Source organism: Topomyia yanbarensis, chromosome 1 (assembly GCF_030247195.1).
Source record: "Topomyia yanbarensis strain Yona2022 chromosome 1, ASM3024719v1, whole genome shotgun sequence".
Taxonomy (NCBI): Eukaryota; Metazoa; Arthropoda; class Insecta; order Diptera; family Culicidae; genus Topomyia; species Topomyia yanbarensis.
The window spans coordinates 163,901,010-163,972,741 of NC_080670.1; the positions used below are offsets into that span (position 1 = coordinate 163,901,010).

At 40.7% G+C, this 71,732-nt stretch overlaps 6 protein-coding genes across 7 annotated transcripts; 3 read left to right on the top strand and 3 right to left on the bottom strand.

Moving 5' to 3' along the window:
- Positions 1-8,760: 8,760 nt before the first annotated feature.
- Positions 8,761-9,725, bottom strand: LOC131676397 (uncharacterized). 2 transcript variants are annotated; one of them, XM_058955466.1, is made up of 4 exons: positions 9,504-9,725; positions 9,277-9,444; positions 9,114-9,220; positions 8,761-9,053 (listed from the first exon to the last, which is right to left on the bottom strand). In XM_058955466.1, exons 2-4 carry the CDS (start codon positions 9,304-9,306, stop codon positions 8,825-8,827), a joined length of 366 nt encoding a protein of 121 aa, XP_058811449.1. In that variant the 5' UTR covers positions 9,307-9,444; positions 9,504-9,725; the 3' UTR covers positions 8,761-8,824. The 2 variants fall into 2 exon arrangements, with proteins under 2 accessions (XP_058811449.1, XP_058811448.1); XM_058955465.1 differs by having other exon boundaries at positions 9,277-9,450.
- Positions 9,726-10,842: 1,117 nt separating this feature from the next.
- On the top strand, positions 10,843-11,576 carry LOC131679718 (UPF0184 protein AAEL002161). Its single transcript, XM_058960461.1, has 2 exons — positions 10,843-11,076; positions 11,141-11,576. The coding sequence occupies exons 1-2, from the start codon at positions 10,947-10,949 to the stop codon at positions 11,350-11,352; spliced, it is 342 nt and encodes a 113-aa protein (XP_058816444.1). The 5' UTR covers positions 10,843-10,946; the 3' UTR covers positions 11,353-11,576.
- Positions 11,577-12,683, bottom strand: LOC131679710 (nucleoside hydrolase-like). Its single transcript, XM_058960448.1, has one exon. It carries the CDS (start codon positions 12,577-12,579, stop codon positions 11,614-11,616), a length of 966 nt encoding a protein of 321 aa, XP_058816431.1. The 5' UTR covers positions 12,580-12,683; the 3' UTR covers positions 11,577-11,613.
- A 128-nt stretch (positions 12,684-12,811) lies between these two features.
- On the bottom strand, positions 12,812-14,157 carry LOC131679699 (nucleoside hydrolase-like). Its single transcript, XM_058960438.1, has one exon. It carries the CDS (start codon positions 13,896-13,898, stop codon positions 12,930-12,932), a length of 969 nt encoding a protein of 322 aa, XP_058816421.1. The 5' UTR covers positions 13,899-14,157; the 3' UTR covers positions 12,812-12,929.
- A 716-nt stretch (positions 14,158-14,873) lies between these two features.
- On the top strand, positions 14,874-16,146 carry LOC131679727 (soma ferritin-like). The gene is made up of 3 exons (XM_058960474.1): positions 14,874-15,043; positions 15,108-15,210; positions 15,400-16,146. Exons 2-3 carry the CDS (start codon positions 15,120-15,122, stop codon positions 15,966-15,968), a joined length of 660 nt encoding a protein of 219 aa, XP_058816457.1. The 5' UTR covers positions 14,874-15,043; positions 15,108-15,119; the 3' UTR covers positions 15,969-16,146.
- A 13,785-nt stretch (positions 16,147-29,931) lies between these two features.
- LOC131679737 (kinesin-associated protein 3) lies at positions 29,932-46,339 on the top strand. The gene is made up of 9 exons (XM_058960484.1): positions 29,932-30,124; positions 30,260-30,377; positions 30,585-30,978; positions 31,906-32,042; positions 32,111-33,232; positions 33,299-33,464; positions 44,412-44,755; positions 44,817-45,055; positions 45,177-46,339. The coding sequence occupies exons 1-9, from the start codon at positions 29,973-29,975 to the stop codon at positions 45,214-45,216; spliced, it is 2,712 nt and encodes a 903-aa protein (XP_058816467.1). The 5' UTR covers positions 29,932-29,972; the 3' UTR covers positions 45,217-46,339.
- Positions 46,340-71,732: the final 25,393 nt, after the last annotated feature.

Consider the following 71,732-nt stretch of genomic DNA (forward strand, 5'->3'; position numbering starts at 1 on the left):
TAAATCAAAGTCACTTTGCTGAGCTAGCAGTTGAAACATTTTACTTACTGTTCTGCAGAAATTACTGAACACAAAATTTGGGCAAACAGAGCGGCGTTTCTTTTGTTTCACCCGTGTACACGGTTTTTCACTGGATTCTGGAATGGTGGAACAATTGAGGTCCTAGAACAACTGTGTAAATTTTCAGCGCAATCAGTGAAACTTTCATCAATTAGTTTTTGCTTAAAAACTTTTTCACTATTTTTGTTTCCTTGATAAAATTCCTATAAAAATCACATCGATTTATTTTTAGGAGGCAATGAACGACTCTGGAAATATTTCTTTTTTGTAAAAATGGATGTCTCCATACAAAATTTCGTAAACTTTAGACCGTGGGCTCAAAAATTTCACCGATCAAGCCGAGGATCAAGCTTAGAATTTGCATAGCTGTTCTAGATTTCATCCAGAAAGTTGCTCAGAGCGAAATTGTATTTTTGCATATAATCGTGTCCCACTCTATTGGATACACGCCATAACGATTTGGACGACAACGCATGATACACGAATGCGTCACCGACGACATCGGGAAGGATTTCGATATAAATTATTGGCAATTATTTTGAACTAAAATATGTTTATGTTCGAACAGTTGCTCCATCTGTATAATTAGAATTTAAAAGCGACTCAAATTCAATTTCTCGTACTGTGGTGGAATCACAAACTCTCTGAACTGTCAAAACATTAAAATTAATAGTTTCATGTAAACACTATGTTTTAGAAGAATGATAAATTACACTTAAAAAAATGTAAACGTTATGCCTATTGATTTTACACATAGATTTTTGCAATTAGCGGAGGTAGATAGACACTATTTGCTGGCACATACACCTAATGTGTTTATTTACAAGACATAATAGTCTTACATTCACATTTCATAACTATAAGGCACATAAAACCCGATTCTATAACAATACGCACATATAACTTATGTGTGCACATACATTGTTCATACAGTTGACACATAGAAGGTATGTGTGCGCGTGATAGCATTAGCATTTCTTCTTCATATGGATTTTAAGTGGTTTGAAGCAAATAGAGTTAACGTTTGGATTTTTTTCAGTGTATGTATACGATTGCTCTTCAATTTTAAACAGATTTGTTAAGCGGCCCTTACACGTTCAATATTTTTGTCAATACCAGTATTGACGATATTGTTACAATATTTCAGTCCCGTTTGAAATCCACATCGTCAATAATTTTTTTTCCTTTACACGTACAATACTTTTGTCAATACTCTCTAGTATTGACAAAAATATTGAACGTGTAAGGTCCGCTTTAGTCGCGTTTCGAAACAGCATTGTGCAAACAGCCTTACGATATTTATGGGGTTTTCGATTGATTGACACCGGTGTAGTGGAGTGCACTGAAACTGCACCGTTTTTGCACTTTCTAGCAGAAGTGCAGAAAACTGGGTATGTTCCATTGACACTTCTGCTAGAAAGTGCAAAACCAGTGCAATCCACTACACCGGTGTCAATTAGGGTTTTCGATTGATGGCACTGGCACCGCGCCAGTGTTTTGCACTGGCACGGTGCCAATGGAACACTCCAATGCAAATCGAGTGCACTCTTGAATGTGTGCGTGTAGATGGCCGAGCTGTCATTTAACAGCTGATGTTTGTTTATTTTTTGGGATTTTCGATTGATTGACACCGGTGTAGTGGATTGCACTGGTTTTGCACTTTCTAGCAGAAGTGTCAATGGAACATACCCAGTTTTCTGCACTTCTGCTAGAAAGTGCAAAAACAGTGCAGTTTCAGTGCACTCCACTAAACCGGTGTCAATCAATCGAAAACCCCAAAAATAAAGCACTTAAATAAGAAATAAGTTTTGCTCTAAGCAGATTAATCATTAGGTACAATCATAAAATATATCAAAATGTGTAGATATTGTTATACGGCGCAGTCAAACCGCGGACAACCGGAGTGCAGACCTTAATATGTTGATCAAAACTGTTTTGAACAATTTGATTCATTGTGGTACACACTTATACGGGAAAATAAACAAATTCCACACCGAACAACACGTAGAGTTGTGTCTCATAATGCACGGTTAATTGGGCCGCTTGAAAGGAATCCGACAAAAAGGATTTCCGTAGATCATGTAATTATCGCAACGTTGCGATGGTGACCGATTAGTTTGGAATTCTCTATGCGGCACTAGTGAGCACACACAGCACATAATATAATGGTATATGTCAATATTATGTTAATTGAAAGATATCTCGAGTACTTTTTCAAATGGACGTAAGTAACGATGAGAGATTCTCTTTGAGGTCTTTCTCTTCTGTTCATTACTCGGCCATTTCAACATTTACTACTCTACTCTTTGCATAATATTGTAGTAAAAACCGTCGGCTTTCGATATGTAATTAGCACAAAGTGTTGTAATGACGTCGTAATAAACGAAAGAGAAAGTAAACAATGTTACTTACGTCCATTTGAAAAAGTACTCGAGATATCATCTTTTCTGAAAAGTTTTTCAGTAGGCCAAGATCAACCCGTATACCTATGGATTATTTTTGGAATTAACTTGCCAGGCAGCGCTAGTGACTCGATTTGACAATACAACATCAGTAGATCAAATGCTGCACGTAAATGAATAATTCATTTTTAGATTCGTCCACTAGGCTGCGCTAAAGTACATAATAGCTTAGCGTAGTATTTGGAAAATTATGTTCTATCTCAAAGGTTTTATGGTTTAGGTCGATGTTGTTCTCGATAAAGTTGGGGATGGAAGAAGATTCATTCGGATTTCATCCGCTGGGCTGCGCTAGTGAACATGCCATTTCATTTATTTTTTGCATTTCAATATCATGATAATTAAGAATGGTCTTCAGCATAGTTCTTTTGGAGGCTAAGGATTGCCCGAAGGTTAGTCTAGTTTAGAAGATTAGGAAACTACTACTATGCGGCGCTAGTGAAGGCTTCTCTTAATCGATTTTCCGACTCCGCACTCATATTTGCTTTAGGTAGTTTTTCTTTTACTAGATTGTGTATGGACATTCCCAAGCAAATCAAACAAAAGTCCGAAATACCCAACCAAGGAATATTGTATACACTCCTTGAGGTTTAGGGAATTCAATATTGAATTGATTGCAACGATTGTTATAAGTAATCCATGAACGTTTTTGAACATAAGTCTTCAGTTTTATAATCGTAAACAGTAAGCTCTTAGTCGTTATACACTCATGGATGCCCAGTTGAAAGAGATTTTTTTTTCAAGTCATTCAAAAACTATGGAGGTAAAGACTTATGGTCTATAAGTCTATAATACACAATATAAGAGTAAGAAACATTCGTAACCGAGTGTTCCTTCGTTGCACACGCGCGTTGTTTGTTGTAACATTACCTTGAGTTAGGCGATATCGGTGAAGGTGTTTATCACAGCAAGGGCTGTAGTACAAATATTATAAACGTTAAATTGTGTCAGGCAGTGCAGTGTAGTGCGGTGCTAAACAGTTTTCTTACCTGAAAGATAAGTTTGTTTATGTGGTTTTTGTTTGAGGCGAAACTGAGTCAGATCCTAACCCCAACTGCTGTCAAAATGTATGAACTGACAGCGGTTGGGGTTAGAACCTGACTCAGTTTCAGGTTCAAGCAAAATCGCCATTAGACGAGCTATACACCAGGTGAACGTCACGCGGGTGACGGATAAATCAAACGAAGGATCAATTCACCTACCAGCTCATCAGGAGCCAACTGGTGAAGTGTTTCGTTTTTTACTTTTCTTATCGATTGTTTTTATTATTGTATTTGATTCTTCTTATTTTTTTATTTTGATTTAAGTTAAATAGTGCGGTCGAGCGTGTTACTCCCGCAACAACATGGAACAAACAGAAGGATCACCCTCCGAAGACGAATCTTATGGGTAAGAGGAACGTGTATCTGATTAGGAGACAGATGATGTTATGGACGATCCACTTTCCCCCAATGTCTCACAGCCCCCCCCCCCCCCCTCGAGTCAAAGTTTACCTGGATGGATCCACTGGTCCTTGGGTGGTATACTTTCGGCCCAAAAATAAACCGTTAAACAGCATAACCACAGACAAACAGACGTAACTCGGGATGAATTTTCATCGCCCACAGAAAAAACGGTTGATTTAAATTATAAAAAATGCGCCATCTCACCGAGCGTGGCGCTTGTGAAACGATTTTGACACATAGCCATAATGCATCACTTCGTTGCCGCAAACACCCGAAAATCAAGATGAAGGGAAAGAAGGTGGGGACATTTGTCACTTTTGAGTGTATTAGTTTTATACATGTCAATTTGAACATGGCGTCCGCGACCCATAAAATATGTAAACATAAAGATCCGAACGAGCATCCTGATTCTTTGGTGCACGATAAAAGGAAAGAAAAGGCCGTAGACAGTACTTATACTTAGAACGATGTGGCCTGTACCGTCCTGCTCGAAAACATTATCGCCATTTTCATTTTATGCAAACCAAAATAAACAAAAATGTCAAATGTATTCCTGCCGAAGTGCCCAAAGTAAGAATTGTTCAAACTCATTTCGTAGTTTCCTGCACGATGCCGATCGGTGAGCAGATACATTTTAGGATCTTGTCAATTTAACTGGTTGGGTGTAACGAATCTAACCGGATGTAGTCAATAGATTCGAATTAGTCGGTCCCCGAAACAGACGGAGAAAAAAGTGCCGTGTACTCGTATGCAGAATCATCGTGGCGAACCATCAGTTAAGAAATTAATAAAATATAAATTCTCGCATAGCCTACATGATCAATTTCTACGAGGAAATTTTAGGGGTTGTGTTTCCGCGATCTGGATCCAATGATGACCTCGATAGCAAAGCCGACTCTTTAACAATAGGCTACATGCATACAGCTTTGTTCTTAAAGTTAACAGTAAACGCCAGCCTGGAAAATAAAAAAGAGAGTCGTCGGGGTTCCAAAAGAGCGACGGCAAAGAAGAGTAAATAAAGACAAAAATCAATCATACGACCAATTAACGACAAGAATTGATTTCTTCACACGAAAAGAAAAACAATTTTGGCGTTGCTTAATTTCCCGTAACAATAAAGGGTTGTGTTGGGTTTTAAAAATATCGTAGCTCTGCATTCTATAAATTTGTCAATCGCAATCATTATGCCATGGAAAATTGAAGTACATGAAGTGACATAGGCGATTTTTCTATTTCGCCCTTCAAATTTAACAACAACAACAATGTCCCTACCTTTCATCTACTATCTTGCAGTTGAGAAGCGGCATGGGCATTGTTGCAGGACTTCGGTTAAAAAAAATATTTCCCATGGTTGCCAGAATCACATTTTGTGCAATGTGTTCAACAGATGTCGCTAGTATACCGTGGGCGATGAATTTTTAAGAATTTTCTTCGAGCTGTTACGTCTGTTTGTCTGTGGCATAACTATTGCACGGGAGCTGACAAAACGTTACTCGGCCGTAACCGAAATTAAAAGGGTACAGTTAGATAAACTGCGCTTATTCGTTACTGACTTGAAACAGGCCAATCATATCCTTAGTAATAGCCTCTTTACGATGGAGTATCGCGCCTACATTCCTTCTCGTGATGTGGAGATCGACGGTGTGGTAAGTGATGCGGGTCTAACTGTCGATGAGCTAATGAATGATGTGGTTGGCCGCTTTAATGACCCTAACCTTCAATCAGTTAAGATTTTGGAGTGCAAGCAAATGCACTAAAAGTCCATCGAAGATGGGAATTACTATCCATCACACTCGTTTCGCGTAACCTTCGCTGGATCTGCACTTCCGAGCTACGTTGAAGTGGGAGGAGCTCGTCTATCTGTGCATCTGTTTGTACCGCGGGTCATGAATTGCAAGCACACAAGTAGGTCACACGGCCACCTACTGTAGCAACAAGCAACGGTGCGGTAAATGTGGAAAAGGCCATGCGGATGATACTTGCAGTAGGCCCGCTGAGAAGTGTGTAATGTTACCTTTGTTATTGAGAGTTAGATGTACGCCAGAAAATAAGCAATCAAATGAAAATTCAATTTCTTCAGATTTCCTAATGGAAAGCGCTGAATATCTAATCTATAAAACTGTATGTTACCCGACATTAGCCATTTCATTTCAATCTCAATACCCCGGTATTTTGACTCCGACATGTACTGCCGCTAGAAGCATAATTGTCCCATGTTTATAGGGATTCCCATAGCACATGTGACAGTTATGCTTCTAGCGGCAGTGTACTGCATATTCAAAAGCTAATTTTCAAAATCTTTCAGACGAAAGGCCAAAGTAAATATCACCTGTATTGACGAAATACATAAGAAATAAATTATCTTCGTTTGGAGTGAATCTCAAAAATATTTGATTGGTATTTTTGCACTGTTAATATTCATGCCAACTGGACACGCGTGCGTCACCGAGAACTTATCCAAAGCGCATATTTTATAAAAAAAATTATTTAAAAACAGTTTTTGTTTCGAAAATGGTAAGTGAAGCTAAGCAATCATGTGAAAAATAATCCCCCAGATGCGAGACTCGAAAACAAATACGGTTGTCCACGTTTCTTCCTTATTCAAGGTTCAAAATAATCCGTTGATTAAATTATTCATGGAATGAATAATTTGATTGCCGTATAATTTTGAATCATCCTTATTTTGTACGTTGCACAGTTGGCCTGGCCGCTTTAATGCTTGTGTCATATTCAATATGTGCCACAAACAATAATAATGACAAGGAAAATTGTGGACGTTCGTCCCTACGTGTATTGGCTGTGTATGTGTAGACTAGACTAGATTATTTTGCTTTATTTTTTAATATTTGGATGCATTTGTATTGGTAATACATCTAATAGGCTTGATATGTGCTTGAACCAAAACTGTTAACTTAAATGAAGAAAGCATCCAGCTCATCCACAGAAAAAAGCAGAAAAAAAATATTTTTATTCTATCTTATTATATATATATATATATATATATATATATATATATATATATATATATATATATATATATATATATATATATATATATATATATATATATATATATATATATATATATATATATATATATATATATATATATATATATATATATATATATATATATATATATATATATATATATATATTATATATATATATATATATATATATATATATATATATATATATATATATATATATATATATATTATATATATATATATATATATATATATATATATATATATATATATATATATATATATATATATATATATATATATATATATATATATATATATATATATATATATATATATATATATATATATATATATATAATATATATATATATATATATATATATATATATATATATATATATAATATATATATATATATATATATATATATATATATATATATATATATATATATATATATATATATATATATATATATATATATATATATATATATATATATATATATATATATATATATATATATATATATATATATATATATATATATATATATATATATATATATATATATATATATATATATATATATATATATATATATATATATATATATATATATATATATATATATATATATATATATATATATATATATATATATATATATATATATATATATATATATATATATATATATATATATATATATAGCTCTACAAACCATATGCCAAATATGAGCTTTTTCCAATAACTCTAGCTCCCACACAAGAATTTCTATGGTGAAATATATGAAAAATCGAAAATAAAAAAAAATATAATTCAGTTAGGGGCCATGCACTAATTACATAAGGCTTTTTTAGAACTTTTCAACCTCCCCCTCCCCCTCTGATAAGAATTCGTAAGGTTTTTGTGAACTCCCCCTCCCCCTACGTAAGATCTTACCAAATACAAATATGTTAATACGGCATGCTCTTCCTAACTTGTTAGACATATTGTGACTCTAGTTCCTGAACAGAACAATGTACCATCAAGAGTCAAGAAATTTTTGTAACTGCTCCAACATCATCGACAATTAAGTCGCTCCTCACGCTGCCAACAATCAACAAAATTCCATAACTAATTTAGGTATCATATCCTGCCGGAAAATACTTTAATTCGAGGTCCGCCCTTCCTTGACCATGATGTACAACATATGCTCGTTTAATGTAATATACATGTTCAAAGCAGAAATAGTACCCTTTTCTTACGAAAATAATATTTTTCTTATTGATTTCATTTTTCATACTTGTTTTATGATACTACGTAAGAAAAGACAAACCCTTCCTCCCTTTTAGATAAGAATTCGTAAGATATTTTGAAACTCCCCCTCCCCTATTCCCTTACGTAATTAGTGTATGGCCCCTTAAAACTCCCACATCTACTCTCCATACCTCAAAGCTTCATGTTGTGTAGCTTTTTTTATAAGGAACAACTTAGTTGAAAATTGCATAATTATCGGAGGATTTCCAGTATTGTTATCATACTGCATATATTATTAAAACGACAATTATTGAGGTACCCCGACGATAAGCTTTACGATAACTATTACTTGAATGGTTAGTGTATAATGCTGAGAGCAAAAAATGTTTTTTATGCGAGCATTTACTTTATTGGGGCTGAGCTCGGTTGTGAAGAATCAGAATCGAATTTTGTCGAAAGAAGGTAGAAAGCAAAATTTCAATAGGGAAGACAACGGCCAGATGATATACAGGGCACGTTGGGCTTTCGAAGGAATTTCTGCTTAAATGACAAAACTGATTCTGACTCGGGTGGATGGATTGTTCTACAACATAATTTTGTACAGTTTCATTTGTATAAATAGTTACTTAACAATCAACTTCACGCGACCTTTTACCAAGTTAGCCGGTTTGAGATCCAGATAGATGACACCGTGCTTGTGAATGTAGTGCACACACTGTACCATCTGGTACCAAATTTGCATGAGCGTGTACAGCGGGATATCCTTGCGGTAGCTTTGCACGATTTTGTGCAGATCACTATTACCCTTTTCCATAACCAGGTAAAGTTGGTTAGACTCCGGAACATGACAACTAAAAGTTTATCGCTTCGATTAGATTACACGGAACTGATTTTCTTCTATAAATACTCACTAGTCATACAGCGCTACAACATTTTCATCCCCTTGCAATTTCGCCAACAGTTTCGTTTCATTTAAGTAGCCTTCCACTATGCTGGAATCACCTTCGAGATTCATCAACTGAAAACAATGGGTTTGAGGTATTTTTTTGAAATTATTCCTTCCCGAACACCTACCTTCAATGCACATTCAACGCCCGTCCCCATTTGTTTGGCCGAAAACACTGAACTGGAGCCAACGGAACCGAACTTTTTCAGAACCTGGTATTGGTAATCCTTCCCGTTGAGTGATAACGGGCAACGGTTTCGTCTGTTGTTCGTCGGTTTCCTTTTTAGGTTCGTTTTCTGTAACTATAACAAATAACAGTATTTCAGATGAAATAAATAAAGATATATTCGTTTACCTGCGATGACCGGTTTGTTTACTCATCCATTTTGATCGTGGTTTTGACGTTTCCGTTATTGGTGTTAGTGCGTGCACTGGCTCGCACCGACAAAATTTTCGGTGCCAAATCTCTGCCCCGAAATTGCACTTGGGGTTTTCGATTGATTGACACCGGTTTAGTGGAGTGCACTGAAACTGCACTGTTTTTGCACTTTCTAGCAGAAGTGCAGAAAACTGGGTATGTTCCATTGACACTTCTGCTAGAAAGTGCAAAACCAGTGCAATCCACTACACCGGTGTCAATCAATCGAAAATCCCAACTGGAATTGCACTTTTTTATTGCAGTTCCTATCAATGGAACATGGTGTCGGTGTTTTGACAACACTTCTGCAAGAAAAGTGCAATTCGACACAGATCTTTCATTAGGGCCTAAGTCGCAATGTACTCAAATGGAGAAAAATCAGTTTCAATATTCGGCGAAGGTTTTCTAAATGTAGTTTTTATTGTAGGTATAAATTACTTTATGACCGTGTTTTTCCGGAAGCATTTTTCGTTAAACCTTCTGACAATATAACAAAGAATTTAATTCCTATGTGCTTTTAGTGGGTAGAAACTAAAAAAATGCTTACGCCCAATTTGCATCCCAGTCGTGATTTCGCCCTTCAGCAACCACCATTTGCGGAAGGGCTAAACCGTGTACATAATTTTCAGAAGGGCGCGGTAAATGGGCTAAACTGACTATGTCTTGCTGGGTAGGGCTGGGTAAATGGGCGAGCTTGACAGTATACTTTTTAATAGGGCTCAGCAAATGGGCGCATAGAAACCCAATGTAAAAGAAAGGGCGTGTGAATCTTTTCTTCAAATTTCATGAAAATATCGAAATATTCGAATGTTTATGTGCAACAACTATCGAGTAGACATGATCATAGTAGATATTGCTTATCATTTATATAACAGAATCGCCGTTTATTCTTTTATTTGTGAATAATAACCGTACGCCCGCTTCTGTCTAAAAATGTAAGTTTGGCCTTTATATTCCATATGAGAAGAAGGGCCTAAGTCGAAATCTCGATGAAAATGCATGTTTCGCCGTTTTGTTTTCTTTAATTATACATCGAACTAAAAACCATTTTAACTAATTTTCACCTCAATCTTGTAGTATTTTTGTTGCATAATGTCGTAATAGCGAAAACGCAGTTTGTTTACATTTGCTATTTAAGCCCTAATGAAAAATCTTTGTCGAATTTCAGTGCAGAAAACTACACCAGTTCCTTCAATCGAAAACTCTAAATCAATCGAAAACCCCATTAAAAAACATCTGGTCACTCTGTCAGCTGTCACCTTGATGTCAATCGTTTAAATTCAATGATCGAGCCCAAAAGCATATAAACAAAAGTTTCCAGTACGGTCAGGTGACTGTTGACGAATCGAGTAATTTTCTGGTAAATTCAGTAAAGTTAAAATGACACCCGATCCGAAAGAGAACAAATCGCAGTCTGGTCCCCCGGCAGAACACTCCCCATCCAACAACGCCCAGGATGAACAGACTTCCGGCGAGGAGAATGAGGATGATGTTGAGGTTTCGCTCGATGGTATTACTTTTTCACTGTGATTGATAGTGATGTTTAGCCGTATAAAAACTACCATTCGTTTTAGAATTTGAGTCTGTCAATAACTATCTTGATTCTCTCAACTCCGCTCTGGATGCAATCGAACAACGGAATGACGATCTAAAAGCCCAGTTGCTTAATTTGCTGCAATCGAATCGGGAAATTCGACAATCGATGCAGGAAGAGAATGCCAAAAGTTCGGGATCGGATAATGGACCAGATCCGGAGGCAGCTCCCGAAAATGCGATGGAGCATTGAGAGAATCGCTGAGGATCGTTTAATTTATGCTTTGTTAATATAGTATTCCCTTGTTTCTCGTTGAAAAAGTATATGTAAATAACCGCATATGTATAAACATAACATATAATATATAGGAACAGATTTTCTCGTTATTGGTGAGATGTTGGAAAAATAGCGAACAAAGTGACATTCAGGACGGGATGTAATAATTGAAATAAAAAGAAACAATTCTATTTCAAAAACATTCTCTTTTTCTGTAGATGTACGTGCATTTATTTATTAGATTAAATCTTCAACGTTATGATCGGCAGCATACAACATCAATAGCTTGAATTGATCGGTGTTAATTTTATCAACAAGTCGAACATTATCACGCATACACTTCAAATGATCTAAAACCATCTGGCCCCTTGTTAACCTACCACTTAGTTCAACATCGACGTGGAAGTTTTCAGTGTGAATAACGATTTCAGGTTTAACAAAAACTGCCGCCAGAAACGCATCACATGGCCTCCAAAATGGACGATCGGCGAAAATTTCCGCTTCCGCCAGGTTCAACATTTGTACTGCTTTGTTGGTCGATTTACCCACGACAGTCATCCGCCAATCCATTGGTATGGTTCGTTGTTCCGACAGGCACGTTTCCCACGGAAGCAGTGTGATTGGACAGCGAATGTTGTTGAACACTACGCTCGCAGCCTCTGGATCCGCCCAAAAGTTGAATTCAGCTGATTTAGTAACGTTACCCATCCCGTACCGGTTTCCGCCCATGATGTAAAGATCCTTAATCTGATCCCGTACCTCTGGATACATTTTCAAACAGAGGGCCAAATTTGTAAGAGGTCCGATAAATATTAGCGACAAAGTACCCGATTCTGCGAGAATTCTTCGGGCGAGTTCATTGACAGCGTGTTCCGGTCGAATTATGCTTTCGTCAGGAATCTCCAAGTTTAGATCTCCAAACCCGTCGACTCCGTGGAAAGGTTTCTCTCTCGCTGGTGTCGGAATAACAAGCGCTTCGGTTGCCCCCTTGTATACTGGAACGTCAGTTCTGTCGATTGCGGCCAGAACTCGCACAACGTTTCGGGCGCCATTATCAACATCCGTGTTACCGTGGGTACAGGTGATGGCTTCGACCTTGAAATTGAATTTCTTCTCGCACTTCAGCAGTAGCAGTAATGCCCAGGCGTCGTCCGTGCCAACGTCGACGTCCACAATCACCTTCCGGAATTGGTTGGAAGTCATAGTTAAAACTGAAGATGTAGTAACAGCTTTATTTTTCAGTTGTTGACTGCTTAAAGTCTGTTCATAAACTAGAGTTACTAGGTATATACTATAAAGCGCAAAGTGGCTAGATTAGTCTCTTTAGTAAAATATCTCCGAGAGGTTTGACAATATGCGTGCAATACTCTAACGGGTAAGCTTATCAGATTTGTTGAAGACAAACAACGACGAATGGCTTGATACAAGTGGACTATCAAACGACGACACCAATACTAAATCTGAAATATTTATTAGATAGATTAAACTGAGAATCATTGCTTTCTTTCTATTCCAGTGAAGTGATGATGGTGATTTCGAAATTTGTCTTTATTCTACAACTGCTGCTCGACATCATGATCAGCCGCATACAGCATCAACAGTTTGAACTGCTCACCATCCAATTTATCGACGATGCGAGTATTGTCCTTGCTGGACTTGAGATGATCTGGTACCACTTGACCTCTGGTCAACCGCCCAGAAAGTTCAATGTCAACATGAAAGTTCTCCGCATGTGTAACTATGCTTGGCTTAACAAACACAGCAGCTAGAAATGCATCACAAGGCATCCACATCATCCACTTCTTGTAGCACTTTGCCTCTACTTGGTTCAACATTTGTACAGCCTTATTGGCGCTACTGCCCACGACATTCATTCTCCATTCCATCGACAGATCTTTGTGCTCCGATACGCACGTCTCCCAGGGAAGCAGCGTAATTGGACACTGCACATTATTGAACACGATATGCGCTGCTTCAGGATCGGCCCAAAAATTAAACTCTGCCGCTCTGGTAACATTTCCGACCCCGTGCCGATTACCGCCCATAATGAAGAGATCTCGAATTTTGTTCCGAATTTCTGGGTACATTTTTAAACATAGGGCCATATTCGTAAGAGGTCCAACAAAAATCAAGGAAATATTTCCAGGATCTGCTGATACCCTACGAAAGAGCTCGCTCACGGCATGCTCCGGTTTGATCAAACTTTCATCTGGCAGCTCAAAGTCGAGATCTCCGAAACCATCGAGCCCATGGAAGTGTTGCTCGTGCACCGCAGCCGGCGTAATCAGTGGCTCGCTAGCTCCTTTGTATACCGGTACATCCGTTCTGCCGATGGCTGCCAGAATTCGTAGCACATTTCGCGCAGCATTATTTACGTCTGTGTTTCCGTGGGTACAGCTGATGGCTTCGACCTTGAAGTTGAACTTTTTTTCGCACTTTAACAGCAACAGCAAAGCCCAGGCGTCGTCCGTACCGACGTCGACGTCCACGATCACTCTGCGCTGTGGGCTGTTCGCTGTCATAATGGTACTGTATGGTTTGAATTCATGAAAATGACTGCCAGACTAGAACGATAGGACGCTATAGCGGCTTTGCTGCGTGAAAAGGAATTCGCACAACTACACATACAGCAGCACAGCTGATTTACTTTGAGTTAAGTTATTTATGTTAAATTTTAGTACAATGACAAAAGTCTACAATTTGCGGGTGGATGAACCATTGAACTCGTGATCGTGCTTTTTGTTGTCACTTGTTCATACATACATATGTTGCCATACACGTTCAATATTTTGTCAATACGAGTATTGACGATATTGCTTCAATACGTCAATCCCATTTGAAATGTACGTCGTCAATACAACTTTTTTCCATTACACGTACAATACTTTAGCCAATACTGTTTAGTATTGTCAATAATATTGAACGTGTAAGGCTCGCTTAAAGTGGACCCTACACGAGCAGAAATATTGACAATTCACCAATTATTGATCAAAATATTGATCGGGTAAGGACTTTGAAAATATTGATTGTATAGAATTAAAATGGGATTGACGTATTGAAGCAGTTTTGTCAGTATTTTTATTGATAATGTTCTTGTCTCGTGTAGGGTCCGCTTAATTGCGATACATCTAAGGCACAAAACGGAGAAGACACAAACCGGAAAAACCATTAGGGGTCCTTACACGCGCAATAAAAGTGTCATTACTAAGTAGTGTCATTACTGGAATTGTATAGCACACCTTACACACGCAATAAAGGTGTCATTACTGAAATTGCATGATGATTCCATCATTACTCGATTTACACGATCATTAAAAGTGACATTACTGCTCAGTAATGACATTACTAGCGCCTCGTGTAAGGGGCCCTATTAAAGTCTCGATTGAAGCAGAGCAGGAGTATGATTTCACTTTAAATTAAGGCATCGCGGTTTAACGTGTGAAAAGTGTAACTCATTTTTCACTCACTCTCGCGCAATGCGCATTCGTGAGTTCATTTATTTCGTAAGGGTTTCAAGTCGCAGATTGGAGTCAGATTTTCCTACAGAATATTATTCTTTGTGGTGTTGTGTATAGTGCGCCTGCATAATATCGATTGATTAGCGAACATCTCGTTCGTAGTCATAGAAAATTTGAAACGAGTTTGACGAAGACTAGCAGAATCGAAGGTAAGGATGGACTAGCAACACATCTTGCCAAAATGCTATTATTAAATTTTTCCTACCGAAACAGGTGCCAATCAACATGAAATTCTATTTACTAATATTCGGAATAATCGCGGGTGTTGCCCTCGTCAGCGGGGCCGCTAGCAACGTAGGATGTTCCACATCAAAAGGTAAGAGTCAAATTATTCCTATTAAAGGTAAGAGTCAAATTATTCCTTAGTGATCCTTCTATAAAAACGATAACGATCTGACAAAGAAAGACAAAGAATGATTCATACATTCGCATGTATTCGACAAGCGTTCGGCAGAACTTGTTTTCAACTGTGCTGATTTTAATCATCTACCTTTCCACTCTACAGACAGCTGTACGGCTTACTTCTCCGGATTTCCGCACGTTCAAAGCGATCTGAACAAGTACACCAAACAAATGCTGGACAAGTCGTTCGATTTTCTGATACTTTCGTCGGTGTTCGATGTGTACAGTATGAACCGACCCGGATTCCAGAAACTGTACCGCCATACTTCCGATAAAGCCTGGCAGGACACAATCGACCTGATCAAATATCAAAGCAAGCGAGGAGCCAGCGTAACACTGGTCAAGGGAATCGAGGATCCGACCAACGTACGCAACATCACCGGTCTGCTGCAGAGTAGTGAAAGCTCGTCACTTCAGCTGGCGCTGGACTACGAGAAGACAATGGCCACCGAAGCACATCACATCCACAAGAAGATTTCCCATGCCGATATCAACAAACACTACGACCCGGACGTAGCTCACTATCTGGACGAGAAGCTGATCGAGTATCAGAGTGGAGAGATTCGGAAGTTGTCCGGATATATTGCTAATCTGAATGACATTTTGAATGAAGCTAACACCAAAGATTTGGGCATTCAGATGTTTGACGAATATTTGGATAAGGTGGAGTAAATAGTGGGGTATTAGAGGGCCTCTATTGATGTTTAGTAGAATTTTATCGGATTCGCGTGATCGCTCAGTACTACTATTACCACTACTATAATGCTACAGAATGATCAGTAGCTTAGGGTTGTATCAATTGTTTATTAGCTTAATTAAATGATGTGAACAAATTGTGTTCTGAAATAAATTTGTCTGCTGGTTTTGACAATAAATTATTTGAATTTCAAAGTAGACAGATTTGACATTGTTCAACTGACGGCTGTATGCAAAAATTGATTTATTCGTTCTGCACTTATTGCGTTTCTACTTTTTGTAGTAACAATGACATACGGAATTGCACTAGTAAAGGGTGAATGAGAATTAAAAATAAAAAATGTGCGCAGGAATAATATTAAATTTTATATAATTAGTATTCATGGACTAAACGGCTCTCACGATTCCTTCTCTGAGCGATGTCAAAGTTTAGTTTTATTTTCTAAAGTAACTCACCGCACATAATTGCACATAATTGTTTATTTTTGCACGCGCGTAACCTTGCGATGCCGCCCACCACCCTCTAGTGTACCAACGTTTGTTGATTTACTATGTACTTTATTGGGACTGGGAGAACCATTATATCGATCATGAATCGACCAAAGGGCCGAAGTCGCAATGATATCGAATCGAGAAAAATAGCTTTGAAAATTCGGTTCAGAAAATTAAATCGTATTTTAACAGTGTTTGCATACTGCGCCTTCAAATGTATTGAAACACTTTGAAACAATACTAGTTTTCGGAAGCATAACTAAAATGTTTTATATAATAACGTTTTCGTTGATAAAATTGAAAACAGATTATTTCGCCGAGTGTTGTTATGAAATGTTGATTAGGCCATTTTTGAGTCGCCCTCTTGTTTTGACGACTCTCAATTTCGCCCTGCAGTGTCGCCAAAAAACAAAAATCAAATGTGGCTTTCGCCGTGCTCGCTGGAGGGGAAAATTTGTTATTCTTCCTGGGCGTAACAAGCACTTGGTTTTTGTTTAGGGCGATTCTGTTTACGGACCTTGTAAACAATGATGCTGTCAATTTCGCCTGTATACACTACCTTAGAAATGCAGAGGCGTAACCCGCCTGGCTTTTTGTTTACAGTCGAAAGTCGGATCCGCCGTTTTGTTTTTTATTGATTTTCATGAAGTGTGAAATATTTATAAATGAGTTTTTATATTTTTTATAAAGTATTTTTACTCCTCTTTCAGATATTAATCAAATCTCTGTTTGTGTACATTTGTTAGTTTCGCCCATTTGTCGGTTCACGATCGATATGCTAACACCTGACATTACGAAGCAGAGAGAGCACAGCATAAAATCAAAAAGATGGGTTATTAAAAGCTTTCACCATTAGTACCAACACATGTATATGTGAACATTTTTGCACATAAAAATGCAATGGGCATGTGTTTTACATTTGTTAACAATAATGTTCGGCAAACTTGACCAGACCGAGCGTTAAAACCTACACTGAGAAACAAAAATATGCATAGTTAGCATACTTTCTATTCCTGTCTCTTTTCATCTACTATGATTTTTATGCATTTTCATGCATATACTTCTAGTAAGCATTCAATGAGTGGATAGACCGAATATGTCCAATGCATAAAATTTACAGCAGAAGAAACGAGAGGCAGATAGAAAAGTATGCTATCGATGCATAAATAAAATTCTGCGTGTAGGACAGAACCCATCAGCCTCGTCCCTGCTGTTGAACCACGACACGAGAGTTTCATGTCACTCTCGTGTCGTGGTTCAACATTCTATCGTAGCTAATATCAATATTGTATATCTAAACTAATTGAAAGGCAGACGTTTTTGGAGAGGAGCAGTGTAGGAAGCACCGGTGTGCGGTCGTGTTTTTTGAAGTGCGCGTTTTTTGTTTAAATCCTAGTGAACATTCTAAATGATTATACTTAGCGAACCTAAAATATTAGTGTATACTGCAAGCGTCGGGAGCAGAAATTGTGCAGTGAATCGGTTAATTAGTTAAAAAATCTATTAAAGCGTTCGTGTGAAAGTGAGCTGTGGTTGGCTCGAAGGGCGGCCATCTTCGATAGACACGTGCGGTCGAAAAAATCTTAAATTACCCAAATGAATACGAGAAGTCAAGGGAAGGGCGTTAAAAACCTGGCGGAACAGCTACTGGGCTGAAGCCACCCGCCATGAATGGAAATAAAACCAATGTAGAAACAACCCTGACCGAATTTGCATTTATAGAACCAATCAACTATGAGGGAGAAATTTTAAACCATCCGATAATTGTAGGAAAAATATTATCACAGGCAAACTTCACTCGCTGCAAGGAAATAACAAAACTCGGAAGGTTTAGATATAAACTGGAACTAAAAAAAGAGGATATCATCGAGCTGAAGAAAATTGATTTTGCCAAACATAACCTAAAACTATTTTTTCCGATGTCACTCAAAGAAACAATATGTTTCGTGAGAGGAGTTCCCTTAGATTACACGGACCAGGAGGTGAAGGACAACATAACAGCAGAATTTCCAGTCAGAAAGGTGGAGCGCATAAAAAGGAAAAAAGACGACCAGCTAATTCCAACGAACAACATGAAAGTTGTTGTCGAAGGCAAGGAAGTGCCCAAGTTCCTCAAAATCTATGGCTGTTCCTTCAGGGCGGAAATATACGTATTCCCAGTCAAGCAGTGCGATCACTGTTGGAGGTTCGGACACATCAGCAAATTTTGCAGAGCCAAGGCTCGATGTAGCAAATGTGCAGGAACACACGAAGGAGCCTGCAAAAGCACCACCAAATGCGCTAACTGCAAGAAGAATCACCAATCAAACGATCGTGACTGTCCGGAAAGGAAAAGAAGAGAGAACATCCTGCTAACTATGAGGAGCAGAGGAAAAACGTATACAGAAGCTGAAGCGCTATACCCAAAACTAAATAACCGGTTCCAACTGTTGGAAACGGAAGAGGACTTCCCAGAGCTCCAACCGGTGGAGGAGCCGGAACACTTGTAGCGAAATAAGTGGCCCAAGATCAAGAGGTTGGAGACGCTCCAACAGCATTAATAGAACCAGGGCAACAAGTGTAGAGTGCGATAATGATGAGATAACCGGATTAACGTACAATGCAATGGTAATAGAGTCAGTTCTGTCATAAATCAGACAGGAACTCATTAGACAACTTAGAATAAAGATCTGGATGAAACCGATTATCGAGCTTAGAGATGAGATTGCCGCTCGCTTAAACGATACTAGGATATCGACACGGACCAGTTACTACTTAATACATTCGGAAGGATTAACGATATAATAAATGCAGAGGATAAAACGAACCAAACAGAGAATTTAAGAATAGATTCAACAAACAGAAATGGCTTATAAAGCGCTAAAGATAATACAACACACTATCCAAAGCATCCGTCCGAGTGAAACGAGAGAAGAAAATATACACGTACATGACATCCAATAATATAGGAATAGCATTACTGCAGGAAATTTGGCTGAAGGATGGAGAAAAATTCAATCTGATTTCCAAGAGGAGAAGTGTTACGGTGGGATCGGAATCCTAATACGTGCGAATATAGATTTCAAACAAATTGACATCCCTGCTTTCGGAACACTAGAGGTCGTTGGAATACAATTTTCAGGTCCATTAGGTACGATCAGCCTTTACTCGATGTACCTTCCCCCTAATAACAGCTAGGAAGCTTTAGAAAACCTCAAAGAAGCCTTTCTTTGGTTAGAAAAGGAGCAAGGTGAAGTTATTGTAGCGGGCGATCTCAATGCACATCATTCTAGCTGGAACGCAACAAGTCCAAAATGCAGAAGAGGAAAAATATTAAATGAGTTAATCGAAGGGTCACCCTTCATCCTGCTAAACGATGGCAGTGCGACAATAACGCCAGCCCCAAATAATAGACCAACAGCTGTGGATATTACCCTATCGTTGGTTTCACCCATTATTTTTCGCAGAACTGTTACAACAAAATGCGTAAAAAATACCCATTCATGAAATTCGCGCCAGAATGAAAAATACTGTCCATAGAATTATTTCTGAATTAAACAAAAAACATAAAATAACATTCATTTCACATTATTGTTTACTTATAAAAGTATAGGAATCTAGATAGAAATCCTATTCTAAAACTAATTAACAAAATAAAACCGCCACCTGGATATATTTTTGATGGCTGGATCTTTTGGCTGCTCTAAAAATACCGAACTGGCGCAAATTTTCAACATCCTCAGTAGTCTAAACAGACGTTGTTTTCGAAGCATTGCCGAAATGTTCCGTTTCCGCCACGGACTCCGATGCAGGGCGATAATTTGCAGGTTCCACTACGATCATTCGTTTGCAGGTTAACTCGCTTGAAATAATGCTTAAGGATTTTTCACCCATTATCAAGATCAATATACCCATTGACATTACCTCATCGAGCAGTTGTGAAATGGATAAAAAATACTCATTGATAGAAACAAAAAAATACCCATTTTTTTGACAGCTCGAATAACTTCCGAAAATGGGCAATTTGAATACATAAAATGGGTAAAGTTTTTTTACCGTGTATGCAGATTTTGACGTACATTCTGTTTACACAAAAGAGACTAAAAACAATATCCATATCAACTTTTGAATAGGGCTAATAAGATTTGTAAACAAACTTTTGTTTTGCTGATTTCTCTTATTTTGTTATAATTTCAACACAGAAAACATTTGAAATTGATTCTACCAAGGGTAAATATGTTGATTCAAGTGTATTTTTCATGAAATTCAACTCGGCAGCGGAGTAATGAGCGAAAGAAGTTTGTTTACAAAAATCTCATTAGCCCTTTTGAAGAATTAATATTGATATATTCATTTTATGGGCAGCAATGCCAGATTTACAGACATGTCTGTATTTTACAGACTTTTGATGTCTCCTACAGACGTAGCCAGAGATCTACAGACTTTTTAAAGGGTAATAGTGTTTAGTAAAATTGCACTAGAATAACTGTTTTCGAATACGAGTGATTCCTTCACAATAGAATTCTACTTTCAATCTATTTTTTAAGTAAAATTTTAGTGTAACTAGGATTTTTCACAACCATCTACAGACTTTTACAGACATTTTAGTTACTCATCTACAGATATTTCAAAAAAACATGTGGCATCGCTGTTTATGGGTAGTCCCACTTTCCCTCCAAAATGCGTACTTCATAGTTATAATAAAGTTTGTTGTGATTACCGTGTGGGTAGTATCGCCCTTTTCAAGAAAAAGCGTTGAAGTGAAATATGCTGTCAATGCAAACATATTTAATCGTGGAATATTTAAAATGATCGGAGAATATTAATATTATTGCATTGATTCAACTATAACGAATAATTGTGCATGGATTCGCTAAGTATATTAATACACTATCGTTTAGTTGAATTTTCATCAATTTCCATGCACTAATGAAAAAAGCATTCGGCGCGTTCGCGTTCAATTTCTCCGAGGGTGTAAATAGGTCTTCAGTTCCAAAATTCCATTCTCACTTCTTGTTGGAAATAGAAATCTATTCCAAACTACTCCAATGCCAACCTCAACAAGTCCAATAATTTCATCTCAAAATCATGGTATGTCGTTCCTCGTTTATTCCGTTTATTTTCACAAGGTATCCCGGATAGAATTTTACAATAGCATTTACCCTACAAACAATCATAAAACAATCATAACTCTCCGAGCTCTCGATCGAAGTGGTTCGTTTTCTGGTGCTGTGCATAAAGTGAACAAGAATATATATTGACAGTGAAGGTCAACTATTGTTTGAGGCAGTCTTTGTTCGCCGGTGCCTAGGCTGGTGAAGTGAATACCAGAATTGCCGGACACGCCGCTATATAAGCTAAGTATTATTTTTCTTTCTTTCGTTTCCCTTTCCCCGATCGGTCTACTTTTCCCTTTCCCCTGAATACAAGTTTCATCTCTCGTTTACACCACGTGCTATCCTCGTGCCTAAATGGCCGAGGGCGAAGGAACATTGGATGGGAATGATATTCCCATGGATTTACCGGATAAACCCGATATTTCTCCCTCCCCTGATTCCCCCAGTCCTCCCCGTATTAAAACATACCCAGCCAGTTCAAATGGACCCTGGGTGGTGTATTTCCGGCCCAACACGAAATCGCCCAATATTCTAGAAATATCACGGGAGCTGACTGCTAACTACCCGGCCGTAGCTCAGATAACACGTGTTCGAGCTAATAAGATACGCGTTATAGTAAATGACCTCGATCAGGCAAACCAGATTGCTCGCAGCGAGCGTTTTACGAAACATTTCAGAGTGTATGTGCCTTGTAGGGCAGTGGAGATCGATGGAATAGTCGCCGAACCGGGTCTAAAGTGCGAAGACCTGTTGAAGTACGGGGTTGGCTGCTTTAAGGACCCTTCACTTCAAAAGGTGAAGATTCTGGAATGCAAGCAATTGTATTCCGCAAAAACAGAAAATGATAAGACGACTTATTCTCCGTCAGACTCGATTCGGGTGACTTTCTCCGGGTCTGCTCTTCCCAACTATGTCCTCCTGGATAGGGTTCGCTTACCCGTTCGCCTGTTTGTACCGCGGGTAATGAACTGCAGCAATTGCAAGCAACTGGGCCACACAGCCACTTATTGTGGCAATAAAAAACGGTGCGGCAAATGCGAGGGAGAGCATGAGGATGACGCTTGCGGTGGAGAAACTGAGAAGTGTATTTACTGCGGGGGCCCTCCGCATGCTCTTAAGTCATGCCCGGCGTACAAGCAGCGCGGGGATAAAATTAAGCGCTCCCTTAAGGATCGCTCGAGGCACTCTTATGCAGAAATGCTAAAGAATGCTTCGCCATCTGTCCCTTCCGAAAATTCCTTTGCTCTTTTGGCTGGCGTTGAGCAAGAATCTGACGATCCACAAGAGGGAACATCATTGGTGAACCCAGGGGAATCCAGGAAGAGGAGAAATCTAGCCTCCCCTAAATTGCCTCGTAAGGGTGCCAAGGTGTCGTCCCCTCAGAGTGCGCCAACTACAATCAATAAATCCAACGGAAGTGATGCACAAAAGCCGAAGCAATTTGCTCCAGGACTTGGAAATCTTAATTCTAACAAGGAGTACCCACCACTTCCAGGGACACCAAAAACCCCAAGTGTCCCCTTTTTTCAAACAGATACTCAGTCCAGTAGCGGACTAATGAAATTTTCTGACATAGTGGACTTAATTTTCACAGCTTTCAATGTTACTGATCCTCTTAAAAGCCTTCTGATACGTTTTCTCCCTACAGTGCAAACATTTTTGAAGCAGTTGACTACTAAATGGCCCCTCCTTGCAGCGATCGTATCCTTCGATGGCTAAGTCATCGAACGAGGTCACCGATTCGATCACTGTTCTACAGTGGAACAGCAGAAGTATCCTCCCGAAAATCGATTCCTTTAAATTTTTACTAAATAGTTTAAAATGTGATGCTTTCGCATTATGTGAAACTTGGTTAACTTCCGATATAAATCTCAACTTCCACGACTTTAATATAATTCGTCTGGATCGAGAAAACCCCTATGGAGGAGTACTTTTGGGGATCAAAAAGTGCTATTCTTTCAACCGAATTAACCTCCCTTCGACACCAGGCATTGAAATTGTCGCTTGTCAAGTTTTAATCAAAGGTAAAGACCTTTGCATTGCTTCCATCTACATTCCTCCTAGAGCCTCGGTAGGGCACCGAACGCTTTGTAATATCACGGAATCCTTACCGGCACCGCGGCTAGTTCTGGGAGACTTTAACTCGCACGGTACGGTATGGGGCTGTCTTCATGATGATAATAGATCAACATTAATCCAAGATCTTTGCGATAATTTCAACATGACCATCTTAAACACGGGAGAAATGACGCGGATTCCTACACCACCAGCACGCGCAAGCGCGTTGGATTTATCGCTTTGCTCGACATCGCTACAGTTAGATTGCATGTGGAAGGTGATCCCTGATCCCCACGGTAGCGATCATTTGCCTATCGTGATTTCAATTGCTAACGGTTCAAGACCATCGGAAACAATCAATGTCTCGTATGACCTCACACGGAACATTGATTGGAAGAGTTACGCGACCGCGATATCCGTTAAAATCGAATCCACTCAAGAACTTCCTCCGGAGGAAGAGTACAGGTTTTTGGCTGGCTTGATTCTCGACAGTGCGAATCAAGCTCAGACTAAACCAGTACCCAGCGCGAATACCCATGGACGGTCTCCCACCCCGTGGTGGGATAAAGAGTGCTCAGAGCTGTACGCGGAAAAGTCCACTGCATATAAGGCCTTCCGGGAAGACGGGTTACCCGCTAGCTATCTACAGTACGCGTCGTTAGAAAGGCGAATGAAGAGTCTAATGAAAGCCAAAAAACGTAGTTATTGGCGCCGGTTCGTCGACGGGTTAACGAGAGAAACAGCGATGAGCACTCTTTGGGGTACGGCTCGACGTATGCGTAACCGTAATAGTACCAACGAGAACGTGGAATATTCAAACCGTTGGATATTTGCTTTCGCCAAGAAGATCTGTCCGGACTCTGTCCCGGTACAGAAAACGTACCGCGCCGCGTCTCCTCACGATACCGCGAACGAAACACCGTTTTCGATGGTGGAGTTCTCACTTGCTCTCTTATCATGCAACAATAACGCCCCAGGGTTAGACAGAATCAAATTCAACTTGCTGAAGAATCTACCTGACACTGCAAAAAGGCGCTTGTTGAATTTATTTAACAAGTTTCTTGGGGGTAACATTGTCCCTCATGACTGGAGGCAAGTGAAGGTCATCGCCATCCAAAAACCAGGAAAACCAGCCTCCGACCACAACTCATATCGGCCGATTGCAATGCTGTCCTGTATTCGGAAGTTGTTCGAGAAAATGATCTTGTTTCGCCTCGACAATTGGGTTGAAGCAAATGGCTTACTGTCAGATACACAATTTGGCTTCCGCAAAGGCAAAGGGACGAACGATTGCCTTGCGTTGCTTTCTACAGAAATCCAAATGGCCTATGCTAACAAAGAGCAGATGGCATCAGTCTTCTTGGATATTAAGGGGGCTTTTGACTCAGTTTCTATCAACATTCTGTCAGAGAAGCTGCACCAGCATGGTCTTTCGCCAATTTTAAATAACTTTTTGCTAAACCTGTTGTCTGAAAAGCACATGCACTTTTCGCATGGCGATTTAACAACATCGCGATTTAGCTACATGGGTCTTCCCCAGGGCTCATGTCTAAGTCCCCTGCTCTACAATTTCTACGTGAATGACATTGACGATTGTCTTGCCAATTCATGCACGCTAAGGCAACTTGCAGACGACGGCGTGGTCTCTGTTACAGGGCCCAAAGCTGCCGATTTGCAAGGACCATTACAAAATACCTTGGACAATTTGTCTGCTTGGGCTCTTCAGCTGGGTATTGAGTTCTCCACGGAGAAAACTGAGTTGGTTGTTTTTTCTAGGAAGCATGAGCCGGCGCAACTCCAGCTTCTATTAATGGGTGCAACGATCAACCAGGTTTTCACATTTAAATATCTCGGGGTCTGGTTCGACTCTAAAGGTACCTGGGGATGTCACATTAGGTATCTGAAACACAAATGCCAACAAAGGATCAATTTTCTCCGAACAATAACTGGAACATGGTGGGGTGCTCACCCAGGAGACCTGATCAGGTTGTACCAAACAACGATATTGTCGGTGATGGAGTACGGGTGTTTCTGTTTCCGCTCCGCTGCGAACATACACTTCATCAAACTGGAGAGAATCCAGTATCGTTGCTTGCGCATTGCCTTGGGTTGCATGCACTCGACCCATACGATGAGTCTCGAAGTGCTGGCGGGCGTTCTTCCGCTAAAAAATCGATTTTGGGAACTCTCATATCGATTGCTCATCCGATGCGACATTCTGAACCCGTTGGTGATTGAAAACTTCGAGAGGCTCGTCGAGCTTAATTCTCAAACCCGATTTATGGCCTTGTACTTCGACTACATGGCACAGAGCATTAATCCTTCTTCATATACTCCCAGCCGTGTTCGTTTCCTAGATACTTCTGATTCTACTGTATTCTTCGACACATCCATGAAGGAAGAGATTCGTGGAATCCCGGACCATATACGCCCGCAAGTGATCCCCAATATATTTTATAATAAATTCCGAGAAGTCGACTGTGACAAAATGTTCTACACTGACGGATCAAATCTCGATGGGTCCACTGGCTTCGGTATCTTCAACAATACTATCACCGCTTCATTCAAGCTCAATGATCCCGCTTCAGTTTACGTCGCAGAGTTAGCTGCAATTCAGTACACCCTTGGGATCATCGACACTCTGCCCACAGATCACTACTTCATCGTTTCGGACAGCCTCAGCTCTATCGAGGCTCTTCGTGCGGTGAAGCCTAAAAAGCAATTCCCGTATTTTCTGGGGAAGATACAGGAGTCCTTGTGTACGTTATCTGAAAAATCTTATCAGATTACCTTTGTTTGGGTCCCCTCTCATTGTTCTATCCCGGGCAATGAAAAGGCCGACTCATTAGCAAAGGCGGGCGCATTAAATGGTGACATATACGAAAGACCAATCTGCTTCAAAGAATTTTTTAGTATTTGTCGTCAGAGGACACTCAACAGTTGGCAAACCTCCTGGAGCAATGGTGAACTTGGACGATGGCTACATTCGATTATCCCAAAGGTATCAACGAAACCTTGGTTCAGGGGGATGGATGTGGGTCGGGATTTTATTCGTGTAATGTCCCGACTTATGTCCAACCACTACACCTTAGATGCACATTTGCGGCGTATTGGGCTTGCGGAGAGTAGTCTGTGCGCTTGTGACGAGGGCTATCATGACATCGAGCACGTTGTCTGGGTATGCGCCGGGTATTTGGACGCCAGGTCTCAGTTAAAGGATTCCCTTCGGGCCCGAGGTAGACCACCCAATGTCTCAGTCTGAGATATGCTGGCAAATCGTGATTTCCCCTATATGTCCCTTATTTATACTTTCATAAAAACGATAAATATCCCAATTTAGCCCCCTACTTTTTATTTCTCGTTTTTAGAAGTTTCCTCTTGCCGTGTGGAACCGATATGCTTCAGACTGCCACTATGTAACCGCCGTCGCCCTTATCACTACGGAATCTGAAGCGAGAGCGACTCGAGGTCCGAAGGATTCCCTTTGAAAGATTCCCCGCGGGTCCGAAGAATACCATCCGTCAATCCGACCTACTAGACTGAGGCGCAAATTTGTTTCGCTGATCTCCCGTTTGCCCGAAAGCTGCTCTTCTCTACCGGTCACCATCTACGCCTTCTCTCCCCTGTCCTTGATAAAACTACTTCTACACCGATTTTGGAAATGACCAAGCATAAGTATCCGATAAAAAATCAAATTTGTATTCCGTATTCCTAGTTTTAAGATAGTTGTAATTTCTACTCTTTGTTAAAACTATTGTCCCCCATCTTGTAAATAGAATTGTATCTCTAGTTTTAAAACATCTGTAAAATTTTTCATAAATATTTGTTCCCCCTTTTGTGAACCAAACTATATTGTTAGTTTTAAGATAACTGTAAATATTTCCTAGAAAACTATTACTATTGAATTCCTTGTTTTAAAATTTTTCATAAAAAAAAAATCTTTTGCCCCCTCTCTTATATATAAATTTTTTTTTTTCTAGTCTTAAGATAGCTGTAAAATTTTTTCTCTTTTATAAAAAAAATATTTCAACATTGTAACCTCCTAGTTTTAAGATATTCAAAATGTAAAAACAAAATAATTCAGCACCGCCAAGCTAACGCATTTGTGCCTATCAAATAAACGAAATGGAAAAAAAATCATAGAACAATAAATATTATAGTTATTACTGTTTCAACATTGTTCGATGCCAAATTCTCACAGCAGATTTACAATAAAATTTCATGTAACAATAAATTTCACTGTTCAGCAAAAAACTGATACAGTGCATTCACATTAAATTATACTGTTTTCGAGAAAAAATGTATGGAGAAAAATTGATTTTTTTTTCAATGTTAAGATACATAACCACCCCCCTTTTTCACTGTAAAAGTCTATTTTACATTGAAATTCACTGTAAAAACGTTAAAGTTTATTGTTTTTGTATTGTAGCATAACACTAAAACTTACTGTAAATTATTGTAAAATTATTGTTCTGTCACAGTGAAAATCATGATTTTGTTACTGTACATTTCTATTCGGGATACCTACACCGAGCAAAAAGCATCTGAGAATTTCATAAGTCTCGGCATATGAACCAGCCTTCTGACGATGCCATTGAACGCTTTAGAATGTCATAGGCAGGCTTATGAATTCATTTATCTTTATTCATGCACTCCATAGACGTACAAATAATGTATTTCATAAAACAGTCTTATGATTTTGCTCCAATATATGCGTTTAAAATTTCATAAGTTTTTCTTAAGGAACCCATATGAGATCTGTTATTGATTCTATAAAATTATATTGTTTTTCATAAACGTCACTTTTGTGAAAAGTTCATAATTGTTTCTTATCAATTCAGTACTGGCCTGGACGTCCAAAGGAGCTAATAGTTTCGGACCAGCACTTTTTGGTTACCGCTGTTTGAAACAAAAGAAGTGAGAATTTTAGTCAAATTGCAACAAAATTTAAAATAATTGTTTTTTATATTATTCAATAAATTACTGTGAGCATTAAATCAGTTTCCATGGTTATGATTTTTACAGAAGATATCCAATATTTTGAAATGAAATCAGTTGTGCATATAATTAGTGTCTGACACGTATTTCATAATTATCAAAATCATTTGAGAAGTAAGAATCATTATCATTCAGTTGTCAAGTCCAGTTTCCCAGTTGTCTAAGCCCAGTTCTCCAGGACATATTGACAAAGCATTGCTCATTATGTACAAATTTTAATATTTAATGGGAGTTTTCTCTCCAATCTTCCGAAGGCATCTACACTTGGCGGTTCATTTGTCCCGAATTTAGTTCTACAAGATGACAATACGAATGAACTCATTATGAATTACGCTCATGTTTTACAATTCTCGGTGGTTTGTTTACTTTGTCAGTTGCGTGAGTTCGAGTGCAACAGGTGCCCATCTGTTACATTCAAACTCACGTAACTCCCATGTGAACAAACCACCGAAAATTGTCAAACGAAGTTCATCCGGCTCATTTTGGGGTTATGTCGGTTGGTGTAAAACCTAATATCATCTAAAGGTTGATTTTTAAGCGGACCCTACATGCGCAGAAATATTGACAATAAATCGATTATTGATCAATATATTGATCGTGTAAGGGTATCTTGAAAATATTGATCATGTAGAAATCAAATGGGATTGACGGATTGAAGCAGTCTTGTCCATATTTTTATTGACAATATTCTTGTCCCGTGTAGGGTCCGCTTTACTGTTGATTTTTTGTCTACTAAAAATGCTCGAGAAATATCAGCCATGTTCTATTTTTTATATAAATGCACAATAATATCCATAAAAAAAACTTATGGCATTCATTCGATCATTGTGATGAATTTCATAAGACTGTTCTATGGAAATCATTATTACTACTATGTTTTCTGCTTATAAATGTCAGCAATTTTCATAAATGGGCACCTATGGCGTTCATTCGGACATTTTCATAAATTTCATAAGAGTGTCTCATGAAAATAATAAGAGATGGATTTGGAAAATTTCCCCTCCAAATCATAAGACAGACTTCTAAAATCCATTTAAAATCCTTATGTCTGAAAGTCATAAGACGTTTTTATGGAAATTCAAAGTAAATTTTGCTCGGTGTATATATAGCAAAACTTTGCATAGAAAGAATACCTGTGCTACCATTTCTATATGCATAAAAGCGAATGTTTATTATTATTGCGGTGCTGCCTGGTGTTCGTGTGTTCAAAAAAGCTCTCTCCCGTCCTCTCCGCTCTCAATGTATACGCGCGATGGCCTAACAAGGCTGGAAACGCAACCAAAGGCGAACACTACCTACAGCTTTCTGATGGTTTTGCACTGCGCTGGTGTGTTGTATGCTGTCTAGTATTTTCCACTGGATAGCAGGTTTGGCACTATTTTTATTTACGGTCCACTATCTGTACTACATCGTGACCGCGTTACGCAGCCCGTCCAGTAGCGGCGGTGGCCACCAGATGCAATCCGAGGACGCAAAGTACATCAAAAAGTGAGTATTGTCCTTCTATGTAGCAAATTTACGCTATTATGAAATAGTGCTGCTTCAGCTCTATGGTACCTATATTATTGATTTTTTCTACTTTTGTATCGATGGTTTTTTTCGGCCTAAAAAAATCCACTTCAGGCGATGGAAGGGCGGAACAATCGAGCCTCACCCAACGGAAAAGGCTCTCATAGTCAACTACAAACTGGAGGCGGCCGTTTTCGGGGAACCCGGTGATCCGATGCTAGAGGACAAGAAGGTATGATGAGTCATTCATGTAAATTATGATTCTACGCGTAGAGTGGGGAAAGATTGTGTGTTGGCTGCTGACAGGTGTTGCGGCCGGACGAAGAACGTCGGGTGATTGAGCTGCATCAAGGTCTTCGCTATTTAGGAAGTTGTCGTTTATAATACACAAGTGCTAATTAGCTTAACGGTTTATTCATCGATGTTTTTCGCTTTCTAGGACTGTCAGCGTATAATTCGGCTCAAATCGTTGAACGCGAAAACTGACCCGGCCGTGCTAGCCCGGGAGGTAGTGGAAAAGTGTGACCTGATTCATAAATCGCAACTCTCGGATATCGAACAGATAATCTACTACTTGAAGAATCGTAAAAATGTGGAAGCTCCTTCTACCGCGGGGAGCGCGACAGGAATCGGTGGTGGATGTAACGGTCAACGTGTGACATCTCGTACTTCCGGTAAGGTTAGTCCGCACGAAACGGAGAAAGCGTCGATTCGGAATATCGATGAATATATCGAACTGCTGTACGAAGATTTACCGGAGAAGATCAAAGGATCACGGTTGATTTTGCAGTTGGCTCGCGATCCGGACAACCTAGGCGAGCTGGAAAAGAATGGTGAGTGTTGTTGGCAGCTATTGAGAAGCGATATAGGAAGGGTTTTTTTTTATCATGAAATGCTTACATGTTCGGCATGTGTAGTCATCAGACAAGCTAGTGAAAATGGAAGGTATAATAATTAATGTAAATTTTCATTGAGCTAGCTCGTAAACTAAAGTATGAGAAATGGGGTTTTGATGCATCCATAATGGATTAGCTGACAGTGGCAAACACCGTAGCTGGGACCATTGACAAAAATATCATGATTTTTTCTTTTTCGAAACGGTATGTCCTACTCGTAAATTTTTGTCACCAAACAGTATGTATCATAAAAATTGTAAAAGTAACAACCAACAATCAGTGAGCGTGACTGATTCTCACCCCAGTCGAGGTCATTGATATTTTTTTCTAAGGTGAAAACTTCCTGATCATACGTCTTCATTTTGCTGTTGGTCCCAGTCCATGTGTTGATGGACAGATATCAAGGCTCCAGACGGTGGGGTCCGTACTCTGACTCCGGTAATGGGTACCCACACCCAGTGCTGACAGAAAACGATGGCAAAATAAATATTAATGAAAAACATCAATCAAACGCAAAAGATGCCACACGAAAAATACGGATGAAAAAGAAGCAACGGCACGCTTCATGCACCTATAGGAGATTACATAACGATCGATGGCGTGGTAAAGATGTAGGTAACAGAGGTAACACGCATCAGAGAATAATTATCAACTGTAACAGTGATGCCTAATGCGTATGAACGAAGCAGCAAGAAATTCCACTGTCGGCTGGGAAACACCTAGCAGCAGAAAGCATAAAAAGCAACAATAGTGATGATGAATGATTGGTCAAAGTTTCATAGTTGAACTTGACCGAGTAACCTAAAATGTTTGGTTCAATTAGATTAAATAACTGATCTCATTTTTTGCTTCTCTTCATTGCAGAGGCTGTATTGAGTGCGCTCTCGCGTGTCCTCCGAGAGGACTGGCGGCGCTCGTTGGATCTATCCACAAACATAATATACATATTCTTCTGTTTTTCAACCTATACTAACTTCCACTCGGTGATTGTAAATTATAAGGTAAGGCTTGGTTTGAATTTTAACCTAATAACTACCGCTGCAATTTACCACGCTCCCATCTGTTACAGATCGGTTCGCTCTGCATGGACGTAATTGACTACGAACTGCGCCGGTACGAGCAAATGAAAAGCGACTTGGACGCTCGGAAGGGAGTCGTCGGCAACGAGAAGGGGAAAGAAAAGGAGAAAGAGGTCAACAAAAGTGCCGAGTATTTGGACACCATCGTGGACCAGGAGAAACCCAAAGAGATGGAACCGCCGCGTCGAAGAATACCGGAACTAAAGCAACGACCAAAGTCGGGAAATTGGTCCAGCTATCATGGAAGCATGAGTTCTTCGCTGGTAAAGGCGCACAACATGAACAACAGCTACCACGAACAGCTCTCCAAAGAGACTACGGCTTCCAACGATAGTCTGAATAATCAGTCACCGGAAAGCGAAAAACTGGACCCGAAGAAGCAGAAAGATGACTACGATAAGATTAACAAACAGTTTAAGATTTTCGCCAAGAAACAAGAGCAACTACTGAGGGTAGCATTCTATCTACTACTGAACATTGCGGAAAACGTAAAACTAGAGGAAAAGATGCGCAAGAAGAACATTGTGAAAATGTTACTGAAAGCATTGGAACGGCAAAACTTCGACCTTCTAGTGCTGGTCGTTACATTTCTCAAGAAACTTTCGATTGTTCGCGATAACAAAGACGAAATGAACGAACTGAATATCGTGGAGAAACTACCACGCCTTTTGCAGTCGCAAAAGGATCTGGTTCAGGTAACGCTCAAACTTCTCTTCAATTTGTCGTTCGATGCCCGACTGCGCGCAAAAATGATACGGGTTGGCTTTCTGCCCAAACTGGTGACGTTCCTAAGCGACGACAAGCACCACGAAATAGTGACGAAAATCCTGTACCACATGAGTCTAGACGATAAGATCAAATCGATGTTTACCTACACGGACTGCGTCCCGGTCGTGACGGACATGCTTCTGTTAAATTTGAACCAGAAATCCGACCCCGATCTGATTGCGCTGGGGATCAACCTGGCGCTGAACAAACGAAACGCGGCTATGATGATCGAGAACAATCGGCTGCACAATTTAATGCTGCGGGCTTTCAAGTATCAGGACACGCTGATGATGAAGATGGTGCGGAACATTTCGCTGCACGAATCTTTGAGGATGCACTTTGTGGTATGTTGGTCTGGGTTTTGGTAAAATGGTTTATTTTTTTAAAAATTATCTTTTTGGTCATTGAAGGATTTTGTTGGTGACCTGGCGAAGATACTGACAGAGTGTGATGACGAAGAATTTACGGTGGAATGCTTGGGGACTTTGGGCAATCTGGCACTGCCTGATCTGGATTATTCGCAAATAATTCACAATTTCAATTTGATTCCTCTCATCAGGAATATGCTAGTACCAGGTAAGGCATCTACTGTACATTCTGTTTGTATTGGGGTTCTGTGTATCATAGGGTAGTTTACCTGATATTACACATTAGTTTTCAACCCACCGTTTCAGAATATTGCGCAGTAGGGGACTAGCATTTTGTATAGCTATGCTGCTACAGTCTACAAGCTGGCGCTGTTAAACGCGGTCTTGATGACTTGGTGTTGAGCTCGGGGATGAAAGTAACTAACCAGGGTTAGAGGAGAGCCTTTCCAGCACCCAGTCAGGGTGCGTCGGTGGACCCGCTGAACGATGGTGGTGGGTGACTTAGGAATTTGCGGTATATAGAGGGGCAACGGAAGAACATAACCAGCACCACTGAGCGTTCATGTTTGATGGGCTGGCAAATTGTGGCACTCGAAGGGCCGTGGGAGAACCTCACCAGCACCCGGTCCGGGTGTGACGAAGGGCCCGCTGAGCAGTGGTGGTAGGTCGATGGTGTCAGGTCAGCCCGTTCACTGTCTGCCTTAGATGGATTCGAGAAAATTGGCAACTTTCAAGAAAGCAAGTAGTGCCTCTTCGTGCACTGGGTCGTTTGCTATAGTGTTCTCCGAATCGAGGAGGCAAGGTATCGTCGTAAGTTTTCCAACTCCCGCCAGTTTATGCGTAAGTGCTCCACCGTGAGTCTTGTGTTGTACGTTGTGCATACTGGAGGGTCGACGCGGGTGATGGTGTGAACATGGGTGATCCTCGTATGACCCACGCAGAGACGGGAAAGCGGTCTCGTTTTTCGCGGTCTGTCCACCTTTCGAGGGGTCCTTTTCCTTCTGAGCGTAGCCTCAAAGGTTCCTCCAGTGAGAGATGAAGTGCTCAAGGGCCTTCACCTTGAATTCCTTTCTGATGTCGAATGACCGGACCTCATTAGAAAATAGAGTGCGAGAGTGGCTACCGAGCGCGGCCAAGCTGCTGCTCCAATTTCGCTTACACCTGCGCCGAACCCGCTGAGTATTTGTGCTCGATCATCTGGAATATGCCAGAGCCAAATTCCATGGGGAGGATCTGCTCTGGTGGAAACAGCCAAACTGATGTTTAAGTTTGGGCCACGGTCGTGCGGTTTTGGCCCGATTTAGATGCACGACTAAGGGAAAGAGGGGCATCGGCAAACGTGGTATGTATGCTCGTGGCTGTCTGTAGCAGATGGCATTCATTACCAGATGTTTTTTCTAGGAACTCAGCGACTCGTCTTAGAACGACTACCGCCACCGCCACTGCCCACCGATAGGAAAGGACGTCTGTTTCAACGCAGGTGTTTCGGCGGGAGTGCTGGGCATCTGACTACTCCGTGGTCGACTGGTCATTCTAAGGCCGTAGAACAGATGACTCGTCTTAGAACGACTAGCGCCACTGCCACTGTCCTCCGGCAGGGAAGGAAGCCGGCATATTCGGTGGGGGTGCTTCGCAGCAGGTTTGAGTCCGATCTGACTGCTCCGTGGCACAGCGATGCGAGGATATCGACTAGACCCTCTCAATTACGACTGGTCATTCCAAGGCCGTAGCACAGACGACTGTGGAAGAGGGCTGGTCGATGTTGAGTGCGGAGCGCCGATTCCACCTCAGATGTCGCGAGCTGATGGTGCGGACAAGCCATTTTCTGTTTTCGCAGTTCTTTTTCACCCGTCGAAAGTGCGGAAGGAAAGACATCTTCCGGTCGATAGTCACGTCAGATTTTTGGCTCCTTCCAGAATGTTATTACTGTTCCAGCGAGTTTGACCGGCTGGCCGGTGGCTACGTGATGGAAGTGAGATACTTAAACCGACCAAATTGGCCCACCGGTATTTACGGCAGCCTGCAGCTGCAGTCTAGTGCGACCAGTCCTTTTCAGATCGCTACAAGAAATATGTCGTCGGCGTATATAAACACAAATATGCCTTCCGGGAGCGTGGCGAAGAGGGTGTTTGTGCTGACTAGTTTGGCTGCTAGCGACGAGCCTAGAGGGACCCAAAATAGGTTTAATTGGTTTCCTCAAATACCTACTCTGAAACTTCAATCACTGAGGTACTGCTTGATGAAGCAGCCAAGGTTTCCGCAGATGCCCCATTGGTGCAGCTGGCGGAACACTCCCTCGCGCTATACCGTGTTGTAGGTCTTGGCCAGATTTACGTTGGCAATGGTGCCGCCTATTATTTCGCCGAAGCAGCCTATGTGAATTCCTTTTGCCGAGTCTTATTTCGAATGCGAAATGACGACGGTCACGAAGATGCTGTTCCTCGAGGAGGGGTTAACAGGCGCCTGTTCACCATTCTTTCTATCGTTTTCCCAATGCAGAGGAGGAGACTGATTAGTCGAATAGTCATTTGGGCTTCTGGTTCCCTCGCATTTCTTGGAGATGGGGATTATGAGTGCGGTTCTCCAGTTGTCTGGAAGAGGCTCGTCTTCCCAGATCCTGTTGAATCCGTCTAATAGCGCTCGCTTGGCAACCGGAGGTAGGTGCATTAACGTGGAACAACCGATGTCGTCGAGTTCGGCAGCATTGCCTTGTGCTGTACTTAGCGCAGTGGCGAGTTCCGCACCGGAGAAAGATTTGTTGTAATGCTGGCTCGCAACTGGCGTGAGTATTGTAGCGGTGGCTTCTATGGCCCTCTTCGGTTTGACGAAGGATGATCCTCCGAGATAAAAACGAAATGTTTCTCGATTTCGTTTGCAACTTTGGAGGGTTCAACTGTCGTGGTACCGTTGGACGTTAATGCAAAGTCGTTTTGTCTTCTTTCGCCACTTAGGGCATTTAGCCTTCTCCACAGTTCCGCAGTCGACGAGTTGGGCATTATATCACCCAGGAAGGCAGCCCAGGCTTTCGCAATGACCTAGCCGGATTCTTAAAATGTCGAAAATCAACCAATCTCATCCCATCGATGATGGTCGGGAGATCTTTGACTGCCTTCGCTACTTCTGGGTTCCATCAGGGAACCGTTTTGGTGGTGCTCCGCTAGTTTGCGGCCTGGGTCGTGACTTCCACGAGCTCCTCTGGCGAGTAATTGCGCTCTCGATCGGGGGCGTCAGAAACATTGTCTTCGTGTGCTTGATCGTAGATGCAACGGCGACGTCGCCACGTTAATGGGGGGGGGGGGGGGGGGGAGGGCATCTGACCATGAGAGATTGCAATAGGGAAGTGATCGCTGTTTCTAATGTCGGCTAGAACCAATCATCCGCAGATTCCAGCGATGGAGCTGGACTAGACGATTAAATCTAAGGTGAATGTGGATCGGCCCGGAGAAAGGTTGCGTCGATGATGACAGCACGTTTTTGAGACTTACGCTGAGTGATGGGCGTTGAAGCCACCCATCATCAGGAGAGGAGTCTGCATTTGCGTGAATAGATTCCGCAATCGTTTACTTCCTGAGCGATGTATATAGATGCTACCGTGCATCTTACAGGAAAGTTGATCTTTCTGGCGACCACAATAAAGTCTGTGTCCAGTACAACCAACTCAGACGACGGGTCAGCTCTAGGCCGACCGTCTGGTAGATGTTCGACTCTTTAGCTGAATCTCAAGTGTAACAGTGCCAGTGGGAACCACGGTAAGGGATCCGTATCACCTTTTATGTGTATCTCTTGGATAGCAATGTAGATGAGCGCTGAGCGTGCAGTCATGCGTTGGAGGTCACCTAGGTTTGCTCTCAGGCCGTTGATGTTCCACTGAAAGGCCAGTGCACAGTGGTCCAGATCGCTAATTTAGGAGGAATTTTTACTTTCTGACAAACCTGTATAATTTAGCCGTATCATGTCTTAGGATGAATTTGTGTACTTTAGAAGATGCTTCTTTTTATTGGAATAGTTATTAGAGTGGTTCTAATTTATCTAAAATACGAAAATAAACTTTTTACTGATGAAAGATAGAGCTCCACAGTCTTCCACAAAGTTGTAAAGTAACTTATTTTGAATAAATTTGTTGAACATATTAAAGCTCTATCTCTTTTAGTTTTTGTTATACAAGAAATTTAAAAAAAAAGATTAGGGTGTTCCTGAAAAAAACGTTTTTTTAGTATAACTTTCGTATCTTTTACTTTTTGTTAACACAACCTTTGAACAGCTTATTGAAAACTTCAAGCCGAGTATTTTTCTCCAAGACACCGAAGGTCTAACTTTTTTCTTTAAAAAGTTATGGACACTTTTCGTTAAAAAAATAGCCTATTTCAAGGCTCAATATCGCTGATGCGGGCACCTAAAATTAAATTCTGTTTCCACCACATGAAAGACCATACTTATTAGTATATTTGAGCAAAAATTGGCGAATACGATATTTTTTTAAAATTTGCAATTTAGATTTAAAGTTTGTAGTTTTGCAGGTTCAACGCATTAAAGCATTTACACACATATCGTTGTATTATGAAAAAAGCCACTTTCAAATATCATTCTCTCATCGCAGCAAGCTTTGCATAAGTGAAACGACTGTCAAAAAAGGTTTCTGATTTTATTCGTTTTAAATAAAACTAGTAAATATGGATATTAGTCGAAGAGAGTTGGCGAATTTGCTTATTGCTGGTAAAAAGACAGATGAACTGCTTAAGTTCATTACAAGTAGTAATCCAAATGTAAAATTGAGACTTGTTAATGTTCGAAAGAAATTTTATATTTTGTTAAAACAACCTTTGAACAGCTTTTAGAAAACTTCAATCCACGTTTTTTCATAACTCTGAAAGTCTAACTTTATACTTTCAAAAGTTATGGAAACTTTTCGCTCATAAATAGCCCTTTTTCAAATGTCATTATCTCTGATTGGGGCAAATAAAAGTAAGTTCGGATTGAACCATAGAAAAGAACATACTTTTAAGTATATTTGAGCAAAAATTGGAAAATATTATTTTTTTTAAGCATGTAATTTTAAATTTACTAACCAAAGTTTTAAATTTTATCGCATAGCGACATAAAAGAAATTGCCTAAAGCCTTTGTATTTCCTTTTCTGTTTTGCTTAGGGGAATTGTGGGAAAAACCGACACTGTGGGTAAAACCGACACCCCACAACTTTTCCTAGAAATCAAATTTTTATTCATTTCATAATGATACAATATTATTAGTACGTTTATTTAGAGCATTTGAAGAAAAATTGGATTTACGTTAGTGCGCCGAATGTCATAAAAATTAACAAAACATTCGACAGCAGCGTTCATACTCGTCTGGATGTAAAATTTCGTTGGTAGATTTTAAGGTTTTAACCGAACGAAAGCTTTTCAAATCACCCCATTTTTCAGTACCTATTATTATCGGCCTGTCCTATGATCAACTAGGTGCATTGAAGACGAGTTTGAAAAATTCAATATTTTTAATTGCTTTTATAAAAAAATGTGCGCTGTTGGGGTAAAACCGACACCCTATGGTTAGGGTAAAACCGACACCCTGTTAAGATGGTTGTGTATAGTTGCGATTCATTTCAAAATACTGGGGATCTTTGTGACACTTCAATTAGCCTATTAGAACACTATAGTATTAGCAGAAACACACAGAAATACTTTTATTGTGTTTATTTCTTGTAAGTCTCTTTAAAAATCAAAAATTGGAATTTTTGCTTATCTGATCCTAACGAAGCTTTTGCTATTTCTGCAAAAAGGTCATCAAACCGAATTTATAGTGTTCTCTTGGTTTGTCATAGACGAATTTTATCACAATGAGACAATGATATTATGTATACTCCAATAGACCGTTGATGATCAGAGTCTGAAAAATCAAATCTGAAAAAGATAGTTTTACTAAGAAGTGTGTGTGTCACTTACAAGTGAATGAATCCAATTAGCAGAACGTAGAACGCTTGAAAATCTTCTCTTATGAAATAAAATGACACTGGAGGTTGCAATGATGTGCGCAAGGATTATTTGGAAATACTCATATCAATAAATAATCCTATAGCATAAAATACTCTTATTTATAGTACTACGCTTTCGAACTTTCTTCCCCTCACTACATGATGAAGCAATAAAAAGCACATATTTGCATCATACATACTCACACTTTATTAATCAAGCATATATCTCATGTTTAATAAAGATAAAGATTTTAATAAAGTGGAGAGAAAATAAATTAAAGGGGGTGTCGATCTTACCCCTATGGGGTGTCGGTTTTACCCGCAGTGCTTACAAAAAGTCACTTTGTTTTCCAAGTTTTACAACCAATATTTTTTAATGAAATTAATTTTTTGAAGTGCTGAAAAAATTAAGTCTTGTTAAGAATTTTCTGAAGAAGAATTCTGCATAAAAATTATAATTTTATTGGTTTTGTGGCAACTTAGAAAAAGTGTTAAGCTTAAGGTGTCGGTTTTAACCATAATTCCCCTACATATCAACAATACAGAATGTGTTCATTAAAAATAATTTGGCTATGACAACAATTTATGATTTATATAAGGAGAATTTATTCAATGCCAATTAATTCAAAAGTAGATGCATTGCATTTTCAGGTATATCCAGCGGTGCTCGTTGAATTCGACGTTTACATTTAAGAGAAATTATAGGATCTGATGAAACAAGAAGTCTCTTGAAAACGTCATCAAGATTGACGAGTCGATCGAATTTGCGTGCGTGGAATTCTCGGAATCTGCGAATACTTTTATTCCTGGTTTCTTGAACTTCTTCACTGCACATACCTACTGGCAGCATGTTATGTTGAATAATGCTTCCTCCATGGACCAGGAGTTTATGCACGGTTGGTGAGAGAGCGTACCAACCATACAGGCGTACATAAAGCAATCGTGTATCTTCGGCGTAACTCCGGTAAGCATCCGCGTTAATTCCCAATTTGCTGTTGATGATTGTTAATAGCACATACGTTCTAGCAACATTTCGCTGGATATACCTGAAAATGCAATGCATCTACTTTTGAATTAATTGGCATTGAATAAATTCTCCTTATATAAATCATAAATTGTTGTCATAGCCAAATTATTTTTAATGAACACATTCTGTATTGTTGATATGTAAGCAAAACAGAAAAGGAAATACAAAGGCTTTAGGCAATTTCTTTTATGTCGCTATGCGATAAAATTTAAAACTTTGGTTAGTAAATTTAAAATTACATGCTTAAAAAAATAATATTTTCCAATTTTTGCTCAAATATACTTAAAAGTATGTTCTTTTCTATGGTTCAATCCGAACTTACTTTTATTTGCCCCAATCAGAGATAATGACATTTGAAAAAGGGCTATTTATGAGCGAAAAGTTTCCATAACTTTTGAAAGTATAAAGTTAGACTTTCAGAGTTATGAAAAAACGTGGATTGAAGTTTTCTAAAAGCTGTTCAAAGGTTGTTTTAACAAAATATAAAATTTCTTTCGAACATTAACAAGTCTCAATTTTACATTTGGATTACTACTTGTAATGAACTTAAGCAGTTCATCTGTCTTTTTACCAGCAATAAGCAAATTCGCCAACTCTCTTCGACTAATATCCATATTTACTAGTTTTATTTAAAACGAATAAAATCAGAAACCTTTTTTGACAGTCGTTTCACTTATGCAAAGCTTGCTGCGATGAGAGAATGATATTTGAAAGTGGCTTTTTTCATAATACAACGATATGTGTGTAAATGCTTTAATGCGTTGAACCTGCAAAACTACAAACTTTAAATCTAAATTGCAAATTTTAAAAAAATATCGTATTCGCCAATTTTTGCTCAAATATACTAATAAGTATGGTCTTTCATGTGGTGGAAACAGAATTCAATTTTAGGTGCCCGCATCAGCGATATTGAGCCTTGAAATAGGCTATTTTTTTAACGAAAAGTGTCCATAACTTTTTAAATAAAAAAGTTAGACCTTCGGTGTCTTGGAGAAAAATACTCGGCTTGAAGTTTTCAATAAGCTGTTCAAAGGTTGTGTTAACAAAAAGTAAAAGATACGAAAGTTATACTAAAAAAACGTTTTTTTCAGGAACACCCTAATCTTTTTTTTTTAATTTCTTGTATAACAAAAACTAAAAGAGATAGAGCTTTAATATGTTCAACAAATTTATTCAAAATAAGTTACTTTACAACTTTGTGGAAGACTGTGGAGCTCTATCTTTCATCAGTAAAAAGTTTATTTTCGTATTTTAGATAAATTAGAACCACCCTAATAACTATTCCAATAAAAAGAAGCATCTTCTAAAGTACACAAATTCATACTAAGACATGATACGGCTAAATTATACAGGTTTGTCAGAAAGTAAAAATTCCTCCTAAATTAGCGATCTGGACCACTGTGCAGTGTGTAGTTTATTCCTTCGGATGGTGGGTCTGAGCTACGGTTGGGAACACGTTTCCTCGCCGGTCTGTTGCTGGTTCCCATTCGTTTTGACATTGTCGAAGTCAGTAGGACAGGTGGCGAAGAGACCGCCACGGTGTTGCCTTCAGAGAACGTTTGGCCTGTTTGTGCTCTTGTAGAAAGGGTAGAGACGACGGCAATTGAGTAGGTCCTGAGATGGTAGGAACTTACCCGGGAAGGACCCGGGGTCCCCACGCCGACAGCCGTCGGGGACTCATCGGATGTCTCCGTCACTTCCCGAGTCAGAGGCAGCACAGGGAAGTGGGATTTTTTGATGGTTTTGTTTTAGGTGGATCGAGGTCTGCTGCTTTCTTTGATGTCGCAGAAGTTTGGTGTTGATACGAATAATTTTGTACCGTGGGAAGAGCGCAACAAAGGAGTCCGGTTGAGTTACGGGGTTGGTAGTACTTACTCGAGGAAGCCCGGGTTCCCCGCGCCGGCAACCGTTGAGGACTCATCGGGTGTCCCCGGTACTTCCCAAGTCGGGGGCGACGCATGGAAGGGTGCTTTTTTGGTAGACGGTATGCACGTAGTGTTGAAGGCTTTTTTCAGTTTGATGTGTTCTTCGGTAACTTTGATGTTTGGTGTTGATGCTGCTGTTTGTGTGACAAAGGACCCAGAAAGAAGGAAGAATGCGACAGATGAGTCCGAACTGGTAACGGGATTGATGGAGCTTACCGATAGGCGTTTCGGGTTCCCCGCGCCGGCAACCGTCAGGGACTCAGTGGATGTTTCCGGCACCTCTCGAGTCGGTGGCAACGTGAAGGAGGGGACGTTTTTGATGCACGGTTTGCAGATTTTGTCGTTATTACTGACCCCGTGTGAATCCGAGCTAACGGATTCATTTAGCTAGAGATTACTGGGTAGGGAAAGTTATGAAAATTTAGAGCCATAGCACTCAAGTGAGAGCAAGGATCTGAAGTATACAGAACAGAAAACTAGAAGTGGCAGGGTCAGCAGAAGACAAAGGTTAAGCCCGTAAGGTATTAAGCCTGTTCTAATGACCTGGCCACTTCTAGTTTTCTGTTCTGTATACTTCACACCCTTGCTCTCACTTGAGTACTATGGCTCTAAATTTACATAACTTTCGCTACCCAGTAATCTCTAGCTAATTGAATGTCGTTAAAATGTAAAAAAGGAACAGGAAAAGTTGTTCTGTTGTGGGGGTTTGTACCGCTGCCTTCATAGTGGAACCACACTGGGTGCCAGGAACAGCCGGCTGTAGGGCTTGTGTGACGGGGATAACGGTTTGTATTGCTGTAGTTTGGGCTATTGGGGGTGGAATCCAAAGTGTTCATCGCATCGGGAGGATCCGGAACCCTCCCTGACCGGGGTCGACGCGGGAGGGTTGTTTTTTTGTTTCGGCTGTTGAATTTTGTTGCTCTTGTTGTTTTCTGTGTTTGCGAGTTGTTGAATGGGTTGTCAGGATCCGATGAGGAACCAGAACAAGGTGGCGTCATTGTTGGGTGTAAGCAGAGTCATGTCGGGGGTAGGTTTGGAGCTTGGACTTCTGGATTTGTCCGTGCCGCTTTTTCGGGAGTCTTTCTTTTTGGCCATTAGTTCTTCTAGGGTCCGGCAGACCGAACGGGTCGACAGGAGTTCCAGCTACGGGGGCTGTTTGCCCTAATTGTCTTTCGTTCTCGTAAGAGCGCATTCGTTAGTGTTCTCCCAGGAATAGATAGACTGATGTTTGTAAAGTTCGGTGACGGCTTGCCGGAATTTGGCTATCTCGGCAGAGGCCGCTTGAAGCTATTTGCCTGCTTGGCACAGTGTTCCTTGAGAATTGAATACCTTGTCCGTAGTCGATGCAGAGGCTTGGGTTGGCACATGGGTTTCCCTTTGATGTTCAATGTTGTACACTGCAGTATAATCAGGCGACGGGGTTGGGGCAGAAGCGACTACCCTGCCCGAAGCGCCCACATTTGAAGCACATCATCGGCAGTGGGGAGTACGGGCGGATTCTGGTGCGCAGTAGACCAATGTACACGTGCTCTTGAAGGATAGAACCAGAGGATGATAGAATAAGCAGCGGTGCGTTGATCGGCTTTGTTTTTGTTATTCGCTGAACGTTAGTAACCCTTTGAGTCTTCAGCTCTTCCAGGAGTCTAGCTTCTTCAACGTCTTTTGGTCGGGATCGTAGATAACGCCCTGTACTATGTTGAGTGTGGGGGATGATCTCCATCTTTTGACCGCCCATGAGCTGATCAATTTTCTGTAGTGCTATAATGGTTTTCTTGGATCGGGTTCTCAATACATATCTATACCCCTTTGCCTCTTTTGTTGCGCTCATCCGGTTCCTTGGATCTGTCTCAAGCACTGCCTGTGCCAATTTTAGTATAAGGAAGGGATCGGCGAGGAGGCGTTCCACGTTTCCTAGCTTGTTGATTGCTCTTAATAGTAGGGTCTGTTGGTATATTACGTCCCCGGAATTCATGTAGATGGGAAGAGATCGATAAGGGGGAGGGGGGTTTCTCTGCCCAATCGTGAGGAGGGGTGGCATAGGCCGAGCACTTATTTTCCGGGTGATCACGGGCCAGAGTGAAAAAATGAACTCAACCGATTACTTCGAGTGATTGATACGATCTGAGAATAAAACAAAAACTACTACATAGAATGGTTGGAAATATTTGAAGTTATCTCCATTTAAGCGACACGGGATCATCTGCCAGTGCGATTAATTTGTCACATACTTGCAGGTAAATACAAAGATGACCTAGTGCTCGAGACGGTCGTCTTTCTCGGTACGTGCGCCTCGGACGAATCCTGCGCTATGCTGCTCTGTAAAGCGGACGTGATTCTATCGTTGATCGAGCTGCTGAAGGCGAAACAAGAGGACGACGAGATGGTTCTGCAGATTGTGTTCGTCTTCCAGCAGGTGCTGCGCAACGAGAGCACCCGGGTGTACATGATCAAGGAGACGGAATCGCCGGCCTACCTGATTGATCTGATGCACGACAAGAATGCCGAGATTCGAAAGGTGTGCGATTTTTGTCTGGACATCATTGCCATCACCGATAGCGAGTGGGCTTCGCGGATAAAGGTAATCGTGTCACGTGTGGCATCATGTCGCTTATTTGCTTAAAACCTATTTCGATTCACAGTTGGAAAAATTTCGCAATCACAACTCCCAGTGGTTAAGCATGGTCGAAACGCAGGAGGAAACGGACGACATTCAGGACTACGGTCCAATGGATGACGACGATGGCGATTTGCCGGGGTATCTGACGGCCGACTATTTGGATCAGTGCATGCTGTATCAGTCGGGTGAATCCAATGACGATGGCGAAGTCAACAATAGGTCCACGTCGGCGATGTCCAACTACAGCAGGCCCGTGAGTCGGTGAGTGTAATTTCGTTACAGGTGTTATCGGAAAGTCACTCCGAAAGGCCCTGCCAATTTTGTGTTATTTGGCAATTTTAGTTTGATAATCCTAGTCTAATTTATATTTGTTGCTCTGCAGCTACAGTCGGGATCTCGAGGATTTTGAAGTGATTTCTTAGGTACGGAAACCAAAGAGTTTAACTGTTGAATCAGTTAAAATTTCATCGCGCATTTTGAAACATTTGATTGTAAATAAGAATACTCCTACACAAGTAAATAGATTGTAAGAACACAATGACAATTACAAGATACATTACTACTATAGATATGCTACTAATACAAACTCAAAAGGATAATTGAAATTGCTGGCTGCTACTGAATGTGCTTTTTCGCAAAGAAGATAGGCTAATATTAAATTATACAGAGGGGTTTTAAACAAAACAATCGCTTAGATGCAGATATTTACGGTAACGAATGAATAACCTAATGAAACGCTTTGACGTTTTGCTTTTCAAAACCCGAACTATGTGAGCCATAGCAAACATCGCCATTTTTAGGGAGTCAATTAAGGCCAACAGTGGCGATTGTACGAACCTTGAAGGTACCCGGTCCGTTGGTTTTGGGTACTCACAAGGGGATCATTTTTTGTCGAAAGCAGTCACAAGAAAACCATACGACGCAAAAGTGCATTCCTCGCCGTCGTCAACCCGGATAGACACGCATCTGCTCTCAGGCCGAACAAAAAAAAAGCGCTTCATCACAACTATTGTTACTACAACTAATAATACTTTTATTGGGTCGATGCACTCGCGACTATGACCTTAACATAGATATTTAGGGAAAGAACAGAGAGGGCTTTATCCAAAACTTCTAGTCTTCTTTCATTTGTGATAATATGGGTTTAATTTAATTGTTTTGACAGTTTGGTTGTTATTCTATTTTTTTGGTAGTTTATTTCGACTTGTGCAATCTAGAGCTATGAACGGTATACAAATGGAGGCACACTTTTCCTCACGCGTTCTTAATTATCCATTTTATGCTATGATTTAAACACTTGGGTGATCAAACCGCACTGAAGCATGAGTATTTTAGTATACCGAACGTAGCGCTCCTAGTTTTAAAATTCACTTTCGTTTAGGCCTTTCGAATATTTTATACCTGTTTAGTTTTTACACTACAATAGTTACTCCAGACTTCAAAGTGCTTAAAAAGATTGTATTATAGTATTTTAACAGATGTGTTTACTGAATAGGATTCAAGCGAATTAAAAATCCAGAGAAAGACAAATATCTGATGCGTAAACAGTTTTCTTTCTTGTTTCCGTAGACACTATCACTTCCTGCTATAGTATTTTCCTAATCCCAACTTCGTGGATTACCTATGCAGTAAATTGTACCACGCAATGAACAGTTATCGATGTGGCACAAAACTTGACGTGCATTTGTCGACGATGCACTTATTACCAATTCTAACCTAAAAAGCCACTATATCTAAAATCACAACATCCGCATTCAGCTCTTCTCAATATTTAATATTTCTAGTTCGTTTATTTGCTACGGTTCAATGCGTTGGCTTGACGATGCCAAGGGTCTTTCATATATTTACAATGTGTAAATATGGCTGCTTCCGTACTGAAGGCAGGAACCATAAACTTCCTAAATACTCCGTTAAACACTATTATTGGGCTTTCGTCGCACCTCTATCTTCTGCTCTATCTCGGAGCCTCACTTGGTTCATGAAGTGGCTCGACCTTTGAGCTTTGATTTACCTCTCGACTCTTGCCTCTTGTTTCCATCTATTACGTCGACCTTTAGCTCTCGTCCCCGTGAGCCATTTAGGTGCTGATTCTTTGAGCCATTTAGCTCCTGACTCCTGTTTCCGAGAGTCATTAAGCTCCCGGCCTTATCACGATCTACGTGGATAGCCCCCGACGTTGAACTCACCCTACTGCGACCGATCCCCGGCGGAGGAATTTCTCCCGACACTGATATCCGCTTCCTTGAGCCATTTAGCTCCCAGTTTTATCGGGATCAACTCGGATATTATCCTTATCCGACTGAGAGTTCCCAGGGAACGGAATTTCTCTCGGAACCGGTGTTTGCTTTGTGAACCAATTAGCTACCCTTTTTGCCACAACTCTGCCGGGTAGTCCGGCGGTAGATTGCTCCCAATACCGATGTTCGTTTCCATGAGCCATTTAGCTCCCCGCTTCGTCCCGATGTACTCGATCTAGTCCTCGGAAGTGAACCTAGCCTATTCAGCGACCCAACCAGTAGGTGCTTAGGTCCATCCAGCGATTTCGGGTGGAGCGTAGATTCCGGTTCATTGGCATCCCAACGACCCTAGCTCTTCGACGCGATCTACTCGCTCTAATCCCCGGCGGCGGTCCTAGCCTACTTACGAGCTACCTGACAGGATGTCGATGTCGGTCTAGCGATTCCGGTCAATCCTGACGTCCGGTTCACTGGCGCCCCGATGACCTGAACGTCGCGTACTACCCAACTGGCCCCGGCTGTGGACCTAATCTACACCGACGGAGAGTTCCCCGGCGGCGGAATTTCTCCCGAAACCTGATTTGTGGTTCCACGGCGGCGTTCTAACCAATGGCGCCACTTCCTCTGCAGCTCGGAGAGTTTACTCGTAGCTACTCTATTGAAAGCATCCCAAATATGCTCGTCGTGGCACATCTCTTCGACGATATTGTCCTAGGGCATTCGAAGACAACGTGTTCCGGTGTCTCTTGCACGTTCACACACTAAGGGCAAACAGGTGACGAAGCGTGTCCAAATTGATGCAGGTACTTCCGGGAGCATCCGTGCCCGGAGAAAAACTGCGTCAAAAGGAAGTTCACCTCTCCATGCTTCTTATGCAACTGCCCAGGGGAGTTGAGATCGTAGGCTTTGCAGATGATGCTGTCCTGACGATAGCCGGTGAGACAATTGAGGAGGTAGAGACGGCAGAGACAATAGGCATCGTAGAGACCTGAATGGCTGATGTCAAGTTGCAGCTGGCTCACCACAATACCGAGGTAATGCCAAGCAGACACATTTGGGATGAGTCGGTGGGTCCACCTTCCTTTCTCCGAGTTGTCCCGCATACCGCCTCCGATGATATCGTTCTGTATGCACTCGCGACACGAACAACCATTAGGCGCAACGTGCTTGTCAACTTCGTTCGGTTCCGCTTTGAGTTCAGCGCAGCAGCCTAGGCCGGTACGCCATACCGCAGTAGTAAGGATGGGACACCCGCCAAGAGACGTCTCGTGCTGTCTCTTGCTTCTCCGTGATTCGGCATGATCCTTGCCAATGCGTTAGTTGTCCTCGCGGCCTTCTCACATACATAGTCAACATGGCTGCTGTAATTTAACCGATCGTCGACCATTACGCTCAGGTGGTTCAGCGCACGCATCGATGGGACGGATTGTCCCTCGACGCTGATTTCGACACGCTGGATTTTTTACAGTTGCTGACCAACACTTCCTCGGTATTGTGGAGAGCCAGCTGCAACTTGACGTCAGTCATCCAGGTTTCCACGTTGCCTATTGTCTCTGCCGTGAACATCTCCACCTCCTCAATGGTCTCGCCGGTTATCGACAGGACAGCATCATCTGCAAAGCCAACGATCTGAACTCTCCTGGGCAGTTCCAGTGTTAACACTCCTTTGTATAGTATATTCCAGAGCTTTGAGCCAAGTATGGAGCCCTGAGGTACTCCCGCCGTGATCCTAATCTACCTATGACCCATGTTCGTTTCGTAGGCCAGTACTCGGTTCTGGTAGTGACTTTTCAGAACCTTGCACAGATAGTTCGGAACCCGCATTCTGTGCAGCGCTACGGCGATCCTTTCCAGAAGTTTACCAAGAATATCCAGTAGGCATATGGGCCGATGCGATGCTGGATCTGGTGGTGGTTTCCCTGGTTTTGGCATCAACATCAGCTTCTGGATCTTCCATCGATCCGGGAAGTATCCATCGTCCAGACATGGAACGGAACTATCCTGAAATTGTCCGGAAACGCCAGGATCGCGGTCTTCAGTACCACATTGGGGATACCATCCGGTCCGGCAACTTTTTTGGCTTTAAGTTCTTTTGCCACTGCATCGTTGGAGACTCGATTGTCACCAGCATTTCCACCGTCCACATCAACGTACAGTGTAGGCGGTCATGCGGTGGGGTCGTGCTTCGGGAAGACGCTTCACGATAATTTTCAGTTTGTCAGCACGCCTTTCGACTGGTGTCATTGGACACTTGAACCTGACCATTAGAGTGGGACATGGTTGTATCAAAAAAATAGAATCTTGCTCCGAGCAACTTTTTGGCTTCCATTTGGGTCCCAGAACAATTGTTTTCGCGCCGGCGGTTTAAATTTTACATGGGATTTCTTATGGGGAAATTGACTTTTACAAAACAATTCCTCTAGAACTCTCCCGTTGGTCCCTAAAAATAAATCGATGTGTAATTTAATAAAGAAAAAAAGTCTCAAAGATCGCTAAACAATCCAAGGCTCATGGAAAAAGTTATTAAGCAAAAACCGGTTGGTCCTCTGACGATTGGTAAAATATTCAATTATTCTAGCACCACTGCTGCTGCCGGTCGAATTGTATGTAAATTTTACAACTTTCTCTTATTGTGTCCAAACCATTGATCTGAGCTATTTGGTCTCTTCACAAGAATTTTTAGGGATAAAATGAGGCATTTTGGAGTTAACGACCATGTTCCAAATATCACTGTAAAGACACTACGGAAACAAACTTTTTAAATGAAAGAGATACAAAGTAGGTTTCTTCGGCAAAGTTTAAGAATGAATAAAATGCAGTAACTTTACCAAAGACATCGAATCTCTATCTCTTGTAGTTGAAAAAATATGGTAGTTTTAAAATATTGCCTTTCTTTTTTTAGTGTAAAATAGAACTGCAATTTCTTGACATTCTTCGACCCCGAAAATACTAAAATAGTTTTAAAAACTTATGTAACGCGAAAATAAGATCAATGTGCATGATAGTGTAGCTTCTCAGTGTCAGTAGAATTATAGCACTAGCCTATGCCAATTTCGGGATTCCTCAGAAAATGAAGTCCTGGTTTACAAGCCCTGCTGCGAATAAATGATATTTTGAAAATAGAACTTTTTCGTACATTTTGATGAGTCAAAAGAATGTTTTTTTTTTTATTATTTTTATTTACATTTAATGATTGTGTAAAATTTCATGGGCTTAATATTCCTATGGTGTTCGATGACTTGTAGTAGGTAATTGTTTTGCTCAGGATCCTTTGTGACTTTGTTATTGTAGTCTGTAACAAGCTTCACAGCCCTCTCCGCGACATCGTTTACCACAACAATTGCCTTCACTCGCTCTTGTGCACTCAGGTATTCTTGATTTTTGTCCCAATATTTTGGATTCTCGCACAGAAAATCCGTCGATATATTCATAACGGTGAAAAATTCTCTTGAAGCTTCCGTTATAAAGCAGGACAAAGTTGACCACTGATTTACCTCAACAGCTTTTACTGGTGTCTTGTTCTCCGTATTTTCTGTTTTTTTGCGCCTACGTGGTGTTTCAAACGATTTTCTTGGCTTGTTCAAAGCTACTACCATTCTCTTTTTCTCATTACTACTGACATCCGCATCGAAAAAACTCAACGCTACGTTCCACTCGGACAAATACCATAAGTGGTTCTTAAACGCTTTTATGGCGACTGAGGCGAAGTATTGCTCGTGAAAGTTATACATATCTTTTAAAAATTCTAAATCCACACGAGGGGCGGAAACTGAGTTACTTAGTCGGTACCAATATCGTATGAAGCATTGTGAAATAAATATTGCCACTGTTATATAATGTTCCATTAGTTCTTGGTCTCCTAAAATTTCATCGCACATCCACAATTTCAGCACGTATATTGCCCGCGCCATCCATCTGGCTCGACTGAGTGCACCTGCTTTGCGGAATCTTTGCCCTTTCGGAGGCAACCCACCTAAAAACATTATAACCAATTCGAGGAGCTCCTCATAATCTCCACGTTGTTGACGTACTCTCAGCTGATTATGGCAAAAATCGGCGATGGAATCCCACCACGGTGCAGTAAGACTTTTAGCTTAGGATCGTGTAGGACTGTTCTGTATTTTCGATCGCGGTAGTTTTCGTTGAATTCTTTCTTGAAGTCATTGAAAGAATCGAGATTACTAGATTTGGATTTATCTCCATACAACTCAAAAACATGCTTAAGCACTATTTCAGCAACGTGATGACGGCATGCTAATGCTAGCATCTTTTTCTTAAGTAATGCTGGAAGACGGCTTATAATGCCAGTTTTTATGCCGGTATTTACGCTGGTTGTGTCAAAACTCATTCCAACTAGCCTATCCTTCAGGCCCCACTCGCCAATTGTTTCCATTATAGCAGCAGTTTCTGCATTTGCTGTGCCACATGAAAGGTAAGGTACCGAGAGTAGTTTTGATATTCCTGCTCCAGTGACAACAATGGGAAGCCGATCAACACGTTTACTATCTGCGTTAGGCAACATTTTCCCGTCCCAATGTATTACCAACGGTATGTCAGGATTGAAACTTTGTTGAAGCTGATAGTAAGACAGATGAAATGAACAAAAGAAATTGGATTAAATATTTTAAGTATGAATCATTTAAATGTAATTCAAAAATTTACGAGTTTAAGGGGTTACATACCTTTTTGTGAGAAAAATGTCATGAAAGTTTGAATTTGCGTAAAGGCATAAAGCAATGATTTCATTACATAAAACTTATAGTATTTTGGTAGTATATTTTTCATTGAAATAAACAAGCATAAGTTTATAAAAATATATTGATAATTGGTGGAGTTATGGTTTTTTCCCCGAAACCATTTTTTATTTAAGAGGTTTGCCGTGATCACGATTGAAGACCAATAGATCATTGAAAAAATAATTTTTCCTGCATTCGGGAACGTTTTTCCTAAAGATTCGCTATTTTAAGTTCTAAAAATTGTATTAAAAAATTCTCATCCACAAAACAAAAATTTATGCATAAAAAAGGAATCATTAAGGTACGAGAAAAATTAATTACGATCAAGAAAATCGGTTGAATGGTTTTTCGGCAATCGTGATCACCGAAAAAACATTTTTGGAAAAACAACATTTCGAGATAATCGAGTTTAACCTTTACAGTACCAAGCTAAAATTTTTCTGAAAATTTTGTTTAAATTTTGCTCTCATTTCGTCAATTTTAGACCGAATTGGATGGAACCGGCTTTAAAAGATCTGGAATTTAGTCCAGTTTCTATATACCGAGTAGTGTTCAAATCCGTGGACCGGTTCCGGAATTAATCCGAATTCCCTTGGGGTATATCCGGCATCCCAGTGGGGGTGACGGACGAGTTTTGAAGAAACATCCCATAAATTTAAGTAATTGTATTTTGAAATGTGCTACATATGACTATTTCCTATTGATCCTTCACAATAGACATGAATTGGACCAATCTTGGCCACCGGAGAACTGTTCCGGGAGAACCTAAGAAAATGTATATATTTTTCTATCATTCCAGCGATTTGGGTTCATAGCTTTATACGAAATGCGAAGTTCTTCCAATCATACGGTTCTACAGCTCCCTCAAGGCCATTCCGGCACCGGTTCCATACAGATGGACATTTGACGCCATTTTTAAAACCAAGATGGCAGCTTCCGGTTACCACAAAATAGTGAAAACCACCATCAATATGGGTGTTATTTGAAAGAGAACGGCCAGCAAAAGCCGGAAATTGACAATTGACGCCATATTGAAAAGCAAAATGGCGATTTCCGGTTACCACGAAACAGTGAAAAGCATTATCATTCGAAAGGGAGTGGTCAATAGAAGACAGAAATTGATTTTTGACGCCATTTTCAAAACCAAGATGGCGGTTTCCGGTTATCACAGTGCAGTGCAAACCGCCACCAATAATGGCGTCATTGTAAAGCGCTAGCGATCAGCAAAAGCCGGAAAATGATTTTTGACCCCAATTCGAAAACCAAAATGGCGGGTTCCTGTTCCAAAGAAACAGTGAAAACCGTCATCAATATGGGTGTCATTAGAAAAGAGATGATCACTTGAAAACCAAGATGGTAGCTTCCGGTTACCACAAAACAGTGAAAACAACCATCAATGTGGGTGTTATTTGAAGGAGGAAATTTATAATTGACGCCATTTTCAAAACCAAGATGGCGGTTTCCGGTTACCACAACAGTCAAAAGTATTGTCAATATGAGTGTCATTCAAAAGGGGGGGAGGGTCAATAGAAGACAGAAATTGATTGTTTCGCCATTTTCTAAGCAAAGATAGCGGCTTCCGGTTTCCACAAGGCAGTGAAAACCACCGTCAATAATGGTGTCATTGTAAAGCGGGTGGTCAGCAAAAGACGAAAATTGATTGTTTACGCCATTTTGAAAACCAAGATGGTGGCTTCCTGTTCCAAGGAAACAATGAAAATCATTGTCAGTATGGGTGGCATTTGAAACGGGGTGATCAGTAGAAGACGGGAATTGATGATTGACGCCATTTTGAAAACCAAGATGGCGGCTTCCGGTTCCACAAAACAGTGAAGGCTGTCATCAAGATGGAAGTCATTTGCGAGTGGATGGTCGGCAAATACGGATATTGATTGACGCCATTTTGGAAAGCAAGATGGTGGTACCACAAAATAGTCAAAATCATCATCGGTATGGGTTTTATTTAGAAATGAACGGTCACCCAAGTAGCAATTTTTATTTCAACAACTATTTCACACCAACAATATGTATGTGCTGTTGTGACAGACAACTAAGTTTCTTCGTGACTCAAAAGGTACAGATTTAGACTAATTTTCAATATAGTTCAGCGAAACTTTTAAAACTTGCTCCCGTTTCGTAGTCATTACTAGCGAGAATAACCGAATTAAATCACATTGTTGTCAATATGTTGAACGCAGATCTCAACAAGATTAGTTCATTCTTGCCGATGTTCACATGGGCTATCAATCGGCAATATTATTATAATAATAATTTTCGATTTGGACATGTGTATTTTTCCTCGTTCAATACTGCGGATCGTGATCGCGCGTTGCATTGGAGATGTATTTGTTGATTCACGCGTTCGTGGTTGGTGTCGGTGTCGGCTACATAGTGTGGTATACGTGCAGGTGTGTGGGGCTTCTTCGATGAATTCATCGTTTATGGAGTGATTGCTGGCCTCAATTAAAGCAGTGGATGATATCAAGAAGTTTTGACTCGTGAGCCGCTGCCGAATAATGTGCTGGGGGAACGACGGCGACTGAGATGCCGCGGTTGCCTACTTTTTTCTTTACTTTGTAAGTAAGGGTTTTCCACTACTCGGGTTCTTGTTTGCCCGGCGTACCCTTCTTTTCAGGGCGGCCTAGGTGTTTCTACAGAATTACGGATTTTCGTTTCACAACAAAAAAAGGTAAATAAACTAATAGATATACCGACTTTTATTCCACCAAATCTCCTCTTTGCTGCACTCTGTCGATGAAGTTGATCAGCTGCTTCTGACGATGGCGGGAAGGCGGGCGGTTTCTTCCGACCGGCCGGGAACACAACGGCCGCGTTCTCCTGCTGGTGTCGTTGGCTGCGCCGGCAGCGGTCCTTAACTTTTAGCTAGGGAGGTGAGCTTGGCTCCTTTGTTGGAACCTCTCTAGCGACGATGGCGAATTATCGCCGGATCTACTCGCTCCCCGCGAGAGATCCCAGAAGTCACCGCAGTGTACTTCCCAGGGAGCACCTTTGGCCACCCTGCTTCGCTCTCCTTGAAGCTTAGCTGTGAAAAAGAGCTAGGCTCGTTCGGCTGATCCTTCACAGCGAGAGCGGAAAGGCGTCTTCTGGGTCCGTTATACTTAGCCGGGGAAGCGAGTTGCTCCTTGGCGCTTAGCTTCCTTTTCCGGCGACCCGACACAAAAACACTTGAGTACCCGAACCACGGGTCGGCACTTTTCGAACGGGATTGTCACCATCGCACACGCGCACTTCACCGCACTGGTTATTGTGGCTGGAAACTGTCCCGGAAAAACAAAAAAACTCGGGGCGTCTGTTCGATGCCGTGGTCCGTCACTATCTAAAAACCTCGATGGCCGCCTTCTCCACGACACGAAAAAACAAACACCAAAAAACCGTACCGCCGCATAGCTATGTGTAGCATATCCAGCACACTTATTGCAGCAAGAGGAGAGCGGTTGCCTATCCAACCCCTTTGTTTCTTGTATACAAACTTAAAACAAAAATTAGTACACCTATCTGATTACACAAAACCGTTCGTCGATTGTAAGGACGTGACCCCTATCGGCCTACCCCTGAGTCGATTCCTAGTCTCACCAGGAGTACTTGCTCTAAATTTGAAGCAAATCGGACAAGTCTAGCTACCGGACCAACGTGCCTGAACTTTGTATGGGATTTTTCGACAATTTATATGAAGAAAACCCACTAGCTCGCATTTTCACCGCTAAGTGGCACAGTATGCATCGAATTATCACTGTAAGTGAAAATAAGAAATATAATTTAATTGTGTACAACTTTGTCGAAGACTGCTAGTCAATTCGGCTTTGTTAAAAGAAGTTATCAAACTTTTAGCGAAGTGGTGTCTGAGTCAGTTTTGCATGGGGCCTAGCAGTGCGTGGTAGTGTACCGGTACTAGGTTCTAACAAACTAAACATTTTAGATTTTAGCTGAATAGTATGTTCGGAAGAATTGCAATACATAATACGAGTTATGTCTTGGTTAGAAAATTTTAGTGCCACCTGTGACCGCATAGATGGCGCCAACACTAACTTTTCAACGAAGAGAGATAGAAATTAGGTGTCTTCTACAAATATCACCGGTTCAATTTACTATAGAATCCATTCGAAAAATGGTTTTTGATGAAAATTGCTCAAGGAGCTTAACTTTTCGCGGCAGTGATGCCAACTATGCGATTTTTTTCAGTTAATTATTAAGTTTTTTTTCTTATTACAAATATTTTAATTATGAAGATTCTAATGTCATCGTGTTCTGTAGATATTTTTACATAAAAAACACGTATAATCTCAATATAATTTGAGCGCATCCTGAGATGCACTGTTTTGAAGGGAAGAACTCGAATTTTTCTCATATAAAAATCCATTTTTATTGGCCAAAATTGAGAAAATCTTCAAACAGTCATAAAAATTGACCCTGATCTGCTAAAAAGCAACCAAAAACGTAATTTTTCATAATTTCTCGTCTACTTCACGATAAATTATGTGTGAACTTAGAATACTCAAGTTAGTTTTTTTATTGTTGTGCGCCTGCGATTTTATATGGGAAATAGCGTTTTTTTGCTTCAAAATATCGCTGATTTGCTATTTGGCTGAAAAAATCGGATAGTTGGCAGCACTGCCGCCAATAACTAATATATTTTCTAAACTCCTTGAACAATTTTCTTCAAAACCCATCTTACGGTTTGGTTCTAGAGTAAATAAAACCGGAAATATGTTCAAAAGGAAATCAAGGGTTTTGACAATTTGCCAAAACGGGGGGGGGGGGGGGGGGGGGTTCCCATTGCCCGAGGGGTGATTGAATAGACACAAAAATTTGGGTTTTTATATATTGGCCCTAGATGAGCAATTCCTCCAAATTTGATTCAAATCCGTGAAGGTCGGTTACACGTGCCTTGATCACTGCGCGTGGAATGACCCTTACATAGAATACATGGGAATTGAGAGGGACCATCAAGCCACCTGATTGAAATGATTTGGGCAGGAAGCGTGGAGTAGCCAGATTCTTGTTGCTAACATTTCGTGAACATTGCGCAGGATTTTCTCCCCACCTATTGAGGCTACTTTTTATAACAATGGCTTGCATTGTAATTGGCTTATATGGTCTTGTTATTGGAAGCAAAGGCTTCCGTAGTACATATAAGCGAAGTCACTTTCCGACCACGCAATTCCTTTTTGGCCCTTCGTACAGTAGCATGCTGAGTATGGTCAGAGATGCTTGAACACGTCATGCTTGTCGTGTAAAGATTGCTCAGTGCTATGGAGAGTGTTCCTGTTACAAAGGTGGTAGTACCACCGCCACCACTGCATCTACTGGCCACCCCTTTCAAATGACACCCATACTTATGGTTTTCACTGTTGTTTGTAGTAACCGGAAGCCACCATATTGGTTTTCGAAAATGGCGTCAAAAATCACTTTATGACTACCTCTCTCTGATACCTATACTGATGATAGTTTTCGCTGTTTTGCAGTAACAGGAAACCGCAAACTTGGTTTTCAAAACTGCATAAACAATCAATTTCGTCCTTTTTTCTCACCAATCCCTTTCAAATAACACCTATATTGATGGTAGTTTTCACTGCTTTTTGGAAACCGGCAGCCGCCATCTTGGTTTTGAAAATGGCGTCAATCATCAATTTCCGTCTCCTGCTGACACACCCCTTTCAAATGACACCCACATTGATGACGGTTTTCACTGTTTCTTTGGAACATGAACCCGCCATTTTGGTTTTCGAATTGGCGTCAAAAACCAATTTCCGGCTTTTGCTGATCGCTAGCGCTTTACAATGACGCCATTATTGGTGGTGGTTTGCACTGCACTGTGATAACCGGAAACCGCCATCTTGGTTTTGAAAATGGCGTCAAAAATCAATTTCTGTCTTCTATTGACCACTCCCTTTCGAATGACACCCATATTGATGATGTTTTCACTGTTTTGTGGTAGCCAGAAATCCCCATTTCTTTTCAAAATGGCGTCAATTATCAATTTCCGGCTTTTGTTGACCGTTCTCTTTCAAATAACACCCATATTGATGGTGGTTTTCACTGTTTTGTGGTAACCGGAAGCCGCCATCTTGATTTTCAAAATGGCGTCAAATGTCCATCCGTACGGAACCGGTGCCGGAATGGTCTTGAGGGAGCTGTAGAACCGTATGATTGGAAGAACTTCGCATTTCTTATAAAGCTATGAACCCAAATCGCTGGAATGATAGAAAAATATATACATTTTCTTAGGTTCTCCCGGAACAGTTCTCCGGTGGCCAAGATTGGTCCAATTCCTGTCTATTGTGAAGGATCAATGGGAAATAGTCATATGTAGCACATTTCAAAATACAATTACTTAAATTTATGGGATGTTTCTTCAAAACTCGTCCGTCACCCCACTGGGATGCCGGATATACCCCAAGGGAATTCGAATTAATTCCGGAACCGGTCCACGGATTTGAACACTACTCGGTATATAGAAACTGGACTAAATTCCAGATCTTTTAAAGCCGGTTCCATCCAATTCGGTCAAAAATTGACGGAATGAGAGCAAAATTTAAACAAAATTTTCAGAAAAATTTTAGCTTGGTACTGTAAAGGTTAAAATTTCAAGTTACCACTGCTCTTCGTAGACGAAGCGCGCTTGGAAGCGCTGTAACTTTCGATCTATTTCTCGAATCTCTATAAAAATTTGGAAAAATATTTTCAAGGAGTTGTACTTTCAGATAAAGTATTAAAAAAATACGATTTTTTGAAAAATAAAAAGGTATGTAACCCCTTAAGAAATTCGGAATTTGGTAGTATTTCGAAATCGGCAAGTTTTGAATTTTACCAGTTGAAGGAATAAAAATATAATAATTTAAGAAAAAAAATTTGCCTGTTCAGCTAATTCCTCGCGATACTTTTTTCTTGAACGACGGATGGTCTGGTAATTCATGGAATAATCGGCTTTGTTGGCACATTTCGTGTGATTGTCTTCAACGATCGCTTCAAGAATTAAGCTTGCATTTCTGTTTGATATCCCAGTTCTTTCAAACGCTGCTGCAACTCTTGGTGTTGCTATGTTTATTTTTTTAGCAAAAACAGATTAATTGTGGTAAACATTTCCGTGTCCTTTATAGGCAACTTTCGCGTCAAATTCAGTATTATCACCTGCTTCCCATAACTTCATAATCTTCGACAAAAGCAAAAATTATTGAACTACTCTCTACGTGTTTTATTAGAGACTCACCTTATCTTAGACACACGCTACAGCACAAGGTAATGGATGAGATAAATTATTTTTAAATAATTTCCGTTTCTCTGTAGCACATGGTGAGTTTTTACCTTGAGAACGCTGTATATCTGAATTAATTTAATTTATTATTGTAAAATAAAATCAAAATGTATAATTTATTACTCCGCCATTCCGCATACAATAGCTTTAGACATGTTTGAACAGCATCTTTGCGTTTGATTGTGTGACCAACAATTTTTAGTTGCAAAATTTGTCCTGTCAGAACACTAATGCTTTTTGCTATGCTGTGATGTTTCGTTAAACTATAGAATGAAATCACTTGCAGCGCTTCTTTCTTCGTAGGAATCCTGTTTGGTTTCAGTGCATTTAATACTGGTCCAACAAATGAAACCATCAATTCTGACCGCAAAATCCGTTTCATTGTAGATTTAATTTTTCAAAAAATTTCATGCAGCAGCTGATTTGAAGAAATATGTGAAACTGTCACTTCATTTGTTAAAGCAAACATGCTGTAAAACTCCATGGAAACCATTTAAGTGATCTAAACGTCACCGCCGATTCTGATTATACAGAACAATTTCAGGGCCAGTGCTACGATCCTACTGACACTGAGAAGTCGTTAGTTGCATTATCATCTTATCCTCGCTACATAGTTTCCACTGTAGTTTTTATGTTCTGTCAGCCGAATATATTTGTCTACATTATATTTACAACAGAATAACAACGCTGCCCAGAATCAATCAAATGAATCCATCAATAATTTGGAATAAAGTGCCTTGCATCAATTCTTCGAAAAAAACATTGAAACTATACAACATTTTGTCACTAATTGATACATTTTGTTATTCTGACACTCGAACAGCAGCGTTTGTGGTATTAATATTATTGTAGTAATTCCTACAAATTGAGTGATAAATACGAGAATTATCACCCAATCGACAATATTAAATGGATTCAAAGAAACTCTTGTGTTTCTGAAACTATTGGATAATATCTTTTATCTGATATTTTGGTAGAGCTTTTAACCACAGAGAACAGACATCCATGATCGAACAAAAATATTTAAAAAACGTGTGTAAACATTTGAATTAAGATACTAAACACACTAGCGCCGCCACACCAACCTATCCCAACTATCCGTCAAATCGATTCCGGAACCGGTTCGAAATCCTGGATGGATTCTGCATGGAATCTAGCTCAAAGAAAACAACCGATTCCGACTATCGGTTGACGCATTTGAGCTGGAATTCATGCTGGAAGGCCGAATCGGTTCCGGACTAGTTTGACTGGGTAGAGGAATAACCGCTGTCAATTCTGTCGCACTCAGCCACAAAAAAAAACATGACGACAGTAGCGCACCTGGTTTAGATATCCAAACTACCTTCTAAACCGTTAGAGATTTTACACAAGTTGAATGCTGAAGATGGACGTCTGTTCTCTGTGTTTTAACTGTGTTCGCTTAATCGGTGGGAGAAGAGTAAAAAAGTCGCTGGTCCAATTCGGACTTTTTGTCATGGTTCAATTTGAACCCTCTTTTTCGCCAATGTTTGACAAACTGAAAGATGGATGGATATTGTGGAGTGAATTAGTTATAACTTTAAAATCGAAAACTAGAATTAGGCAGCATAGGCGCAAAGCAATGTGAAGAAATCGTTGGGTGGATAAATGCCGAAATATTCGTTTAATTCATGACACACTTTAAAATATTCACTCGAGCTTCAGAAGATTCGCCTCTGCTCCTATTGCTTGCTAATTATGAATCGCATCGATCATTGGCCGCGTTCGAATTTCGCCGGGCTAACGGCATATATGTTCTGTCGTTCCCTCCACACTGCAGCTATCTATTGCAGCCATTAAATGTCTCTGTATTCCGTCAAATCAAATCTGCTGTTAATGCTCATTGTTCGAATTGGATGAATCCCGGTCGACTAGTGACAATCTTCGAACTTCCTCAAATTATCACCAGATGTCTGGAGCATGAAACTACAGAGCGACATAATAAAAGTGAATTTACGAAGAGCGGAATTCGGCCACTTGATGCTGATGTATTTCAAGATGCCGACTACCTGCCATCTTCAGTCACAGACAGACCGGAACCACTTCAATTGCCGGAAGTTGAATCTTCGTATTTAGATGGTACGTTGTCAGACATTCGGCCGATTCTATGAGTACCACCGCGGAAAAGGGACCCGCGTCGTGGACCCGCAAAAATAAGATATTTAGACCAATGATGATTTCGTTACTGCCGTGGCTGAAAAGAGGCGGCGGCGCATAAACCTGAGAAGCGCAATCAACCTCAGACAAAGGGAGGAACAATGGAAGCAGCTCAGATAAAATCTCATGTATCACCACAGACTAACTTGCCGAAATTTTCTTAAAAGCTAATTAAATTATATTGAAACATACTGAAATGACTTTTTATTACATCCATGGCGAAAAAACGTGGGGTCCGAATTGAACCAAAGTTGGGGTAATTCGGACCTTTTGCAATCAGTTGTTCAAGAGCGCCATCGGTTAGGCTTTCAGAAAAAAATACTTTTGAAAATCTGTTGACAAAGTTCCATTCGATATATATTTAATATTTTAAAACTACCATATCTTTTCAACTACAAGAGATAGAGATTCGATGTCTTTGGTAAAGTTACTGCATTTTATTCATTCTTAAACTTTGCCGAAGAAATCTATTTTGTATCTCTTTCATTTAAAAAGTTTGTTTCCGTAGTATCTTTACAGTGATATTTGGAACATGGTCTCCAAACTTTGGTTAACTCCAAAAGATGCCTTATTTTATCCCTAAAAATTCTTGTGAAGAAACCAAATAGCTCAGATCAATGGTTTGGACACAATAAGAGAAAGTTGTAAAATTTACATACAATTCGACCGGCAGCAGCAGTGGTGCTAGAATAATTGAATATTTTACCAATCGTCAGAGGACCAACCGGTTTTTGCTTAATAACTTTTTCCATGAGCCTTGGATTGTTTAGCGATCTTTGAGACTTTTTTTCTTTATTAAATTTGCTATTAAAAACACATATCGATTTATTTTCAGGGACCAACGGGAGAGTTTTAGAGGAATTGTTTTGTAAAAGTCAATTTCCCCATAAGAAATCCCATGTAAACTTTAAACCGCCGGCGCGAAAATATAGTTTCACCGATCGAGCTGAGATTTTGCACAATTGTTCTGGGACCCAAATGGAAGCCAAAAAGTTGCTCGGAGCAAGAATCTATTTTTTGTCCCACTCTACTGACCTTAACGACACAATAAGCATTGCCTCAGGGGCTCGCGTCTACTTCTCTGCAAGCTCCTTCCCGGTCAAACCATTCGGAATTTGATTCGGAATCCTGAATGGAGTCAGTATGGATTCCAAATCAAATGCAACAACCGATTCTGAAACCGATTGAGTCGGAATCGGTTGTTGCATTTGATTTGGAATCCATAATGACTCCATTCAGAAATCCGAACCGGTTCCGGAATGAGTTTAACTGGGTTGTAGCAGGTGGACTTGCTTAGCAATATCTCGCGTTTAAAAGACGCCCGGAATGTTACCTTATTCTCTTCTCAGACTTACTCAGATCTTGCTCTCTGATCGCGTCTTCTGGCTTTTAGGCCTTTCGTTCCACCAGTACGCCGGTAGTTCTTCGGCATTGTTACATCACATGCCCTCGCTACCGTTCCCGACAGCTCACGGCACTCGAAATTGGAGTGACGCTGTCAGCACGAAGTGCTTCCACAAAAAGGTCCTTGTCGAAGTTCTTTATTTTCCACTTTCGCTCGCCGGTCCTCACACTCCGCGTTACAGTACAATTCCGCCGTCCAATGGTTTAGTGGATCGCTTGGTGGTGACCATGTGTGTACTGCTCACTAACTCGCTAGTTCATGTTATCCATCGACGAAGAACTACAGAATGTTATGTTGATGATGGATGCCCGGCCGTCTGTACGAAACGTGCTAGCGGAACCTTCGTTACACAGTCTTACATCCAGCTTCGCCATGGCTTCCAATAAGTTGTAACCTCTTGCGTGCTGCCCTAGGGGCAGATCACTTGTGATGCATTTTTAAAATCAGCGAAATTGAATGCATTTATTTCCATCAAAATAGAAATTCATAATGTATTTTGCGTTGCGTGCAATGTTGTTTGCGTTGCGTGTAAGACGTCAAAACCCTACAGAAAAACTAGCCCTACATTTAACAAAACGTCGAACAAAGTGGATCAGCGTAGGCCGTTTGACAAATTTTTCTGCGAGGGAGTGCAAAGCTGATGCAAAAATGGAAATTAAATGTATTTTTTCTAATTTGATGCAAATTTGTTATACATTCTTAGAGTGATCTGCCCCTAGGGCAGCACGGACAAAAATAATAGAGGTGAGTACCTTTTTTCGACATATTTCAACATTTATTTTTAAACAAAGTATTATGGAAGTCCTTGAATAACTTAAATGATAAAGGCTTGGCATGTTCTAACGAACCTAGTCTGCCGAATTACAAATTCATAATGTTTGCCATTAAAGCTAATAAGCCTAATAAACCCACAGTACATAAACACAGAGAAATAATTAAAGTAACTGGCGATACAGTCTTAATTGTGAAAGGGATACATGAATCTGTATTGAGTGATCGGATTCAATTAGCCTTGAACTTCACAATAAGCTGGAATTGCACAGTGGGGTTCAACGTAAATCCTGTAAAAAACGTTTTCCAATTGGAAGAAACTTACGTTGATTCCCCAAACTCTCAGTGGAACTACAGCTAATTGCGCAGAAGACGCGAAACATCTTAGACAAAACACTGAATTGGAACTCGCGCCTGATTTACGCTGTTAATAAAGCAACAACACATAACAGTTTTTGCAACCGGCCGAGACGGTTGTGCCTCCAGGTGGAAGGTTTTGTTCTCGAGAGAGTGACGGAGTGCGAGACGCTGTATGCGTTTTTGTGGGAGAGAGAGAGAGAGAGAGAGAGAGAGAGAGAGAGAGAGAGAGAGAGAGAGAGAGAGAGAGAGAGAGAGATAGAGAGACCAGTTTGTTAAGTGTGAGTCGACAGTTGATACGTCGGAGGCGTGGTCAACGGCATCCTCGGTGTTTTGACAGCAAACCGCGGGTAGACGAATTTGCCTACCGCGGTGGCAGAAATCGACAGTGATCGTGCCTGTACACACAGAAAAAATATATTGTATTGGTGTCGTCGGGCAATTCTAATCGACGAGAGGGGAAGCGTCACAGGTAGACCCATTTGCTCTATTCGTCTACCGCAGAAGTGGTACGACGAATAAGGAAAACAAGTGGCACCGAAAAGTGCCGCATCGACAGTGGGATTTTCGCAGCAAGCCACAGGCAGCCACATTTGTTTACCGCGGCGGTGGAAACGGAGAGAGCGCTGTGGTGGTGATACCGACGAGCAGCTTAACCGGAGAGAGTTTTGAAGTGTTGCAGGTAGGCCTATTTCTCTATTGAAGAAGCAACGCGACGAAGAAGGACAGCAAGTGTCACATTGTCAAACAACGGGCACCGAGTTTACAACGTAACACATGAGGTGTGTTCTACAGGTATAACAGGTATATTTTTCATTCCTTTTTGTGATAGTTTTTCTTGCTAGGTAAAATGGATGAAGAGATGGGAGAACGAGTAACAGACCCTCCCCCTAAGCCTTATGCTGAAAATGTAAATCCGACTAGAATTAAAATTTACCCAGAGTCGTCAACAGGACCATGGATTGTATTTAATAGGCGTAAAGTAAAGGCGCTAAATATTATTCAAATTTCTAAAGATTTGACTTCGCGATTCTCGGATGTAAAAGAGATCGTCAAAGTCAATAAAGATAAAATACGCATTGTCGTTGGTAGTCTCAAACAAGCCAATGCAATTGCTTCTTGCGAGCTTTTTACGCGTGAGTATAGAGCGTATATTCCTTCAAAGGAAATTGAAATTGATGGGGTCATCACAGAATCGAGTTTGACTGTTGATGACATAATTAAGCATGGGGTTGGTCGTTTCAAAGACACCATACTTAAAGATGTAAAAATACTTGAATGCAAGCAATTGCATTCAGTATCACACGAAGGAGATAAAAAAGTTTATCGACGGTCTGACTCATTTCGAGTGACTTTCGCTGGGTCTGCGCTGCCCAACTATGTCATTATCGATAAGATTCGTCTCCCTGTTCGCCTTTTTATCCCTCGTGTAATGAATTGCCTTAATTGCAAACAGCTTGGCCACACAGCCACTTACTGTTCCAATAAGGCACGGTGTGGCAAATGTGGGGGATCTCATCAAGAGGATACATGCAATGAAAATTCAGAAAAATGTTTAATGTGCGGAGAAAACTCACATGAGCTCCCTGCATGCCCCATTTATAAATTGCGTGAGGATAAAATTAAACGATCCTTGAAGGAGAGGTCTAAGCGCTCCTATGCAGAAATGTTGAAAAATGCTACCCCTAAACCCATCTTCTTAGAAAACACTTACACATCTCTATTTTCGGAACAGTCTGACTCTGACGGAGCGTGCGAAGGTACATCATTTGTTTTACCCGGAAATTCCAGAAAAAGAAAACAGTCTTCTTTTCCCAAGCTGCCAAGCAAGGGCCTTAAAATTTCTCCACCAATAGATAAACTGCGCCCAAAACCGAAAAATTCCGATTCAAAACCGAAATCAATTCCGCCCGGTTTTGGGAACGTACAATCCAAACAGAACACCATTACTGGAAATAATAAAATTTCGACTTCCTCTGAGCCTCAGCCGGGGGTAGGATTATTGAAATTTTCTGAAATTGTTGATTGGATTTTTAAAGCATTCAATATTTCTGAACCACTAAAGAGTATACTTTCAGCTTTCCTCCCAACAATTAGAACATTTTTAGAGCAGCTGATTGCTCAATGGCCCATCCTTGCAGCGATTGTATCATTCAATGGGTAATTCACATCCTCCAATGAAAGATTCCATCACTGTTTTACAGTGGAATTGCCGAAGTATCATACCTAAAATTGATTCCTTAAAAATTTTACTGCATAATTTAAAATGCGATGCTTTTGCTCTATGTGAAACATGGCTTACCTCAAACATTAATTTCAACTTAAATGATTTCAACATTATTCGCCTAGACCGAGACACCCCGTATGGAGGAGTGCTTCTAGGAATTAAAAAGTGCTATTCTTTCTATAGAATTAACATCCCCTTGTTTGCGGGCATTGAGGCTGTAGCTGTCCAAACGAACATTAAAGGCAAAGACATGTCTATCGCTTCTATATATATACCTCCCAAAGTTCAAATTGGACAACGTCAAATTTTTGAGGTAGTGGAATCCATGGCTGCTCCGCGTCTGATACTGGGAGACTTCAACTCGCACGGAGTATTGTGGGGTTCCCTCTACAATGATAATCGATCCTCTTTGATATACAATGTTTGTGACGAATTTAATATGACAGTTTTAAATACTGGCGAAACAACACGCATCCCCAGACCTCCTGCACGTTCAAGTGCATTAGATCTATCTCTGTGCTCGACATCACTTCGGTTAGATTGCACGTGGAAGGTTGTACCTGATCCTCACGGTAGCGATCATTTGCCAATCGTTGTTTCAATTAACAGTGAATTAGGCCTTACGAATTCAATCAATGTTCCTTATGACTTAACACGAAATATTGATTGGAAAACATACGAAACATTAATTTCCACTTCTCTTGCTTCGACAGAAGAGCTACCCCCTACCGAAGAATATGAATTCTTAGCGGGTTTAATTATTGAAGCAGCAGAACAAGCCCAAACGAAATGCAATCCTGGAATGACAATAAATAGACGGCCCCCTAATCCTTGGTGGGACAAAGAGTGCTCTGATGCATATGAAGCTAAACAAGTTGCCTACAAAGAAATTATGAAACAGAAAGGGGGTATACGTGAGAACTTTGAAAATTATTTCATTTTGCAAAACAAATTTGACAGTATACGTCGTGCCAAAAAATCTAGTTATTGGAGACACTTCGTTAATGGCTTGTCAAGAGAAACATCAATGAGTACTCTTTGGAACACAGCCAGAAGAATGAGGAATCGAAACGTGACTAATGAAAGCGAAGATTTTTCGAATCGTTGGATATTTAATTTTGCCAAGAAAATTTGTCCCGATTCTGCTCCTGCGCAGAAAATCACTCGCGATGCTCCCACAAGTAACGATTTCATAGATTCGCCTTTGACAATGATGGAATTCTCAATTGCACTCCTCTCATGCAACAATAATGCTCCGGGACTAGACAGAATTAAATTCAACTTGGTGAAGAATCTGCCTGACCTAGCAAAAAGACGCTTGTTGAATTTATTCAATAAGCTTCTTGAGCAGAACATTGTCCCGCACGACTGGAGACAAGTGAGAGTTATCGCTATTCCAAAACCGGGAAAGCCAGCCTCCGATCATAACTCGTATCGACCGATTGCAATGCTGTCCTGCATCAGGAAATTGTTGGAAAAAATTATCCTACGACGTCTCGACAATTGGGTTGAGGCGAACGGCTTGCTATCAGATACCCAGTTTGGTTTTCGGAGGGGAAAGGGAACGAATGATTGTCTGGCGCTTCTTTCGTCAGAAATCCAACTCGCTTACGCAAAAAAAGAACAAATGGCGTCTGTGTTCTTAGACATAAAAGGAGCATTCGACTCAGTCTCCATTGATGTTCTCTCGGAGAAGCTACATCAATGTGGTCTTTCACCGATATTAAATAATTATTTATACAATTTATTGTCAGAAAAGCACATGCATTTTTCATATGGCGATTTGGCGACACTCAGAATAAGTTACATGGGCCTCCCACAAGGCTCTTGTCTAAGCCCCCTTCTCTATAATTTTTACGTGAATGACATTGATAATTGTATTGTCAGCCCATGCACTTTAAGACAACTTGCAGATGATGGGGTGGTTTCTGCCACAGGACCAAAAGCTATAAATTTACAACAACCATTGCAAGATAGCTTGGATAATTTATCAATTTGGGCTTTAAAGCTGGGCATCGATTTCTCTACGGAGAAAACAGAGTTGGTCGTTTTCTCAAGGAAGCGTGATCCAGCTCAGCTTCAGCTTCAATTGGTTGGTAGAACGATAGCCCAAGTCCTGACTTTTAAATACCTTGGAATTTGGTTCGATTCTAAAGGCACATGGGGAGGCCACATTAGGTATCTAATAACGAAATGCCAACAAAGGATAAATTTTCTGCGAACAATAACTGGATCATGGTGGGGTTCTCATCCAAGTGACATGATAAGATTGTATCAAACAACAATACTTTCAGTAATGGAATATGGGTGCATCTGTTTCCGTTCAGCTGCGAACACTCACATTATTAAACTGGAACGGATACAGTATCGCTGTTTACGAATTGCCTTAGGTTGCATGCAGTCGACCCATACGATGAGTCTTGAAGTACTAGCGGGAGTTCTTCCTTTAAAAGACCGATTCTGGGATCTTTCTTCTCGTTTACTTATTCGATGTGAGGTTATGAACCCACTGGTAATTGAAAATTTTGAAAGACTTGTCGAGCTTCAACCCCAAACCAGATTCATGACAGTGTATTTCAATCACATGTCACAAGAAATAACGCCTGCTAGGTATGTTCCCACATACGTCAATATACTAGATATTCCTGAATCCACTTTATTCTTCGACACGTCCATGCAAGCAGAGATTCGTGGAATTCCGGATCATCTACGCTCGCGGGAGATCCCTAAAATATTCACAAGTAAATATCAACACATAGACTGCCTTAAAATGTTTTACACTGATGGGTCACGAATCAGTGAGGCCACTGGTTTCGGTATTTTCAACAATAATTTTTCAATTTCTCTCAAACTTGCAGAACCCGCCTCTGTTTATATAGCGGAACTAGCAGCAGTTCACTATAGTTTTCAAATAATTAATACTTTACCCCCGAACCATTACTTTATCCTCACTGATAGTCTCAGCACAATTGCAGCTCTACGCTCAAAGAGGATTGATAATCACGATCCATTCTTTTTGGGGAAGATACGAGAATCTCTGAGTAACCTGACAAGAAAATGTTATAAATTTACCCTAGTGTGGCTCCCCGCCCATTGCTCTATTGCGGGCAATGAGAAAGCTGATAATTTAGCCAAGATTGGTGCACTAGATGGTGAAATATATGAAAGACCCATCGCTTACAATGAATTTTATAGCGCTTCTCGACAGAGGACACTTGCTAGTTGGCAAACATCTTGGGACAATGGAGATATGGGACGATGGCTACACTCAATTATCCCTAAAGTATCCACGAAGGCATGGTTCAAAGGATTGGATGTAAGTCGGGACTTCATCCGTGTGATGTCTAGGCTCATGTCCAATCATTATACTTTAGATGCGCATCTCCGTCGTATTGGGCTCGCTGAGGGTAATCATTGTGCTTGTGGAGAAGGTTACCATGACATTGAGCATGTTGTTTGGTCCTGCACTGAATATCGTGAAGCCAGATCACAATTAGTAGATTCTTTACAAGTCCGAGGAAGACCAATCCATGTTCCTGTTAGAGATATCCTGGCGTATCGCGATCCTCTATACATGGAACTTATCTATCATTTTCTAAAAACAGCGTCTGTCAAAATTTAATTAAATTCATCTTCTCATACTCTCATCCAAGGCTAATCATTCACCAATTAAAGTGTCCTAGAATATTTAGTTTTTAAATTTAGACAATAACAGAAAAAAAGTAAATAAATACACCCGAAAATACTAGATCATTATGAAATACAACAATGTAAGGAAAAAAGCAAACAATAAAGTGATTTCAGTGTTAGTTTTAGACAAAGTACTAGTATAGTTAAAATTAGTCTTAAGGATTTTTGTAACGTGCTATGTAAAAAAAGAAACTGGCGTAAAAAGCTTTTGCAAATGCCGTGTCAAATAAACGTATGGAAAAAAAAAAAGCAACAACAGCACCTTTGTCGTGCAGTGAACTCTTCGGGAATCGAGATTTTAAGGTGGCGTACGACTCAGTGAAACGAAACGAACTTTGGCCAATAATTCTTGAACTTGGCTTTTGGACAAAACTGATTCGTACGACGCTGGATGGACCCAAATCAAGCGTCACAAGATTCGGCGACATCCGACTCGTTTAGATGGATTGAAGCAGGGCAATACCCTCTTTAATATATTGTTCAATATAGCGCTCGAATACAGATATCACATTTACTTGGGTTCTTGTTGGCCCGCCAGATCCTTTTAACAGTGCTCCCCGCAAGGAATCCCGGAAGACACGGAAGTGTTCTTCCCAAGGGTACAGTAAAATGTGTACTTGAAATGTTCAATGGGAGTAATAAGAAATTAGCACGCACTGCAAGAGGTTCGCATTTAACGGTCCGCTTGAAAGCAACAATTTGCTTGAAAACAAAACCCTGGAAGGACGGGTGACAGAAAATAAAAATAGGTAACCCGAGAAAGAAGTCGAAGAGGGACGGTTGAATATCGGTGGAAGGAAGAAATGGAAGCAGCAGCGTGCGGGCGACAAAGTTCGTTTTGCTCTGCTGCCGGCCTTGCCCGTGGCGCGGACGAAACGGTGGTACTCGTCATTCTGGTAGCCGCCAGGTTACGTTGTACGGTGGCAAGGCAGTGGGGAACGGTTTGCTGATTACGTGACTGAAATTCGGCGTTGTCGGCGACGAGGAGAAAAAACACCCTCCGCCTAAGACAGTGAGGAGGTCGTGTTCATAGTACGTGACGGGGACAAGGAGCTACGTTCTGGAGGAGAGACGGAACCGTGCGAAGAGCGAAATCTGAGGAAGGTTGTGTAATTCAAGCAAGTGGCGTAACCGGGAAAAGCCACCAACTGAGTGTTTCGGGGTCATGTTCGCAGAAGAGGAAACGGATTCACCTGGTCGAAAGGAAAGTGGACCAGTACTGCTGACCCAGCTGACGGGGCACGCTAGCGTCGGGACCGGGAGTCAACGGAAAAAGGTGGAGCCATTGTCCTACCTACTTCCCTCTCGTTGACTGTTAGCTGTAGAGAAGAGCATCGCTCGTTCGATTTGACCTCCGCAGCGAGAGGGGGGGGGGGGGGTGCGTCGGATCCTTAACGGTTAACCGGGGAAGCGAAAACACCTTTGCACTTAGTTTCTCTTGGCGGTGATCCGGCCCCACAAGTCTCACGAGATCCCACACCACGAGCGGTATTTTACTGATATCCTCGTGATATCCTTCCATAACATACGCGAACTTCACTAAATTCTTGCTGTTGCGACCATCTGTCCTGAAACTGCGCATCGATGACGTATTTTCTTCACGGTACTCTGTCACTATCTGTCGGATCAAACTAAAAACGACGCAAAATCGTTATTTATATGTTATTTATATGTACATAAATATGAAACAAAATTTACTACACCTATCTAGACCAATAAAATCGTTCACAAGAGCTAAACCAAAATTTACAACAAAAATGAACGATTATAATGAACAGCGTAGAGCATTATGTTACATAAACATACACGCTACGGAGAGAGTACGCAAATATATTTCCTGCCAGTGCTAAATTGTTACCCAGCACATGGGAGATTTGTTGACAGACCCCGCACTTGGTGGCTATGTGCAATTGGGGATGATGTGTTACGGTACATCCGAATACCCTATCCCAGCGGGTATTCTGGAAGGGTTCTGCTCAAATTTTGTCTTAATTGAAACAATTGGGGTCCAGCGAATGATACATTTTGGGACACATTTACGGGAATGGTAGATGGAGTAAGAGCGAA

Excerpts from the sequence above, each read along its gene's own strand:
- LOC131676397 (XM_058955466.1), bottom strand. The coding sequence starts at position 9,306 with ATGGGGACGGGCGTTGAATGTGCATTGAAG. Across the intron at positions 9,221-9,276 it reads GCGTTGAATGTGCATTGAAG|TTGATGAATCTCGAAGGTGA; the intron begins GTAGGTGTTCGG and ends CATTGTTTTCAG. Across the intron at positions 9,054-9,113 it reads GTTGTAGCGCTGTATGACTA|TTGTCATGTTCCGGAGTCTA; the intron begins GTGAGTATTTAT and ends ATAAACTTTTAG.
- LOC131679718 (XM_058960461.1), top strand. The coding sequence starts at position 10,947 with ATGACACCCGATCCGAAAGAGAACAAATCGCAGTCTGGTCCCCCGGCA. Across the intron at positions 11,077-11,140 it reads TGTTGAGGTTTCGCTCGATG|AATTTGAGTCTGTCAATAAC; the intron begins GTATTACTTTTT and ends CATTCGTTTTAG.
- LOC131679710 (XM_058960448.1), bottom strand. The coding sequence starts at position 12,579 with ATGACTTCCAACCAATTCCGGAAGGTGATTGTGGACGTCGACGTTGGC.
- LOC131679699 (XM_058960438.1), bottom strand. The coding sequence starts at position 13,898 with ATGACAGCGAACAGCCCACAGCGCAGAGTGATCGTGGACGTCGACGTC.
- LOC131679727 (XM_058960474.1), top strand. The coding sequence starts at position 15,120 with ATGAAATTCTATTTACTAATATTCGGAATAATCGCGGGTGTTGCCCTC. Across the intron at positions 15,211-15,399 it reads AGGATGTTCCACATCAAAAG|ACAGCTGTACGGCTTACTTC; the intron begins GTAAGAGTCAAA and ends TCCACTCTACAG.
- LOC131679737 (XM_058960484.1), top strand. The coding sequence starts at position 29,973 with ATGCTGTCTAGTATTTTCCACTGGATAGCAGGTTTGGCACTATTTTTA. Across the intron at positions 30,378-30,584 it reads CGATGCTAGAGGACAAGAAG|GACTGTCAGCGTATAATTCG; the intron begins GTATGATGAGTC and ends TTCGCTTTCTAG. Across the intron at positions 33,233-33,298 it reads CTTTGAGGATGCACTTTGTG|GATTTTGTTGGTGACCTGGC; the intron begins GTATGTTGGTCT and ends TGGTCATTGAAG.